The following is a 72,089-nucleotide window of genomic DNA, read 5'->3' as shown; positions in this document are numbered from 1 at the left end:
ATCGAACCATTTCACAAGCTATGCACGTGATAATTAATGAGATCAAACAATTGAAGCTTTGTGATTGACATTGATATTCAATTTGTGATGATGATGTGCGTTGATGATGGTGTGCAGTGGTGATGAAGAATGGAACAGCCAAAATCGAATAGAAGAAGAAAAGGGTCTGATGTTTTTGGGAACTTTGGGGGTTTATTTTTCCTTTTCCTTTTATTTCTTTTCCTTCCCCTTTTCTTATTTCTTTCTTCTATTTTTTTTATAATTAGTTTCTTTCTTTATTTTTTCCTTTTTACTTTATTTTCTTTTCTATTTTTACTTAGTATTCTTAGCTTGTTATAAATACCCAATTTTAGGGGTAATTAAATTATTATTCAATTAACATTTATTCTTTTCTCTAATTAGTTTTTAGGAGAGATTCTCTCTCTAGGTTTAGGTTAGGATTAGAGTAGTTTAGAGAGAGAAAGTGAGGGTTTCACCATTGTTGAGTTTGGATTTTGAAGAAGAAATTGATCATCTTTTCTATAGACTTTCATCTTCAATCAATGAGAATCTCTAACTCTCTCTCCTCTATTTTTATTGCTTTATTTTGATTATTATTTTAGTTGTTGGTATTGCTTGTTAATCATGTTTATTCTTGATTATTTGTTAATTAATATTGTTATTAGCATTATTAGTGAGTAATTCCCCCATTAAGGGGATGGTTGTGGTGTAGTTGGATCTTGAGCATGCTCTAGGGTTTAGAATTGATTTATTTATGATTAAAGTCTTTATATGCTTGATATTCTTTAATCTTCTTGCAAGTGCACATTGTTGGTTGATTAAAGGTGAATCTTTGCTAACAAGGAACGAAAGTTGACTTAGTTAAGGTTCATTATTATCGATTGTTATTTAATAGTACCTCCTAGTATATGGTTCTAATGTGGAAGCATAGAGGCTATGTTAGGAGAAGCCAATTGACCCCGAAAGGTGGCTAGATTGGATCCTTTATTTCGATATTCGAGCATGTTTAGTTCATAATTAATTCAATTTATATGCCTTTGTTTATGTTCAAGTGAATGCTATACCTAAACCATTTCTCTAAGTGTTTTATTTCTTGTTTTAGCATCTTTAGACTTTAGTTTATTTATCTCCTATTCCGGACTAGCTTAATTGTCGATAACATTTGGTGGTGTTTATTCATTCCCTGTGGTTCGACCCCTATGCTTGCCTTATACTCGTATTAGGTTTGTTTAGGTTGTATAAATTGTATTTGATCTAGGGATAGACAATTGACGACGCGTTTATTCCCTTGTCACTGATAACGGGATGCTAAAGTCCTACATTTCTAAGTCCAAAGGGACTAATAAGAGGAATAAGGGGCAGTCGTCCAAGACTCCTCAGCCTACTAGTAGTTCAGACACCGATAAGGAGTCGGTCTACACAATAGCAGGCGGTTTCTCATATGGTGGCCTGTAGGGAATATTTCAAGCGTTAATCCCCTAGCTTGAACCCCACTGTGATCATACACTAAAGTACGGTGGCATCCAAAGGGAAAGAAGATAGAGCAAAAGAGTCGCTAACAAGTTTTTTTAGGAACTTGTAAACCGTTCACGAGGTGAAGGTTACACCCCTTAACGATCCAAGAGATCGTCAACTCCAATAGGTCTTGAACCATGACTGGTGTTCGGGGATGAAGGTACAAATCCAACCTAAAAGAGATTGAAATTGCCCTAATAACATGCCTCTACTTTATTCTGATCGTACTCATGTGCGCTTTCTGATTAACATACAATCAATAGGATTAACCCTAAACCTGTTTAATCTATGTTGGTTGAATATTAATGCACAAATAAATCTATTATTGGCGATCACTTGAATCATAATCAAATTAACCCTAAACAAGATTATTAATTATATTATTAAGCGTGATTACAAGTACAAAATTCCCTTTAAACATGCATAAAAGGTGTGATCAAGCAATAACAATAAATATCAAGCAACATAATAAATAATCATAATAATAATAATAATAATAATAATCATAACAATAATAATCATCATAAATTATAACAATTATAATCATAATCATATTCATGTTAATATTAAAGCATAGCAAGACCCTAGGCATGATACTAACAAGATTAATAACAAATCCTAGCATGTCACTAAACAATAAAAATCAAATATTTAACCCTAACATGATACTAACGATCATAAATATTAGGAAGAACATAAAAGGCATTATACTTTTAATCATGCATACTTGGTATTAAAGTTACCCTAGACATGATACTAGGCATCAAAATAACAATCTAAGCATGATTTCTATATCATAATATCAATTAAACCATTAAAGTACTTACTTGGATGCCTCGTACCTCTTTCTAATAACAAAATACACACGTTACTAACTTCAAGGAAAATAATAATTAAAACAATTAAATTAAATAATTGAAATAGAGATTTGGGACCAAACCCTCATAAATTAAACCTTTCACGACGTCTAGGGAGAAGGCAACTTCAAATATGGCTAGGTATGTCTAGTGCTAATGTATGAGAAATTATGTTTGTAAAAGGCTAGACTAGAAAGAGGGAGAGAGAATCAAGAAATTCTTGATGAGAGTTGATGAGAATTAAAAAGAATTGGAATTGATGAGAATTGATGATTGGAAACGGAGTTTTTAGCACGTTATTTATAGAGAAAATCAGCCAAAAAGATAAAACATCAAAATAGAGTTCTGACGCAGATAAAATTTGATTAGCGCCGACGCCGTCAATTGGCGCCAGACGCTAACATTAGCGCCAGGCGCTAACGCTAGCGCCAGGCGCCAGGCGCTAATCGCGTTTTAAACGCGTTTTCTGAAATCAGATATAATTTAACTGTACAGGAGGATAAAATCATATTTTCCTCAAAAACATTCTTTTATTCTGATTAAAACTCTAAAAAGTCAACAAAAGTCAATTTATCAATGCTAATTGAATTAGGAATGAAAAGAACATTCTAGAAGAATCTAGAAGACTAAAACCGTTCCTAATTGCATTAGGAATGATAAATCCATATTAGTCCCTCCTCTAGATCATTAGGCCGCATATAAGGCTCAAACCGGGCCCATTTCAATAAATTGGCCATAACTTCCTCAATATTCATCGGAATTGGGCTGATAATATATCGTTGGAAAGGTCTTTTCAAATCCCATCCAACTACACCATTATTTTACCCTTATAATGGACAAAACTAAACTAGAATGCACGTTTTTCAAAAATAAGTTAAGAAAATAAATATTTTCAAAAACAGAAAGAAGAGATATTTTAATAAAAACAACCTCATCACTAGACTTTTCACACTTTCGCTTTGTTCGAAAATCAAATGACGTTAAAGGTACTCATCACTGGGTTTGGTTTTGAAGAGACACAAATGGGTGTCTACAGAAGCCCCCACTTTGACTGATTTTGGAGAAACGCAAGTTTCGAAAACAAAAGTCAAAGTAGCAATAGGGACGCAGATTGATTCAGAACGTTCTGCGATCCTAAATCACTCTTGTAACGTCGATACCTGCAAACTAGCGTTAGTTAAACAGATAAAAGAGTTAAGAAACACGTATCTTGCACCGTCGAGCACACGTCTCTGAAGGTAACCGATTTGCTGTTGCGTTACTGTTTTGATGACCTCCTGCTAAGAGAATTCCATCCCGCTTGAAAACCGCTACGCTTGTAACTGCTTCCAATATTGAAGATTGCTTCGCTTGAAACGATCCTCTTCCGCTTTTGTGACCATCTTCCACATCTAAGGGAACATGATCGAAGATAACTTCGCTTGAAATCACCTTCAGTTGTTTGTGACAACTCTCCACAATCTAGGGAACGTCATCCTGCTGTTTTGATGTTCACTCGTCTCTGAACAAAGAGCTTCTTTTGGATATGTTCACGCGCCTCTGAACAAAGAGCTTATTTTTTTTAATACGTCCACGCGTCTCTGAACAATAGAGCTTATTTTTTTTAATATGAACTTCTGAATGATGTGTCCACGCGTCTCTGAACAAAGAGCTTGATAATATGATGCCCACGCGTCTCTGAGCAAAAGAGCTTGATGATATGTCCACGCGTCTCTGAACAATAGAGCTTTTGAATGATATGTCCACGCGTCTCTGAACAACAGAGCTTCGATGCTTGAATGTTTGTTGCGATAATATTCCGAAGAAAAATTTCCGAAGACCGACGCTAGCCGATCTCTAAAGCTCGCTTGAACTTTGCTTCCGCTATGCCAGTACGTCGGCGGTTTGCTGCTTGTGAACCATTATGTCCGTGATGAGCCAATGCTTAGGCGCTTTAAGCTAAGTGAGACGATCTTTCGTCAGGTCGATCACTTATTGCGACTGTAATCAAACCGACTACTTAATCATGTCAAATATCTTATAGGGGCTAACTGGCGTACCAAGGAACCCGAAATGGCTATATGAGGTCAAAATCATCTTTCTGAGAGGCTTCGAGCTCTATCGCTGCTGAAATATCTCTGGCGCCAAGAATTGACTTTGTCGCCAGACGACGTGATCTAGTGCCTGGCGCTAAAAGCTATTGCCAGACGCTAGATGTTTCCGTCTGGCGCTAGAGTAGGGTCTTCCCTATTCTGCTGCACCTGTATTTATTTTTGGCTATAGAACTTTGCTAATCTCTTTAATTATCTTAGGGTTGACCTAAGGTTTAGCGTTGCTTGACTCATTGACTTGACACGGCTCAAGGCATAAACTTGACTCGCTATGATTGACTGGAGGTTGACTCGACTCGAAGTGAAACGACACATGTGTTAGACTCAAATCAAAGTGATATGACACGACATGACTCAATGTGTACATGACTCGTGTGTGCATGGTAATATGATCGTGCGACTCGAAAATGCAAAAAAGCAAAAAATTTCCATCATTTTTGTTGAGGGTTTGAACCCGAAAAAGAAAGACGCGAAAAATAAAGAATCGAAGTGTTTGAAGGTGCATGTTGAATGAGCTTAGTCAAATGTTGTTTGATACTATCTCTCAAGGTTCAAGGATTAAGCCATCCTAGGCTATCTCAATTGTTGACTCAATGATGAAAGTATTTGGGTAACTTAGGCACAGAGGCTAAGTGATGCAATGATGATTATGATTGATAAGTGATGTTGACAAGGCATGCTTCAACGTCGTGTTAAGATTTCATGACAAAGGGTTCCTAAGGGAAGTATATTTGGTCATGAATCTATGATGTGTGTGATAGTGACACTAAAGTTAGGCCGCAAGGGCTAAGTGTGTGGAAAGATATTATTATTAGAAGAGTCAAATAATGGTGACTCTTAGGTTAGGTAATATAATGATGTAGGGATCAAGCCCCCAATTCTAGCTCTACATATCCCTTGATATGATCATGGTGTGAATGTGAATATGAATGCATGTTTATTACGGTCGCACCTCGATGTGAGGTTGCCTACGTATCTGTTAGGAATCAGGCCGAATGTAGCTCTAGCCGAACCTCGCACAAGTGTGTGTGTATACCTCAAAAAGGTCTTTTTAAGGGTTGTAACGTGGTTAGGCTAAAGGTTATAGAAGAAGGGGATAAAAGGCTCAAGACACTAGATAAGCCCCCAAGGTGTGCAACTTTGCTTTTATATATTTGTATTTTTATGCTTGAGTTTCTACTCTTTTTTTAGCTCTCTTTTCTTTTTTTTTTAGCATTTATTTTTTTTTTATAAGTGTGGGCAATCCCGATCATGCAGTCTATCACTCACTTGGCATTCATATTTCTCAGGCATGGTACCGAGCACTCGATAAGAGACGCAATCTGAGACGTATTCATATCAAAGACATGTTCATGTCAAAGACATTGGAACACTTGCCCTTTTGTACACTTTTATTATTATTTTTTGGTATTTTTTTTTTTTTTTGCTATTTTATCTTTTGAAGTCACTCAAGCTTTTTATGAAATTTAAAATTGCATAAGTTGCACATCATCCCATCCCAAGGTTAGGTAGATGTAGGATGAAGAAAGAAAGGTCTATCGTTAGACAAGGCTCAAAGTGGTTTATGAAGAAAGGATTGTAAATTAGAAAGGTGAAAGGCAATATGATGTGGCTACAAGGGGTGCCTTAAATCATTGGTATACCTTGTGCTTAGTTTGACATGGATTTTTTTTTTTATTTAATGCAATGTAATGAAATGATCATATGCAAGAAAATAAATGCTCATTTTATTAAAAAGGGGAAAAGAAAGAATCTACAAAATTAATCTAAGGGAAAAGAAAGGTGCCTATGCTAGACTTATTGGGGAAAGGGTAAATAAAGAAAAAGAAAAAAGATGTCATGAAATCTCGTCGTTGAAGCTCGCCTCTTGTCTTGTGTTGTTTGCTTTATCATCACTCGCTCTTCTTGTGAACTGGAAGCATGGGAAGCTTGTTATTATCAATCAAATGTTGGATAGTCTCCTTTAGCTTCCAATAGCTCTCGGTAGCATGACCCCTACCTTGTGGCTTGTGGGCAGAAGAGTTGATCCATGTCCTATGGGCCATCCGGACAACGGAAAAAGGGGCAACCGGTGAAACTCCATTTCTCATGGTTTACGGTGCTGAAGCCGTCTTTCCCATCGAACGTTACGAGCCGACTCTTAGAGTCATGCTCTATGATGAAGAGGCAAACTGGGAAGCAATGCGCTTGGCATTGGATTCACTCCCAGAACGCAGGGGCAATGCCGCCTTGCGTCATGAGATTTACCGTCTGAGAATGACTAGAGCCTACAACAAAAAAGTACACAAGCGTCCTTTGAAAGTTGACGACTTAGTGTTACAAAAAATGGAGGCAACCGGTAGGGCCAATGAGTTGGGAAAGCTAACACCAAATTCGGAAGGCCCCTACCGGATCTATGAAGAAGTAAGGGACGGCACCTACCGAATGGAAACCCCAGACGGCAGGCGCCTGCCTAGAACTTGGAATGTAGACAATCTGAAAAAGTACTACTTCTGAGAATGTAAATTTTTGGAAACAAATGAACTAATCAATGAAATCAAACTGTTTGCAAATTGTGTTATTTTATTATTCTCCATCCGGGTAATACCCAGGCGGATTCTCCTTTACCCAACTAGGTTTGATACTTAGTAAAGGTTACCTATGTTGGACCGCCTGGGTAATACTCGGATCCCTTTGTTCATTTAGGTTTGACACTTTGTTTATTCAACCGCCTGATTATCAGCCTGGGTAATACCCAGACTGACCCGTTTGTCTAAAAAACTAAGTTCGATACTTAGTGTTAATTCAATACTGATTAGAAACTAAGCACAAAAACGTTTAGTGGCTACACAACCGGTCTCAAACAAGACCAGAGGCTAAAATGGCCTGATGGTTGCTCATTTTATAAAATCGCCTGTCCCAACATGGACAAAGGCGTCCGGCGACACCCCTCCGGGTGCAATCGTTGCAGAGAACAGACTATTTTTCGGTTCTACGTATCCATGCAGACGGCAAAAATTGAACGACCAAATTGGTCAACTCATAGCCGTCAGACCAAAATAACCTACGAAGAACGAATAAGTTCCTAGATACCGGATGCCCATGGGCATCCGTCGGTCACCGGCTGAAGTTCTCACTTAGGTTATTTATTCCAAAAATTGCACCTCTCACCCCAATTAGGGCAAGAGTTCAATGGCTATGAAATCTCTACCAAGACGGACATACGTCGTTTGTGTAGTGACCGAAACGCCTGTTGGTGTACGACTGTGCACTTGGTTTGGGGCAATCACTACTGTGATTGATTGACTTGCAAAAATATCATGCTCTTTGCAGCATCAGACGTTTTCAAGTCAATCAACCAGCTCCACTTGAAACCAATCACACAGCCGTCCAGTGGCAAGGACAGCCAGACTATTGACTAGTTAGGCAAGAAATCGCCGCATGCTTTTGATAAGTTAGGCAAAAATTAAAATTTGCAAAAAACAAAAATTCAAATGCAAAATGATCAAAACCGACTCAGTCGGTGCATTTCATAAAATACCATTCAACCAAACGGTTGTAATGGATCAAATGTTAACCGGACCCTGTTCGGGAGAGAAATTGTTAATTAACCCGGCTCCACAGCCGGTAAATACACATATACTCGGCACGCAGGCTGGAAAAAGCAATTTTTGGCATACAGCTGCTGAATAAAAAGAAAATTAAAAAAGCAAAGATTGGCATACTGCCGCTGAGGGGTCACTTCTGGCCTGCAGACGGAGCCTTCTGGTCCTCCCCCTTCTCCTCATCATCTGAGAGAATTTGGTGCGCTTCACCAGGACCAGGAAGCTCAGGCGCGGTCGGCTCGTTGTTGTTGATCCAGGCTTCAAAGGAGGCAGGCTCTGGCTCGCCTTGCTCTCTCAAGTACACCACATACTCGGCATAGCTGTGCGCCATTGCCCAGATGCTATAATCCGCGTCTGGGTACAAGGCAGCCCAAGCAATCTTCATATGGGCGTCGTTGTCAGCATCACTCTCAGCAACAAGGCGGTTTTGCTCCGCCTCCAGGGTTGCTGCAGAGTTTTTCTGAGCTTGAGCAGCATCCTTCTCCAGCCTCTCAACCTTGGTCTTCAGTTTTCAAAGGTCCGCCTAGGCCTTCTTGAGCGCCTCATCAGCCTGTTTGGCGCTCTCGTCTGCCTTCTTCTGGGCCTCCTCCGCCCCCTTCTTGGCCGTCTCAGCATCCGTTGCCCGCTGGTCGGCCGCCTTCAGATCTAGCTCCAGCTGCTGGATTTTAGACGCCTGTGTCATAATTATTGCTTTAGTTTCAAGTTCATTTACGATAGTCGAGTGTAAAGCAATATTATCAGCGTCTATGGCGGACTTCTTAGCCCTTTTTACCTTTACCCGTTTGCGGGAATAAGGACGTTTGAGCCCGTCCACCCGCAGCATGGCCTGCAACAAGTCAGGCGGCATAAGTATGGCAGGCGGGATAAGACACTTGAAAAAAAAAAAATTGACGAGTTTCTTACCTCAGCCAGAAGGGATAGAATGCGTTCAAGATTGAACGTCTCTATCCCAGGGATATTGTCCTTATCCCTCTTCCGGACGGCTTCCAGCATGGCCTTGGCATGCTTCTGGACGTCTGGCCAGCGGGGAGATTGATCTGCACCACAATCAATACGTGATGAGTGCGAAACTAAGGCAGCACCTATTTGTTGCCGACCGTATGAGGATGACGTCTGTTGGGAGTGGGATTTCACCCGTAAAGGCCACCCCAGCTCAAGCGGGGATTCAAAAGGGTTCTTACCTTCAGAGCCGGCCAAGCGGGAACCGCTTGCAGGCGTGGTGAACCCCGCGGCTGCTGATAAGGGGTTGACAAGATCAAGGCACATGCTGCCGCCTACCTTCTCGAGTCGCCCCGATACCCGTATCGTCTTAGCCCCGGCTGAGGCGCCAGGAGTTGACGCAGAGGCGGACTTTTTTATCTTGTTGAGAACGGCTGGGGCCTCCTCTCTAGCCCGTTTGAGATTCTTCTCAAACAATTTCCCAACTTCTCCCCCCTGCGAAAATAAACAAGTCAAAGTTAGTATCCGGGAAAGATAGTTTTTAAAATTAAACTTAAGAAAGGGTCAGGCGCTCAATACCTTGGCCCTGAGCTCGGCCGCAGCTTTCTCCGCAAGATCTTTGCGGATGGTCGCAGAAGACCGCTTGGGAGTTTTCTCCGACTGCAACATGTTTAGTGCTTCTTCTGCAAAAAGAAAGAAATTGGTCAATATCATAAATCAATTTCGATAGAAAAATACTACAGACGGTATAAACTCAGGCGCATACGTTTGGTAAACATGTGCCCTAGCCCGCAGGCGGCCAAGAAACATTCATCCCTGAACCAGGCGCTCTTGGGAATCCAATTCTTAGGAACTTTAATTGTTTCCCCGGTTGACAGAGTTGCGTCTGTGAGACCGAAAAAGTCTGCCTCAATTATTTTGTCAAAGTCTTCCTCTGGTATCCGGGGAAGAGCGCACTTCCTGCCCAACAAGTCAGGCTTCTTATTGTACAGACGGAATTCATAGTTTTCCCGTCTGGTTGGGATGACATCAGGTAGAACCTGTGCTCTAGCCGAACCTCGCACAAGTGTGTGTATACCACAAAAAGGTCTTTTTAAGGGTTGTAACGTGGTTAGGCTAAAGGTTATAGAAGAAGGGGATAAAAGGCTCAAGACCCTAGATAAGCCCCCAAGGTGTGCAACTTTGCTTTTGAATATTTGTATTTTTATGCTTGAGTTTCTACTCTTTTTTTAGCTCTCTTTTCTTTTTTTTTTTTAGCATTTATTTTATTTTTGTAAGTGTGGGCAATCCCGATCATGCAGTCTATCACTCACTTGGCATTCATATTTCTCAGGCACGGTACCGAGCACTCGATAAGAGACGCAATCTGAGACGTATTCATATCAAAGACATGTTCATGTCAAAGACATTGGAACACTTGCCCTTTTGTACACTTTTATTATTATTTTTTGGTATTTTTTTTTTTTTTTTGCTATTTTATCTTTTGAAGTCACTCAAGCTTTTTATGAAATTTAAAATTGCATAAGTTGCACATCATCCCATCCCAAGGTTAGGTAGATGTAGGATGAAGAAAGAAAGGTCTATCGTTAGACAAGGCTCAAAGTGGTTTATGAAGAAAGGATTGTAAATTAGAAAGGTGAAAGGCAATATGATGTGGCTACAAGGGGTGCCTTAAATCATTGGTATACCTTGTGCTTAGTTTGACATGGATTTTTTTTTATTTAATGCAATGTAATGAAATGATCATATGCAAGAAAATAAATGCTCATTTTATTAAAAAGGGGAAAAGAAAGAATCTACAAAATTAATCTAAGGGAAAAGAAAGGTGCCTATGCTAGACTTATTGGGGAAAGGGTAAATAAAGAAAAAGAAAAAAGATGTCATGAAATCTCGTCGTTGAAGCTCGCCTCTTGTCTTATGTTGTTTGCTTTATCATCACTCGCTCTTCTTGTGAACTGGAAGCATGGGAAGCTTGTTATTATCAATCAAATGTTGGATAGTCTCCTTTAGCTTCCAATAGCTCTCGGTAGCATGACCCCTACCTTGATGGTACTTGCAGCGCACATTTGGATTCCAATTAGGCAATCTCTTCTCAAGCGGGGGATCTTGAAGAGGTCCAATAGGAGTAATGAGTCCCTTGGCATGGAGTCGATCGAAAGCATCATCGTAGCTAATTCCAATAGGGGTAAAATCCTTTTTTTTTGTTGCTTTCTAAATCCTCGATTATCCATGGCTAAGATCTCATTAAGGTAGAAAGTACCAACACTGTTACTAGAGTAGGTGTTTTCGGAAGAAGAAGGATAGTCTTTCTTCTTCGCTTTACAGCCACTGTTACTATCGTTACTAATCTTGTCCTTCTTGTCGCGCGGAGGAACATGAAGGAGATTTGAATCAATGAAGTCTCGAACACGATCCTTGAGGGCGAGACATTTTTCGGTAATGTGACCGCGACCTCTATGGTATCGACAATAGGAATTTGGATACCAATTGGGAAAACTTTTTTCAGGTGGAGGGTCTTGACTGGGACCAATGGAGTAAATATGAACTTGATCGTGAAGACAGTTAAAAGCTTCATTGTAAGTCATTCCTATTGGTGTGCATTCTTCAATGGTCCGTTTTGCCCGTGGCTTAGGAGCATTGAGTTCCTTATTAAACCCTTGGCGAGAATTTTGTTCGACGACCATCACCCGATTTGCTAATCCTTCTACCACGTTCAAGAGCATGGCAACGACATCTTGCATTTTTCGAACGTCCTCTTTTAGACTTGACGAGTCTTCCCTGGTATTATCTAAGAAAAGACTTTCATCATCCCCAATCATGGCCATTTCATCAAGAGAGGTTATATAAGCTCTCTCGATCATGGGTTCTCCTACAAGTGTGATAAGAAGTGATGGATCAAAGGATGTCTGATCTTCTTCGATGGCTAGAATCTCGGAAGTTCCATTGTTATCGATCAGATCCTGAATAGCTTCTTTGAGTTTCCAACACTCCTCAGTGTCGTGACCCTTTCCTTGGTGATATTTGCAGTGCTTATTAGGGTCCCACTTGGGTGGCCTGGATTTTAGAACTGGATCTTTGATGGGCCCTATGGGCATGACTAGTCCTTTGTTATGTAGCTTCTCGAAAGCTGTTTCATAACTCATACCAAGTGGAGTGAACACTCTTTTTGACCTTTGGGTTCGTGATTTAGAGGCGTTCGTGGCATGTATTTCATTAATGGGAGAGAAAGAAGAAGGATGGTCGTTCTTCTTTCCTCTCGCACTATTATATTTCAGAAGGTCATCTTCAATGTCAATGCCTATATTATAGACAGCCTTGAAAGTATTCAAATTGTGTAGGTACTTTAAGTGCCTTGAATACTTCCCTTGGAGATTCTTGATAAACATCCTCACAGATTCTTTTTCGATAGGAGCCTTGACCATATTAGCGGAAGTTTCCTTCCATTTGTTGAAGAAAGAAGTGAACCCTTCGTTTTCTTTTTGTTTTAACATCTCGAGTTGTCTATGGTCGGTTTCGTCTTGGATGTTGCACTTATATCTATCTATAAAAGCGTTTGCTATGGACTCCCAGGTGGAGGTTTTTTCTTTCTTTAAAGAAAAAAATCATTGCTGGCAAACGGTCTCGAGAGATAGTGAGAATAGAGAGGGGAAAACCTTCTTATAGATACCCTTAATGCTCATTATAGTTTCAAAAGCTCTTAGATGAAAGTAAGGGTTATCTGTTGCCTTTAATTTAGGGATGTCAGTGGTGTTGAACTTATGCGGAAAAAGTTCCTTGTCCAGCGAGACCCATTGTGAACTAATGCCCTGAAGTTTATAGTCACTAGATAGCTTGCTCAAACTTTCTTGCATAAGGTTCATTTGTTGTTGCTTCACAGGGTCATCAATTTTGAGGGTTAAAGCCTTTAACACCTCAGTCACGTCATTCAATTGACTCCTAAGTTCATTAACTTCCTCTTGACTTGCCATTATCTTTTTAGCCTTCCTCTTTTGACGAATTGGTTTATCAAAAAGTGAGCCTTGAATAAAGAGATTATCCTTGATTAATCGCCCTTCTCTCCTCGACCAATTACTATGGAAAAGGAATTTGGGGAAATTCATTGTTAATTATTTGACTCAAACTTTATTCAACATGCAATGGATGGAGGAAGTGAAGAAAGATTGGAATAGAATGTGAAGAAAAATGATGTAGATGGAGGGATGTGAAGAATTAGGAATAGAATGTACCCCCAACTCAAATGACGGAAAAAACCGACTCATGCATGAACCTAAGACATGGTCATGGTGATATGTACTCAAAGTGTGTGCTAAGACTAGTGAGTGTAGGTGACATACTTGGACTCGTGTCACGACCATGTGGCTAGAATATGTGACTAGATTCAATTAATGTCTTAACAAGGCATTATTGACAGTAAATTTAACCGGATTAATTAGTAAACTGATTAATTAGACATAAGGTGATGACTCGATCAATAATCCGAACTGTCGTCAAAACGACAGGACTGGCGCCTCTCTTTGCAGTGTAGCGCCAGACGACAGAGCGGTCGTTAGGCGCCACACTCCACAGAGTGGCGCTACAGTTCAGACTTTGGCGCCATTGCTGAAGCTTCAATCTGGAACTGTTTTCGGTGTTATTAATCAACAGGGGTATGCCTAAAGTCGTGCTAGGTCAATTCTGATTAAAATATTAGAAATTATTTACTCAAATTAATTAATTAGGCAAAGTTCTTTTAGTCATTAATTTATTTAATCTCAACACAAGTCAACAAACGGTTAAGAAAACATAGTATGTGCACAACAAATAATGCACAATTAGTCAATTAAGCACAATATGATGCAATGAGTTTGCAACCTAACCATGGATCTAGTTCTCTAAAGTTTGGGATATGGTTTAGTCAATAGAGGGTCCATGGTTAATTGTCTTAATGCACCGCGCGGAAGCCTAACCGTGAAGGGTTGGCGCGAGTGGATGGGACACTGCGAATTTAGAAAAACTCGCTTCCATGGTTTGGTGAATTCAACATTCTCGGATGTACCCTTTGTTGCTCAGAGCGTTTAATCAGGTAGATGGAGCATGAATTCCCAGGGGGTTATGTCCATATGTAGAACACATATGGGTTTCAGAATAGTGAGAAAAACTCAATCAGGAAGTAGGATCGAGCAAACAATGCGAAAAACTGGTCGAAATTAGAACGCATATTTCTGGCTCGGTATTGGAAGAATTTGGCACCAGCAAACAGAGATTGGCGCCAGGTTTTAGCTGTAGCGCCTGGCGACAGAGCTGTCGTCTGGCGCTACAGTTAAAATTCTGGCGCTAATACTCTGGTCGCTGACGCTAATTCCTACATGCCTCAACAGCTTTCTGTGCTCGATAAAATTTTCCAGTTTCGCGCAGTGTTATTTCGGCACTAGTTGTGAAAGATATTTCTCAAATTTCCTACGTGTAAAATCCTATGTTTTAATTCATTACGGATGGTCTTTCTAATGAGATCTTTTTTATGCATATGACAATAATGTTAATCAAAAATACGCACATGAAATACTTAGAACGTTTCGAGTCTCATCCACTCATTCTAAATCATTGCCAAAATAAATTTTAGGAATTAAAATAGAAATCCTCCCCAGTGGAGTCGCCAAAAACTGTAGGGAATATTTCAAGCGTTAATCCCCTAGCTTGAACCCCACTGTGATCATACACTAAAGTACGGTGGCGTCCAAAGGGAAAGAAGATAGAGCAAAAGAGTCGCCAACAAGTTTTTTTAGGAACTTGTAAACCGTTCACGAGGTGAAGGTTACACCCCTTAACGATCCAAGAGATCGTCAACTCCAATAGGTCTTGAACCATGACTGGTGTTCGGGGATGAAGGTACAAATCCAACCTAAAAAAGATTGAACCTGCCCTAATAATAGGCCTCTACTTTATTCTGATCATACTCATGTGCGCTTTCTGACTAACATACAATCAATAGGATTAACCCTAAACCTGTTTAATCTATGTTGGTTGAATATTAATGCACAAATAAATCTATTATTGGCGATCACTTGAATCATAATCAAATTAACCCTAAACAAGATTATTAATTATCTTATTAAGCGTGATTACAAGTACAAAATTCCCTTTAAACATGCATAAAAGGTGTGATCAAGCAATAACAATAAATATCAAGCAACATAATAAATAATCATCATAATAATAATAATAATCATAACAATAATAATCATCATAAATTATAACAATTATAAACATAATCATATTCATGTTAATATTAAAGTATAGCAAGACCCTAGGCATGATACTAAAAAGATTAATGACAAATCCTAGCATGTCACTAAACAATAAAAATCAAATATTTAACCCTAACAAGATACTAACGATCATAAATATTAGGAAGAACATAAAAGGCATCATACTTTTAATCATACTTGGTATTAAAGTTACCCTAGACATGATACTAGGAATCAAAATAACAATCTAAGCATGATTTCTATATCATAATATCAATTAAACCATTAAAGTACTTACTTGGATGCCTCGTACCTCTTTCTAATAACAAAGTACACACGTTAGTAAGTTCAAGGAAAATAATAATTAAAACAATTAAATTAAATAATTGAAATGGAGATTTGGGACCAAACCCTCAGAAATTAAACCTTTCACGCTAGGGCGAAGGCAACTTCGAATATGGCTAGGTATGTCTAGTGCTAATGTATGAGAAATTATGTTTGTAAAAGGCTAGACTAGAAAGAGGGAGAGAGAATCAAGAAATTCTTGATGAGAGTTGATGAGAATTAGAAAGAATTGGAATTGATGAGAATTGATGATTGGAAATGGAGTTTTTATCACGTTATTTATAGAGAAAATCAGCCAAAAAGATAAAACATCAAAACAGAGTTCTGACACAGATAAAATTTGATAAGCACCGACGCCGTCAATTGGCGCCAGACGCTAACATTAGCACCAGGCGCTAATGTTGGCGTTAGGCGCTAATCCCGTTTTTAACGCGTTTTCTAAAATCAGATATAATTTAACCGTAGAGGAGGATAAAATCGTATTTTCCTCAAAAACATTCTTTTATTCTGATTAAAACTCTAAAAAGTCAACAAAAGTCAATTTATCAATGCTAATTGAATTAGGAATGAAAAGAACCTTCTAAAAGAATCTAGAAGACTAAAACCATTCCTAATTGCATTAGGAATGATAAATCCATATTAGGCCCTCCTCTAGATCATTAAGCTGCATATAAGGCTTAAACCGAGCCCATTTTAGTAAATTGGCCATAACTTCCTCAATATTCATCGGAATTGGGCTTATAATATATCGTTGTAAAGGTCTTTTCAAACCCCATCCAACTACACCATTATTGGACCCTTATCATGGACCAAACTAAACTAGAATGCACGTTTTTCAAAATAAGGTAAGAAAAGAAATATTTTCAAAAACAGAATGAATAGATATTTTAATAAAAACATCCTCCTCACTAGAATTTTCACACTTTCGCTTTGTTCGAAAATCAAATGACGTGAAAGGTACTCATCAATGGGTTTGGTTTTGGGGAGACACAAATGGGTGTCTACATGGCCCTACCATCCGGGGCACCAAAAGCCATCTTCGCAAGATGGACAAGGATGATGATGAGCAGGCGTCTGCCAGCTACTCCTTCCCAGACGTTCTGATCACTGAGAAGGACAGGGGCAGCGTCCGCATGACGACCCGGTGGTCATTGAATTTAAGGTCGCCAACCAGCTGGTTGGTCGAATCCTTATTGACACCGGCAGCTCGTCGGACATCATCAGCCTCCGATGCCTGCAGAAGCTGAAATACAAGCCCAGCAGCATGCATCCGGTTACCCACCCCTTGGTTTGTTTTGGGGGTGGGATGGTTTACCCAGTCGGTAGGATTGACTTACCTATCCGGTTGGGAGAAAAAGGAGAAGGACGACACCTGTTCTCCAAATTCTTGGTCATTGAGGAGCTGACCGCCTACAACATCATTTTAGGTCGTCCAACCCTCAACGAAGCCAAGGCTGTAATCATTCCTTCTTTCATGCACATTAAGTATGAGAAGGATGATGGCTTTGTTGGTTCCCTGAACGGGGATTAGAAGACGGCCCGGGAGTGCTATCTCTCAGCCGTCAAAGACACCGTGGCCCCAGACGGCCAAGCACAGGAACCAATAGACCTTGACAATGTCAAGAAAGTCAGCCCAGCCCCACCAGCAGCCGGAAAGAAAAGAAAAGCTATCTCTCAGCTGGTGGAGGTGAAAAAAGAGAAAAAAATATCAATCACTGACCAGTGAACGGTCAGACGAGCTCCGTCCCCAACCAGCCGGAGAGCACATGGACCTCGCTTTGGATGAAAATCGTCCAGAGCGTACTGTTAAGGTGGGGATGGCTACTTTTGCTAAGATGGGTGCAGACTTACACCTTGTACTAAAAGAATTCAAAGACATTTTTGCCTTTGAAGTGGAAGAGATGCCAGGCGTCAGCTCGGATCTTGTTGTCCACAAACTCGCCAAGAAGCCCATTCGGCAAAAGAAAAGAAATCACAGTGAGGAAAGAAGTCAGGCGGCAGCTGCGGAAGTAAAAAAGCTGCTGGACGCTGGGTTCATTCGGCCATGTAATTTCCCCAACTAGGTGGCCAATGTTGTGCTTGTAAAGAAGCCGAATGGGACGTGGTGTATGTGTGTTGATTACACAGACCTCAACAAGGCGTGTCCCAAGGACAGTTATTTGCTTCCAAATATCGACAGTCTGGTCGACTCTACAGCCGGCCACGCCTTGTTGAGCTTTATGGATTCCTATTCCGGCTTCCATCAAATTCCCCTGTGGAAGAAAGATCAAGAGAAGACGGCCTTCGTCACTGATCAGGGGTTATTCTATTATACTGTGATGTCGTTTGGCTTGAAAAATGCGCCTGCCACCTTCCAACGGATGATTAATACGGTCTTCATTAATCAAATCGGGAGGAATGTGGAGGCGTACATTGATGACATGATAGTCAAATCCAAGCTACAGACAGTTTATCTTGCTGATCTCCGAGAAATATTCACCAGCCTCAGGCGGCATAAGGTCATGTTGAATCCTAAGAAATGCGTCTTTGGTGTTGAGTCTGGGAAGTTTGTCGGATTCCTGATTGATCAAAGGGGGATAGAGGCTAACCCCGAGAAGATATAGGCGCTGATTGACATGAAGTCACCCCATACTGTCAAAGAAGTTCAAAGATTAACAAGTTATCTGGAAGCATTGGGGAGATTCCTCAGCCGGTCAGGCGACAAATGCCTTTACTTCGTCCAAGCAATCATGAAGAAGACCAGATTTGAATGGGGGGATGATGCTGAGGCGGCCTTTCAAAAACTAAAAAAGCACTTGCTCTCCTTGCCAAGGCTCGTTAGTTCTCTGCCCAGAGAGACTCTGTACATGTACTTAGCCGTCACAGATCATGCCCTCAGTGTCGTTCTCCTTGCTGAAAGAGACAGCATCCAGCTCCCGGTCTATTTCATTAGCCATGTCCTCAAAAATGCTGAACTCCGGTACCCCATGGTTGAAAATTTTGGCCTTGCTTTGCATATGGCATTCAAGAAGTTGAAGCCTTATTTTCTGGCACATCCGGTGGTGATATACACCGATCAGCCCCTCAAGCGGCCAATGTCTACCTTGGAGTCATCCGGCAGAATGCTTAAATGGGCTATTGAAATGCAAAGTCTTGAAATCACTTTCGAACCAAGAAAGGTAGTGAAAGGTCAGGCGTTTGCCGCCTTCATTGTTGACATGACCCGTCGGGTGGCTCCGGATAATCTTGATCAGGTTTGGAAAGTGTATGTAGACGGAAGCTCAACAAAGAATGGCTGTGGTGCAGGCGTAATCTATGAATCTCCGGAAGGAGACAAATATGAGTATGCACTACGGTTCAAATTTCAGGCCTCAAACAATGAGGCGGAGTACGAAGCACTGCAAGCCGGAATCCGCATGTGTAAGGCAACAGGGGCAACCAAAGTTGACGCATATTCTGATTCTCAATTGGTCGTTAGCCAGTACGAAGGTACATATGAGGCTACCCATCCGGCAATGATCAAATATCTTCAGGAGGTCAAAGAAGAGGCTGGGACACTCGAAGGGTTCACTCTGAGCCAAGGGCCTAGGTCCGGTAACAACCAGGTGAATGCTTTGTCCAAATTAGCATCCTCCGCCTGTTGTGATACGCCTCGGTAAGTCTTTTGGGAAGTTCTGGAAAAAAGAAGCATATATGAAGAGCCCATTGGAATTCTAGACCTAAGCTCTACCTGGATGGATGGCATCTGGGCTTTCTTGACAGACGGCACGCTACCTGATTCACCACATGAGGCAGCCGTAATGAAAAAGAGAGAGGCAAACTTTGAGATGAGAAACGGAGAACTCTTTAAGGCGGGGTTTCTGAAGCCTCTTTTGAAGTGTGTTACCCCAGAAAAGGGGAAGGAAGTTCTCAAAGAGTTGCATGCGGGGTACCGCACCTCTCACACAGGCGGAAGATCCCTAGCCGTCAGAGCAAGGCGGCACTACTTTTGGCCTACCCTTGAGGCAGACGCCAAAGAGCTGGTGAAGAAATGTGACAAATGTCAGAAATTTGGCAAACTTATACACCGCCCAGCTACTGATCTGACGGCCATCCACAGCCCAGTCCTGTTTGCAAAATGGGGCATGGACATTTTAGGTCCTTATACGCCTGCTCCTGGCGGAAAACGCTGCATTCTAGTTGTTGTGGATTACTTCACCAAATGGGTGGAGGCGGAGGCGGTCAGGAACATCAAGAAAAAGGATGTCATTTCTTTCTTTTGGAAAAACATCATCACCCGGTTTGGGGTACCTATGTCTATAGTGTTTAATAATGGCCCTCAGTTTGAGATGCCTCAGCTCAAGACTTGGTTGGGAGATTAAGGGATCTCAAGCTGTTTTGCATCAGTCGGCGGACCCCAAGCAAACAGCCAGGTTGAAGCCTTCAACAAACTCATCTCAGACGGCATAAAAAAGAAAATTGAAAGGGCCGGTGGCTTATGGGCAGAAGAGTTGATTCATGTCCTATGGGCCATCCGGACAACAATCAAAGGGGCAACCGGTGAAACCCCATTTCTCATGGTTTACAGTGCTGAAGCCGTCCTGCCCATTGAACATTACGAACCGACACTCAGAGTTATGCTTTATGATGAAGAGGCAAATTGGGAGGCCATGCGTCTGGCATTGGACTCTCTCCCAGAGCGCAGGGGAATGTCGCCTTGCGTCATGAGATATACCGTCCGAGAATGACAAGAGCCTACAACAAGAAAGTGCACAAGCGCCCTTTGAAAGTTGGCGACTTTGTGTTATGGAAAATAGAGGCAACTGGTAGGGCCAATGGGCTTGGAAAGCTAACTCCAAATTGGAAAGGCCCCTACCAGATCTATGAGAAAATTAGAGACGGCACCTACCGCCTGGAAACCCCAGACGGCAGGCGCCTGCCTAGGACTTGGAATGTAGACAATATGAAAAAGTACTACTTCTAAGTTGTAAAATTTTATAAGAAAAAGGTTATTAATGAGAAATCGCTTTTTGTTTTCAATTATGATTTTTCCTTTTTTAAGCTTTAAGGCCGTCTGGGATATTCACAGACGGCCCAATTGTTGAACTCTCTAAGTTTGAAACTTAGTAAACAATTAAACGTTCATTTTACATAAGGTCACTAGCTAGATAACTAAAGTAAGCACAAAACCGCTTAGTGGCTATACAGTCGGTCTTCACCTAGACTAGAGGCCAATGGCCGGATGGTTGTTTGTTTTATAAAATCGCTTGTCCCAACATGGACAAAGGCGTCCGGCGATACCCCTCCGGGTGCGATCGTCGCAGAGAGAAGCCCACCTATTTGCTCTATGTACCTATGCAGACGACAAAGATTGAACGACCAAATTGGTTAACTCATAGCCTCCTGACCAGAACAACTTAAAGAACGATTAAGTTTTCAAAATACCGGATGTCCCAAAATATCAGTCGGTGACCGACCGAAGTTCTTAAGATTTTCATTCCAAAGTTGCACAGACTCTCCCATTGGGAGAAAAAGGGTTTTGCAATGGCTACGCGGCTGTCTTTAAAGGACATGAGGCCAATGGCCGGATGGTTAATCGATTTTCGCCTGCTCTAATGAGTAATAAGGCGACCGGTAACACCCCCCCCCCCGGGTGCAATCATCACAAGCACTATCCAAAAAGTGCATCTATACATACAAGCGGCATGGTTCAACTCATAGCCGCTTGACTTGGGTAATCTGAATTACCCTTCGAAATTATACGTCTTCCCAATGCGATAAAGGACTGGAATGTATAATTGGATTGCAAACCCCCCAGGCGGCCATTTGCCTCCTGTCTTATGATAGGACAGGCGGCTCTTTGCCTTTTGTCTGATTCCAAGACGGCCTTATTCCGTTTATTCTCAGCGCTTGAGGGACTGATCAGCCTTTTTACGAAACGCCTGTTATATGTGCGGCTGAGTACTTGGCTTGGGGAAATCACTGTTGTGATTGATTGACTTTCAAACATATCATGCTTTTTAAAGCATCAGACGTTTCCAAGCCAATCAATCGATTTTAAGGTGAAACCAACCATACAGACGCCCAGGGGCAAGAGCAGCCGGACTATCAATTGCCGCATGCTTTTTATAAGTTAGGCAAAAGCGAAAATATCAAGCATACTTGAAAAGCTAAAAATGCAAAACTCAAGCGCAAAATAATCAAAACCGACTCAGTCAGCACATTCACTAAAAGACTACCCAACCAAACGGTTGTGGTAGAGCATTGTTAACCGGACCCCGTCCGGGAAAGTGATGCATATACTAATTGTTAATTAACCCGGCTCCTCAGCTGGTAAAGACAACATATACTCGGCACGCAGGCCTGAAAGAAAGTAATTTGGCATACTGTCGCAGAAAGTCATTGTTGAGATGTAGACGGGTCCACCTGGTCATTGCCCCCTTCATCTCCTTCATCTTCTTCGTCAGAAGGAATCTCATGCGCTTGACTTTAATCGGGGTGCCCAGGTTCCGACAGCTCAGTGTTAGCCCAGGCTTCAAACGACTCCGGCTCTGGCTCGCCTTTCTCCCTCAAGTATATAACCTCTTCAGCATATTTGTGAGCTAGTGCCCAGACGTCGTACTTCTTGTTTGGATACAAGGCGTTCTAGGCGATCTTTATCCGGGCATCGTTGTCAGCCTCACTCTCGGCAACCAGGCGCTCTTGTTCCGCCTCCAGGGTTGCCTTAAAGTTCAGTTGCACCAGGGCAGCCGCCTCCTCCAGCTCTTTGACCTTGGCCTTCAGGTCGGTATTCTCTTGGGAGACCCCCTTAAGAGAGTCCAACTCCGCCTTAGCCTTGCCAAGCTCCTCTTGAGCTTTTTTTAGTACCGTCTCAGCATCCCCAGCTTTCTACTTGAACGCCTCCAGGTCCTTCTCGAGCTGCTCAATCTTCGACGCCTGTGTCATTACTGTGGCTTTCGTCTCAAGTTCATTTATTGTACAAGAGTATAGAGCAACTTTCTCAGCGTCTCTGGCTGATTTGTTGGCTCTCTTAACCTCTTCCCCCTTGCGGGAGTATGGACGTTTGAGACCGTTTACCCACAAAATAGCCTGCATAGAACGAATCAGGTTAGACCTGCAGGCGGAATAAGACTTGAAGTTTATTTTCTTTACTTTACACCTCACCTCAGCCAGAAGGGATAGAATGCGTTCCATATTGAACGTCTCTATCCCAGGGATGTTGTATTTGTCCCTCTTCCGGACAGCATCAAGCATGGCCTTGGCATGCTTTTGGATGTCTGGCCGGCAAGGAGAGTGGTCTGCACCACAATTAACATTTGATGAGTGCGAAATACAAGCGGCACCAATCTGTTGATGACCGTCTGAGGAAGAAGTCTGTTGGGAGTGGGATTTCACTCGCAAAGGCCACCCTAACTCAGGTGGGGACTCAAATGGGTTTTCCTTACCTTTAGAGGCGACGTGGCGAGAATCACCCGCATGTGCTGTAAGACCTCTTCCTACCGATAGGGGGTTGGCAAGATCAAGGCCGAAGTTGTCGTCTACCTCCTGCCCCATCTTCCCCCCTATGCGCATCTGAGTCTTCCCGGCTATGGCTCCACGAGTCAAAGAGGAGGCAGACTTCTTGTTTTTGGAAGGGGTAGAGGCGGATTCATCCCTTGCCCGTTTGAGAGACTTTTCAAACGTCTTTGGGATTTCGCCTCCCTGAAAAGCGGACACAAGTTAGTTATGCATCCGGAAATGAACCTTGTGAAGTAAAAGGAAAGGGGGCCAGGCGTCTTACCTTGGCCCTGATCGCAGCCGCCTGCTTCTCCGCAATATCTCTGCGAATGGTGGCGGAGGACCGTTTGGGTGTCTTCTTGTCTGGGAGCATGGCTAAAGCTTCTTCTACAAAAAGAGCAAAAATATCAGAATTTGCACATCTGACATGGAAATAGCCCCGACGGTCAAAAGGTCAGGCGCATACGTTTAGTAAACATTGTGCTGAGCCCACAGGTGGATAAAAAGGCCTCGTCTCTGAACCAGGCGCTTTTTGGGATCCAGTTCTTTGGAACTCTTATTGTTTCCCCGGTTGACAGGGTAGCATTCTCAAGACCAAAAAAGTTGGTCTCAATTATTTTGTTGTAGTCCTCATCTGGAATCCGGGGAAGACAACATTTCCAGCCCAGAAGGTCGGGCTTCTTATTATACCGGCGCTTTCTCCCCGGCTAGGTGCAGACAGCAAGTAGAAGCGGTGCTTCCAGCCTTCAAATTTAGACACTTTGTCCAAAGTCATCATGTATTGAGGGAGTGTGGTCAACGTATACCACGCCCTCCAGCCTCCTGGGTTGCAACTCAGGTAATGCATATGGGCAAAGGCCTCCTAGCCGAGATTCAGCCCTTGGAACTCACAGGCGACAACATACCCCAAAATGTTATCCCAGCAATTGGGGGTAAGTTGCCACACTCCAAGGCCATAACCTCTTAAAATTGCCTTCATCGCCTCGTGAAGTGGAAATCTCAACCCGACTAGGAACGCCGCCTCAGAACAGCCAAAGTAGGCATTGGCGTTCCTCTCGTCATATTTCCAAGAGACGGTGCCTTCGGCAGGCGGCACTCGGATGCTATAATTACCGGCTAGGGGGCGCATGAGTTTGAAATTCTCTAAGTCTCTGTCCATGTTTGCCCTATATTTGGCAGAGACGTGGATCTTAAAGGGGTCGTCCTTCTCACTCCATTTTTTCCTCTCCTCTACCTCGCTATCCTCAAGCGGTGACATAGGTTCGTCACTACTCTCGGAACTGGAGGCGGAGCTTTCTCCGGATGACTTCTCATCCTCCGAGCAGGGTATAGAGACGGCCTCCTCACCGTCTCCCTGGTTGCATTCATCAAGAAATGAATCTGCAGGGGTTGAAGGGGCACGCGGAGGGGACCTCTCAGCAGCCGTCGGGTTTTCCCTGCCTGACGTCTCCCCCTCGGGCAGTTGCCCGCCTGAGCCCTCGCTCCTATAATCGGGATCTATGGCCGTTTGCATTGTCCGAGCCATTGTGTCCTGCATAGACACATAGACGGTCGGTTTCCAAGCATAAGGGTGGTCCCAACACCCCGAGGCGGCACTCCCAGTCCAAGACTCAGTCGTACCAGGAGACCGGCTGGACTCTAACCTAGGTTATGACGTGTGTGTTGGTGATGCATCCATTTATTGCAAAGAATATATACAAGCGGGAAAAAATGAATAGAGCTGAGAGAGACAGAGGTGGTACCTTTAGAATTGATATCTGAAGGTAAGACGGAACCGGCTGTGGCAGACGAGAATGAGCTTGATTGCTTGTGCTTGACACAGACTTAAAAGCAGACTCTCTCTCTCTCTAAGTTTATCTCTCTTAAAGTTTTTGTAAACGTACAAAATAATGAGGGTAAACGGCTATATATAGGGGTAAATTCAGGGGTACCTCCGTAATTTCCGCAGAAGGTGAACAGTAAAAAATTGGCGGTAAAATCGCCCCCCAATGGAAGAGTGACACATGTCACAGATGCCACGTAGAATGCCACGTCACATCTGTGAGGGGCAAATGTTTGGGGTAATTTTACCTTGACACGTGGTCCAACCAGAAAGTGACACATGTCACCCTAGGGTTAGTCCAAAATGGACCAACCCCTGTTTGACACGTGTCATCCCAAAGAAATGGGAAAAAAGGCGGCCTTCATGGCCCAAATCCCGAGAAAGCCGCAATGCGGCGCAGCCCACCAATGATTAGGGCTTGATTACCTAATCAGGGACACAATTTCCAAAGACCCTATAAATAGGGAGATTTCCTCCATTTGGAGACACGTTTTACCATTTTATTACACATTTACTCTTTGAAAGAGACATCTCAAGCTTGGAATCTGAGCATATACCCACCTAAATATCTGCACCTTTTTACTCCTATTCAAGTTACTAACTTGATCGTCGGAGGCGGAGCTCCAACCACCCGGAGTCTCCGTTGTTTTGCAGGTACAGCTAACGCCGGACCAGGCTTTGTGACGTAACTCTACTGAGGGACAAAAACACCCAAAACACCGTTCCTTTGGGTTCGACCCTTGACTTGCCTGTATACTCATATTTAGGTTTGTTAAGTGTTTATAAATTTAGTTTGACCGAGGGAAGATTAGATAACGACCTAGTTTTCTCTTGTCAAAATGGCGTCGTTGCCGGGGAACAGTGTCTATCTTTGAGTGTTTTTGATTGCTTGAGTCTAGGTCTTTGTGTATACTTTTATTTTATTTGATTTTTGTTTGTTTTGTGAAAAAAAAAGAGAAAAAAAATGGCATGTCTATTATTTCCTCAATTTGACAATGAGCCTTTTTGTGAATATTTCATTAGACTTGAGGGATTTTTAGACTATAATTGTTGTAGTCTTTGGGAGGCTTTTGAGGTTTGTTATTTTGGTTTGAATGAGCGAACTAGAAATAAAGTTGAATGAATGCATAATGGTGAATTTAGAGCATTGTCAATTGATGATGCTTGGGATTTTTATGTTTGGTTTGCTAGGGATGTCTATAATAGGGGTAATCATGATTCTAATATTGATATGCAATGTGTTGAATCTTTTAATATTAGCATGAATTCCCATTATTTTTTACATAATCCTTTAAGTGAACCTAGAACACATGATTTCAACTCTATTTCCCCTTTTGTTCATGATGATGAAGTGCATGCTCAAGTTGATGCTAATGGTGTATTTCAATTTTCTTCATTATTTGCCATGCCTTCTTGTGATGTTCTTTATTCCCTTGATAATAAATCTCATGTGTTTGATTGTCCCCCCACTCCCCAATGTGATGTATATACTCATGATCTTAATGTTGATTCTTCCAATCTTTGTTGTACTTCTTCTTCCTCCCTTGTTGAGCCTCAACCTTCTACATCTTTTGAATCTCTTGATGATATATTTGAGTCTCAAATTAGGTGCATTGAGCTTGATAATGAGCTTGGTCCTAGTAAGGAGATGATTAGTAATTCTATGAGAGGTCAATTAGAGATAATAAAAAAGAATGAGGAACGTATTGAGGAGGACAAAAGAAGAGGAGAAGAGTTAGAAAGCCAATTGTCATCCTTGATGCTTGTTTGTGAAAAATCCCAATTTAATGAGTGTGTTGAAGATGATGATGATTTTGAGCAACCAAGAGAGTGTGAGGATCCCATTGGTGAGAATTTGAGTGATGGTGAAGGAGTTGAGAATGAAGAGAGTGTTAATATTGAAAATCCTAACCCTCTTTTCCATCTTGATGAGTCTCAAGTGCATGATTATGATTCTTCTATCCATGAGTATTTGGACTCAATTGAGGTTATAACCAATGTGTTCTTTGAGTGTCAAATGAAAACCCATAGCCTTTTGAGTGAGTTCATTAAGAATGCTTCATGGGAGAGAAATGAGTTTGAAATGAATTTGCATCCATTCATGCATGGCTTTGAGATTTTAGGCTTTAAGGAAGTTGAGGGAGTTGTTGTTCATGGTTGTAGTGAAGGGGATTATGTTGTTCCTCTTGGAAGTTGGATGTTCAAGGGAGAGGATGATCATGAGTGTTCTTGTTTTGAGGACTCTATGATTGATTTTCATGCTCTTATTGGTGATTTGAGGCATGGTGGTGAGAAAGAGATCATTAGTGAGATCATAGCCCCTATTACCTCCTCTCATATCCCTTTTTCAAGCAATTTCAACCACATCCCTTACACTCCTATATCCCTCCCTTCTTTTGTCGATGAGCCTATTGGGGACCCTCTTGTCTATGATGATTTGTATGTAGCTCATTTGTCCCCAATTGAGGAAAAGGGTGATGTTGCCACCCAAAAATATTTTGAGGGGAGTTTGCCTTCTTTTTCTTCTTCTTCTTCTTTTTCTTTTTCTTTATATTTTGTTGAATTTTCTTTTGATTCTTCCTCTTCCTTTTCTTGGCATCTCTCTCCTCATTTGCGTGCACTATCCTTGTTGCACGTACTCTTCCCGTCATTTTCCTACCTTCTCTCCTATGAAATGTGTAGTAGTACATTTGACAAGCTCTTGCGTGCGTTGAATTATTATTTTCTAGAGTGGTCAAGCTTGGACCTTAAGCAAGCCTTTCTCGGTAAGTAACCCGTGTTTTATTGCTTTCATTTTCTTTTCTTCTTAGAATAGATTTTCTTTCATGGAAATTTTTGTGTGCCTTTTGCTAGGTACATGACTTGACATACTTTGGTGCATTGGCTTGAATCAAGAATCAAGGAAAATCAACTCCTATTTTGCTAGCATATAGAAAGCAAGTTTCAATTCTTGGGGAAATTGGCTTTGAAAGGTTGAATTGGGTCATTTGCGGGTATTTACACCCACCTAAATCCAGTAATATCTTTCCGTGCTCTCTCTCAAATGGTTGATGCCTTGTTGGACATATGTTGGTTTGACTGGATGGATCTCCTTGTTTTCTTCTTCCATGGATTATTTGATTTATGTTTGAGTGTAATGTCTCATTCAAGCTTGGGGGAGGGTTTTCTATCATGTTTGGTGGGATTTGGATTCATATATGCTATGCACCTTTGTATATGCTTTTCCATGTTTCTTTATTTTGAAAAATCCCAAAAAGATTTTTGTTTCTATCAAGGAAAATTTTCAATGTGTTTTGTATTGTTCTTGCTTTGGACATAATACTTTTGGACTTGTATAATTGAATTCTTTTCTTCTTAAATGGTAACGGTGTGCACGGTTTGAGAGTACGCTTGGTTGATTCTAGGATAAAGCATGCTAAGGTAGTTGGTTAGAACTAGTGGGACCATGAAACCGGATTCTACATGTTTGTGGCATGTTGGTAGTTGCTTCCTATAATCAAATTGACACTCATAGTGAGTTTTTGCTACATCCATGTGAGGTTCATTATTTTTCAAGCCTTCAACATATATTTGCATGAGCGGCATGGATCCTTGACTATTGCGAACCTAATCTAGAATCTTGACTCATAATTCTCAAACTCGAGACCGAGCCATATAGGGAAGACAAAGGCATATTTTCGGGGTAGTAATTTTTCTTTCTAGGATTTTTCTTTCTTTTTAGTTCATTGGGTTTCCATTTGCCTTCTTGCTAACCATTTGAGCCTTTTCCCTTCTTTTCAAGCCACATCTTTAGATCTTGAGCCTTTTGTTTCATTTTCGTTTCCATTCTTGGTTTTTGTGAAGCAATTGATCATTATTGTTGGAGTTTGTGGTGGAGGAGTTTGGTTATTTGGTTCTCTTGAAAGCAAGTTTATGTTGTGATATTTGTGTGAATAATGGCAAGTGAATAAATGAAAAAGTCTTCCAAACTTTAAACACAAAAAAAAAAGGCAAGGACATATTACATTCAAATTTGTAAAATTCGTCCTTAGTTAAATAGGCTTGGACAATTGCTTTGAAAGAAATTAAAAAAAAAAAAAAAAAAAAAAAAAAAAAAAAAAAAAACAACAACAACAACAACAACAAAAAAAACAACAAAAAAAAAAACAACAAAAGAAATGAAAAAAAAGAAAAATCAAAAATATTTTGATGTGATTTCTTTTCCCCTTTTCAAGCATTGAGGATAATGCTTCCTTTAAGCTTGGGGGAGAAGCGTTTACGCTTTTTGTATATATGATTGTGGTTATAGCTTTAAATAAGCTTGGGGGTGTTAGTTTGTTTTTGTTTGGTGACTTCTTGATTATGGTGTTGAGTATTGATCACCCTTTGCTTCACTAATAAAGAATACCGCCAAATTCTAAATTTTAAGTCTACCCTCACGTTTTTTGCCCTTAAGTTACAACCATTGGGAAAGACCTTTCAACCTAGAGGTTGAGTCATGTACCGAGGGAGGGCATTATGAGTTAAAGCTTAAGGAAAGGGCATTGTCAAGACGTCGAGTAGCCCAAAATTTTCTCTTTTTCCGGTTCCTTCGTGGAACTTTTGAGATGCTCACTAGGGGAAGATATGAGACTAGTAGGGAGAACACGGTAAGACCGTTTGGGATGAAAGTGGATTGCGAAAACTAATTCCTATGCTTAGAATATTTATGTTTCAATCAACCTCGGGTATCTTGAAACGTGCACTCCCTTACTTTTTTAGAAAGATTTGCATTCATTTGTGCTTGTACATTTGGAAAAGTCCTTTCATGAACATGTGTTTGTTTTTCTTTTCTTTTGATTTCCTTCTCATCCTTTGCCTTGTTTGTATTATTACGAGAGTTATAGGTTAATCTCTTAGGAAACCTTTACGAGAGCATCACTCGTCCTCTAGGGCGATCTAGGTGTTTAAATGGCTTGTCTTTAGTTTCTAAAATTGACCGTGATTCCTACGAAAGTGAGTTATTGTATATTCTCATCTTCTCTAGTTTTCTTGTTTCTTACTTTGCTTGAATAATGTCTTCATTTTTCCCTTGGGTTGGATTTTGTTTTGCTCGAGGACGAGCAAAAGTTTAGCTTGGGGGAATTTGATCCGTGCCATTTATGGCACCTTTAGGCTATGTTTTATTTATATTTCTATGCTCGTTTTTTAGTCATTTATGTCGTGTTTTTATAGAATAATGCTCGATTTGCGTGTTTTTGTGTTAGTTTAGAGAAATGCGTGATTTTAATGGTTTTCTTATCATTTTATTCATTTCTCGGCTATTTCTCTCGCTTCTTTGTTTCTTTGTCTTGTTTTGTAGGTACGTCACGGGCTATATGCATGGGAATTGAAAATAACATTCACTAGGATCGATATGCACTTTTCAGAATTGAATTTGAGTTAGAAACAAAGGAAAAAGAAGGTTTACAAAGTATCAAAAGGACCTTTATGCATTGTTTCATACATATCTCGAGTTCTACAGATTGGATTGAGGTGATTCAAGTTGAGTTGGAAACTAGACTTGAAGATCTTTCTAATGATAGATCGCACGCCTTCATTTGATTCCTAGATTATTAGTTACAGCCTTCCGAAGTTGACCCTGCAAATCTGCCGCGGGCGCGGGCTACAATACTCGCGGGCGCGGGGCTGCTGCAACCTATTTCTGCCCATTTTCGACCAGGGACTTGGAGAGGGCTGGCTGCGGGCACCCCGCGGGCGCGGGCCTAGCCCCTCAGGCTCGGCCGATTTCTCCGCGGGCGCGGCTTTCTGGGTTTTACTTGCGATTTCATTTATTTCTTCCTTTTGTATATATAGTGTACGGCCTTCTTTATTCTTCATTCATAAAATACTTTAGTTTAGGATAGTTTCTCTCTCCTCTAAGGAGGACTATCTTAGATTAGGAGTAGTTTTAGAGAGAGAAAGTGAAGGATTTCAGTGGTGATTGAGAGATTGAAGATATAAGGGTGACAATTGTGTTCAAGATCTTCTCTATTATCAATGAGCATTCTAAACTCTATCTCACCTTATTTCTTTGTTTAATTTCATGTTTGTTTGGATTTATTTTGATATTTGATGCTTGATTAGTGTAGTTGTTCTTGATATATTGTTAATTCTTGATTTCCATAGTTGTTAGTTGATAGATGATGATATTTGAGTAGTTGTTGGCTAGGAATTGGGTGAAACTTGTATGATTAATTGATTGTGATTAATTTGGGAATTGTGTTGATTTATTGTTGAGATTAAAGTGATTAATGAAGGTTTTCATGTGTGTAATTCGGTTAGGCCTTGAGAATTATGCTAGATTGCGTTGTAATTGCTAATGACATGAACAATTCATTTAAGAATTGCAATTATCAATTGGTTTTGATTGTGATTCTCTTGGTTTGTTATTCGTAGTGAACCCTAGATTAACAATTAGGAGATAGCTCTTTGATTCCAATTGATTGCTTTTATCATTAGTCTCACAACCTTTGATTGGCATGCTCTTCCCAAGTTGTTGCAATTGACATGATTACTTGTTGATCCCCGTTCCTAGTGTTTTATTTCCTTGGTTACTTGTTTTGTTAGTTGTTAGTATTCTCTCTTACCTTCGTCTCAACCTAGCTTAGGCGTATAATTGAAAGTGCTTGAACATTACCGTTCCTTTGCGTTCGACCCTTGACTTGCCTCTATACTCGTATTTAGGTTTGTTAAGTGTATAAAAATTTATTTTGACCGAGGGAAGATTAGATAACGACCTAGTTTTCCCCTCATCACTGTGAGGAAAGGGTCGATGGCTCTTTCATGGTGCAAGAGGGTTTCCTTTTCAAGGGAAACAAGCTTTGTGTTCTGAAATGCTCTCCAGAGTTGTTTTCTGAGTTCAGTAGTCGAGTTACGGGGGCGTAACTCCTTTTTAAGGGGGGTAGAATGCGATAGAGTTTCGCGCTTTTGCCCTTTTTGGTTAGTTTTTTGAGTCATTTTGACCTATTTTAGACTATGCATGAGTCGCAATTTGAGTCGTTATAGGTTGTGCATGAGTCAATAATTAATAACTTGGATTATTTAACCAACTTTTACTCAAGTTTCGAGGTCGAAACTTCTTTTAAGGGGGGTAAACTGTATTACCCCGTATTTTTAAAGCTACTTAATTATTATTAACTATGGATTTTTCCGAAATATTATATTACACAAAAATATTTATATGATTTTATGAAGATAAAATTATAATTATGTTTTGTAAAAGGTTTTAATTATACGACTCATAACCAAAAATTGAATTTTTAACCTTTAGTATCATGCGCGAAATCCCGAGTCAAACACTTATTTCCGGGTCAAATTTACCCAACTACCACTCATTTACTTCTTACTCCATAGTCAAAGTCCAAGTCAATGGTCAATGGTCAAAGTCAACAGTAAATGGTCAATGGTCAAAGTCAACAGTCAAAGTCAAAGTCCAAGTAAACCACCCAACCATCATCCATCTCATTTACGGCAACATTGATGATGGAAGTTTGTGGAGGCTATAAATAGCCATGGAAGTAAGGCATTCTTACTCCGTATTCCTTCTCCTCCTTTATTTCCTCCTCATATCCTTCTTTCTTTCATTTCCTTTTGGTCGGAGCCACCACGACACCACCTTGCCTCCACCTTGCCGCCACCTCCTTTCCCTCTTGTTTCTACCGTAAGTCCCTCCTATATACTACTATATATATGTATACTACTAGATTACTACTACTATTACACTACTACTACTTACTCTCACCTTCACGTAGTACTACTACTACTACTACTACTACTACTCCTTATTATTATTATTATTATTATTATTATTATTATTATTATTAGCTAGCAACAACTATCTACACATATATGTTGTATACTACTACATATGATACTACTATTTCTACCTTTTAAATTATAAATATTATTACTACGGATTATTAAAGATAATTTCATAAATACAAGTGTTAATTTTATATAAGGGTTATGATAATAAATTGTTCATGCACAACTAGAAAAATCGGTATTTTAGTCCTTGTGTCTATGGGTAGAAAAATATTTGATTAGAACTATTGGTTTGTTATAGGAGGAATTTCAGGTTCAAAATTAGGAGTTCCGTACTTGTGTGCAAGGATCAAGGTACGTACACGTGGCTAGATCTTTTAAAAAGTGGTTTTTATATGCAACGTGTTTTACATGTTAAGTGATTTCGAACCATGTTTAAATAATTGTGAAATATATTTCGGTGAAGCATGTTTTAATCGTTTAATCTCAAATATTAAATATTTTATATGGTTGATTATAAACTTGTATTGATATTCAAGAAGGAAGTTTTGTTGTTTTAATTTGTCCCGAGTATGGGATATTGGAAAGTTTATTTATCAAGATTTATTCCTTGGATCTTTGGATTTTTAACTCCCACTTCGCGGAGTAAGTTGAAGACTATGGACTTTGTATGACCTAGTCTTTCCCCTTGATAGCACTATGTAAAGGAGTTACTAGCTTGGGGGGTGTGCACACTTAGATGGGAAAATGATTTATGAAATATGGACTGATCCATCCTATTCGGAATTATCTTTGGAAAGTTGGTTTGTTTTGGAATTATCAAACTATTATTATTACTATTATTATTAATAAAAGATAAGTACTGTTTTTCGCTGCAAAACTCTGTTAAGCCTTACGTAATCACATGGCGGTAATACTCCCATGTTACTCCCTAAAGTTGGATTAGAATTGTTAAATATTAGAGAGTAATTTGGGGTGTTACAAAGTTGTATCAGTTTTCGGGTCTTAAAAAGATAAAAAAAAAATGGAATATAAAACTGATGAGTAGACCTAAGAGGGGCATATAGGATAGAGTTTCGCATTTGTTTTCTGAAAGTATATATTAAGCATATATTTAAGTAAAAAAAATTACTTTTCATTTTAATATGAAGAAAGATTAATAGTTGGGATTATTGGATTGGCAATGAGCTCTGGCTAGGCAGGACTTGGGCTCAAGGCAACGTCATCCCTAACCTCTCCTACCTGGGATCTCATTGGTCCAATTAATCCACATTATGAATCAAGTATTCAACTTATAACTATATATATAAATATAATATTTCCGAAATTAAAGAGTTTGAAACGTATTCAAAAATGATTTCGAACTTTACGTGAATTATGTGCATATGGACTAAGCAAACGTCCAAACTATGTTTTAGAATATAAAGTTTCGAATTAAAATTTGAATTGCATTAAGATTGATAGTATTTTGGGAATTTTTATATCCCACGGTATATTAGTGAAGGTTCATGAAGTATTATTCGATAATTATTCATAAATTGGAAATGGATTGGAAGGTGAATTGCAGTTTTATGTGACGAATTATATGGAGAAATGTTTGTTATAATTGTATGCAAATTATGATAAATCTTGTGATGATTTTGAGATGTTACATAGAGTTGCTTCTAAAGTGACAATTTAGACTTTCTAGTTAATTTGATGAAACGTCTCGTACTTAAGATATTTTGTGAACAGTCAAGTTATCACATCTCTTAGTCTTTGTTGGATGGATGAGTAATTTGTTTGTAAATTTATGTGTCTAATTACCACATTATTCAGGATCATGTCTCTAAGGCAAAGAATTAAGAAAGGGAGTAGTTCCAAGGTCAACTCTGTCATCAAAAGGCTAACCAAAATAACCGAAAACATAGCTGGTATTGTCTCAACCTAGGGAAAAGCCCATAATGACCTTAATGCTTTTGGGGAAGTTTTTAAAAGAATAGCTGCGGCCAAACCACCCACTTACCTTGGCAAAGTAGACCCAGCGAGCTTAGAAAATTGGGTGAGGGAATTTGATAAACTTTTTGATGCTATTAATTTCCCTGAGGAATTAAAAGTCAATAATGTTGTTTATTACCTTAGAGAGGAAGCTGATTTTTGGTGGAGTCAAAGGAGAGATGACTTGTTAAGTAATCCTAACTTTGGGTGGGCTCAATTAAAGGAAGCTTTGAGAGAGAAGTTTTACCCTGCTTATTTGAGGAAACAAAAGTGTATGAAGTTTACAAACCTTAGAATAGGGAACATGACAATTAATGAGTATTATAGCAAGTTCATTGAGTTAATGAGATTTGCACCAGAGGTAGTGCCAACTGAGGCGCTTAAGGCCCAGAGGTTTGAACAAGGTTTGACTTTAACCCTTCAAGGGAAATTGGGATGAGTGACTTTTGAGACCTTAGATGAGGTTTTCGGGAGGGCAGCGCACCTTTATGGGATCAAAGGGAGAGAGCTAGAGGGAAACTATTCTGGAAAAAAGAGGAAACCTAGTGGAGATTTCAATGGGGGTGAGAAGAAACCCAAGGTTGAGGGGAACCCGAGTGGGAATTTTAATGGAAAAAGGGACAACAGGGGTAACTTTTAAAGAGGGAATAGGAACCGAGGGAATGGAGACAAAACCCAAGAGAACCTATTTTTGCAAGAGATGTGCGAAAAACCACCCTGGAAAGGATTGTGAGGGAAACCTAGTAACCTGCCGCTACTGCCAAAAGCTAGGCCACAGTGAGTATGAGTGCTACAAGAAGGTTTCAGATGAGCAATCAGGTAAACCCCAAGATGAGAAGAACCAACCCAAGCCAATTCAGCCCAACGGATTCAATCCTAAGCCTGGACCCAACAACAACAGTGGAGCCACTCCCAAGGGTCGTGTGTTCGTGATGAACAGCCGTGAGGCTGCAACTGCTTCTGATGTGGTAATTGGCAATTTCTTTATGTGTTCTATGTCTACTAAAGTCTTGTTTGATTAAGAGGCGTCTCACTCTTTTATTTCTAGAACTTTAGTAGATAGACTCAAGTTAGAGAGTCCGATGCCTGTTTCCTTAGATATTGCTATCCCATAAGGGGAAGTGGCGAGTTGCACTAAAATGCATCAGAGTGTACCTCTTGTTATTTCAAATGTAGAGTTCCTGTCAGATTTAATTGAGCTTGACTTACAAGATCTCGATATTATTTTGGGGATGGACTAGTTGGGCAGGTACAAGGCCCAAATTGATTGCGAGGCCCAAAAGGTCACATTGTATGGCCCGGGCAAGGTTAGAGTAACTTATTTAAGGGAGGGGAGGAAATCAGGGTTAAAAATCATATCTGCTTTGCAACTAAAGAATTGTGTAGAAAAGGGACATCCACTATATTTGTGTAGCGTCCAAAGGATAGAAGAAGGAGGTAGAGATGATGGGAAAAATATTCCAGTAGTAAATGAATTTCTTGACGTTTTTCCCGAAGAAATTCCAGGGATGCCACATGTGAGGGATGTTGAGTTTACTATATAGACTTAGTGCCCGGGACAGGACCTATTTCAAAGGCTCCATATAGGATGGCCCCGGCTAAGATGAAAGAGTTAAAGACCCAGTTAGACAACTTGCTGGAGAAAGGATACATTCGACCGAGTTCATCACTATGGGGTGCACCGGTGTTGTTCGTAAAGAAGAAGGATGGAAGCTTGAGGCTATGTATAGATTACCGAGAGTTGAATATTGTGACAGTGAAAAATAAGTACCCTCTACCTAGGATTGATGATTTGTTCGACCAGTTGAAAGGGGCGGGGATATTTTCGAAAATCGATTTAAGGTCAAGGCATCATGAGTTGAGGATAGTAGAGTCGGACATTGCAAAGAGTGCTTTTAGGACTCGTTATGGTCACTATGAATTCACTATAATGCCTTATGGGTTAACTAATGCACCTGCTATTTCATGGATTTAATGCACCGAATTTTTAGGCCATACTTGGACAAGTTTGTAGTGGTGTTTATCGATGATATTTTGGTGTACTCGAAGGATTGAGATGAGCATGAGGACCATTTGAGGGCGGTATTGGCAACCTTAAGTGAGCATCAATTATATGCTAAACTCTCAAAGTGCGAGTTTTGGTTGGAAGAGGTAGCGTTCCTAGGTCATGTGATTTCTAAGGAAGGAGTATCGGTGGACCCAGCAAAGGTAAAGGCTGTAAGTGAATGGCCGACCCCGAGGAGTGTGTCATATGTTCGAAGTTTTCTTGGGTTAGCAGGTTACTATAGAAGATTTGTTAAGGATTTCTCAAGAATTGCAAGGCCTATGACGAGCTTAATGAGGAAAGGATGCAAGTATGAGTGGACTCCGGAGTGTGAGAAGGCTTTTCAGACATTAAAAGAGAAGTTGACTACGGCACCCGTGTTAGCCCTGCCTGATGGAAGTGAGCAATATGAGGTGTATAGTGATGCGTCAAAGTTCGGGTTAGGTTGTGTGTTGATGCAAAATCGAAAGGTGATTGCTTATGCCTCGAGACAGTTGAAGCCTTATGAGGTGAATTACCCGACCCATGACTTGGAATTAGCCGCAATTGTATTTGCATTGAAGATTTGGAGACACTACTTGTACGGAGTGACATGTAGGATTTTCACCGATCACAAGAGTCTGAAGTACATATTCACTCAAAAGGAGTTGAACATGAGACAACGACGATGGTTGGAGTTGATTAAGGATTACGATTTGGAGATTCAGTATCACGAAGGAAAGGCGAATGTTGTAGCTGATGCATTAAGTAGGAAGTCAAGTCATGCAGTTAACGCGATGATTCTTCCAGATCAATTGTGTGCGGAGTTCCAAAAGATGAATTTGGAGGTATTGGAACAAGAAGAGGTAAAGAAAATTTTGGGTGCCTTGTTGAGCAAACCGTGAATTTATGATGAGATTCAAGAAAGTCAGCCTGGGGACGAGAAGTTGAACAAGATTAAAGAAAAGATCGAGGAAGGGCAAATATTGGACTTTGCAATAGCCGATGATGGAAGCATAAGGTTTAAAAGGAGATGGTGTGTTCCTCATAATCGAAGTGATCTTAAGCAAAAGTTGATGGAGGAAGCTCATAGTTCTCCTTATTCAATGCATCCCGGAGGGGATAAGTTGTATACAGGCATCAAAAAGACATTCTGGTGGCCGAATATGAAAAGGGAAGTGGCATAATTTGTGGCTAGATGTTTGACTTGTCAAAAGGTCAAACTTGAGTATAAGAGACCCCAAGGAACAGTTCAATCCTTGGAGGTGCCTAGTTGGAAGTGCGATTCGATCTCTATGGATTTTGTAGGAGCTTTGCCAAAAACTCGAGCAGGAAATGATACGATTTGGGTCATAGTGGATCGACTAACGAATTGTGCAACGTTCATACCCATAAGGAGTACATGGTCGACGGATTAATTGGGAAGAGCGTATGTGAAATTTGTGGTGAAATACCATGGTGTGCCGAAGGACATCATCTCGGATAGAGACTCAAGGTTCTTATCCAACTTCTGGCAGAGTTTACATAAGGTTATGGGAACTAAGTTGTTGATGAGCACTGCATTCCACCCCACAACTGATGGTCAAACAGGGAGAACAATACAGACATTAGAAGATATGTTGAGATCATGTGTTATGGAGTATCAGGGTTCGTGGGAAGATCATTTGGACTTAATAGAGTTTTCCTACAACAACAGTTATCATGCAAGCATTGGGATGGCGCCATTTGAGGCTTTGTATGGGCGAAAGTGTAGAAGCCCGATATGTTGGAACGACATAAGTGAGACAGCTATGCTCGGGCCAGAGATGATCGAAGAGACAGTGAAACAAGTAAAGATGATTCAGGAGAAAATAAAAGCCGCACAAGATCGTCAAAAGAGCTATGCAGATTTGAAGAGGGGGGATGAGGAATATGAAGTAGGTGAGAAAGTCTTATTGAAAATATCTCCGATGAAGGGAGTGATGAGGTTCGGGAAAAGAGGGAAATTAAGCCCGAAGTACATTGGACCATACGAGATCATCCAAAGGGTGGGAAAAGTAGCATACAAGTTGGATTTGCCTAACGAGCTAGAAAGAGTTCACAATGTGTTCCATGTGAGCCAAATTCGGAAGTACATACCAGATGCTTCCCATGTCTTACAGCCTGAGACCATCGAAATGGATGAAAACTTGACTTATGAGGAAAGACCCGTGAAGATTTTGGATAGTAAAGTGAGAAGCACTAGAAACAAGGATGTTAAGATAATTAAGGTTTTATGGTCAAACCATAAAACCGAGGAAGCTACTTGGGAAGCCGAAGCATATATGAGGAAAAGATATCCAGAGTTGTTTTCTGAGGTCAGTAGTCGAGTTACGGGGGCGTAACTCCTTTTTAAGGGGGGTAGAATGCGATAGAGTTTCGCGCTTTTGCCCTTTTTGGTTAGTTTTTTAGTCATTTTGACCTATTTTAGACTCTGCATGAGTCGCAATTTGAGTCGTTATAGGTTGTGCATGAGTCAATAATTAATAACTTGGATTATTTAACCAACTTTTACTCAAGTTTCGAGGTCGAAACTTCTTTTAAGGGGGGTAAACTGTATTACCCCGTATTTTTAAAGCTACTTAATTATTATTAACTATGGATTTTTCCGAAATATTATATTACACAAAAATATTTATATGATTTTATGAAGATAAAATTATAATTATGTTTTGTAAAAGGTTTTAATTATACGACTCATAACCAAAAATCGAATTTTTAACCTTTAGTATCATGCGCGAAATCCCGAGTCAAACACTTATTTCCGGGTCAAATTTACCCAACTACCACTCATTTACTTCTTACTCCATAGTCAAAGTCCAAGTCAATGGTCAATGGTCAAAGTCAACATTAAATGGTCAATGGTCAAAGTCAACAGTCAAAGTCAAAGTCCAAGTAAACCACCCAACCATCATCCATCTCATTTACGGCAACATTGATGATGGAAGTTTGTGGAGGCTATAAATAGCCATGGAAGTAAGGCATTCTTACTCCGTATTCCTTCTCCTCCTTTATTTCCTCCTCATATCCTTCTTTCTTTCATTTCCTTTTGGTCGGAGCCACCACGACACCACCTTGCCTCCACCTTGCCGCCACCTCATTTCCCTCTTGTTTCTACCGTAAGTCCCTCCTATATACTACTATATATATGTATACTACTAGATTACTACTACTATTACACTACTACTACTTACTCTCACCTTCACGTACTACTACTACTACTACTACTACTCCTTATTATTATTATTATTATTATTATTATTATTATTATTATTATTATTATTATTATTATTATTAGCTAGCAACAACTATCTACACATATATGTTGTATACTACTACATATGATACTACTATTTCTACCTTTTAAATTATAAATATTATTACGACGGATTATTAAAGATAATTTCATAAATACAAGTGTTAATTTTATAAAAGGGTTATGATAATAAATTGTTCATGCACAACTAGTAAAGTCGGTATTTTAGTCCTTGTGTCTATGGGTAGAAAAATATTTGATTAGAACTATTGGTTTGTTATAGGAGGAATTTCGGGTTCAAAATTAGGAGTTCCGTACTTGTGTGCAAGGATCAAGGTACGTACACGTGGCTAGATCTTTTAAAAAGTGCCTTTTATATGCAACATGTTTTACATGTTAAGTGATTTCGAACCATGTTTAAATAATTGTGAAATATATTTCGGTGAAACATGTTTTAATCGTTTAATCTCAAATATTAAATATTTTATATGGTTGATTATAAACTTGTATTGATATTCAAGAAGGAAGTTTTATTGTTTTAATTTGTCCCGAGTATGGGATATTGAAAAGTTTATTTATCAAGATTTATTCCTTGGATCTTTGGATTTTTAACTCCCACTACGCGGAGTAAGTTGAAGACTATGGACTTTGTATGACCTAGTCTTTCCCCTTATAGCACTATGTAAAGGAGTTACTAGCTTGGGGGGTGTGCACACTTAGATGGGAAAATGATTTATGAAAATATGGACTGATCCATCCTATTCGAAATTATCTTTGGAAAGTTGGTTTGTTTCGGAAATTGGTTCTTTTGACAAGTTTCTATACATAAATTTCTATTCAGGAATGGTTTGGATAAATTATGATTTATTAAAGTTAAATCTCTTCGAAAGCATGTTTTATTAATTAAATTGATTTTACATGTCTAGCATTTGTATGCACTTAGCATTTTGGCTAATACGTATTTGTTTTTTTTTTTTTGGCTTGGCCCTACTTATCATTTTGATAAGTAGATAGGTGATGGCGATCGGACAACGTGAACTATATGCTGCATTGGGAATGATGGGCGGTGATCACCTGGTTTAATTTAGTAAACATAGTATCAGTGGTGTAGCTACTTTGAAAGTGTATCAAACTATTATTATTACTATTATTATTAATAAAAGATAAGTACTGTTTTCCGCTACAAAACTCTGTTAAGCCTTACGTAATCACGTGGCGGTAATACTCCCATGTTACTCCCAAAAGTTGGATTATCATTGTTAAATGTTAGAGAGTAATTTGGGGGTGTTACATTATTTCCTTCACATATTAGCATCTCTCGACATAAATTGCTTAACGATTTAGAGTTCAATAGTATAGAAATGTTATTAAGTCATGCATTTCATTGAATTGGAGTTAGATAAAAAATATAGTATCTCTTTAAGACTTTAAATTCTGGTTATTATTGTTTCTTTTACACTAGTAACTAGGTTAATCCCATGCGATGCACGGTTTTATAATAAAAATTGTATTATAGACTTTTAACACATATTGAATAAAATAAATACTTCCTCCGTTTTCCTAATTAATTTTTGATTAAATATGAATATACAATTCTCAAAAGTGCATAATTTTCATATTTAATTAGGAAATTTAAATTAAATTATATTATTAACTATTGTTAACAAATCATAAATAACTATTATAACATAATATCTTTAGAAAACCCAAAATTTAAAAATTCAAATAGAATTTAATTTTCAAAGCAGAATAGCAGGGTAGCTTGTAAAGGAAAAATATGACATCATCCATGCATTTTGGAGGGAAAAAATAAAATAAGAAAATGACACGTGGGCAGTGATAACATCAGCGATTGTTATTTTAGTATATACTCCATCCGTTTTTAAATACTTGCTCCACTTTCCTTTTCCGTCCGTTTTTAAATACTTGCTCCATTTCCTTTTTTGGAAATCTTTTACAATATTTAATTCATTTTTCACATTTGGTGGACCCAACATAATTCTCTCTCCTCCTATTCTTCCACTACTTTTGCTTTTTACAATTTTTTTATTTTCTCAACTACCCCACTACCTCCATATTTTATTACTTTCTCCAATTTCTCCTAAAACTCCGCGCATGGAGAAATGGAGCAAGTATTTAAAAACGGAGGGAGTATATAGATTTTGTATAACAAAGTCATATTGCATGGAACAGAAATATACCAATTGATTCTCTCTAAACCTCTCTCACATTTCTCCTAATTTTATAACAGAGTATTAAACATGGTTTTTTTTTTTTTTTTTTTGGATTTTGAGGAAATTATGGTGCAATTAGAAATAGAAAAAGTGTCTTAAAAAAAAAGTAGCTTAAATTTAAAATGTAGAAATAATCTCTATTATCTAAGTTCAAACAATGAAAACAAAGCCTTACGAATCTAATCAAAGATCCTACAGTTATAGTCAACTTTCCAATAATTATTCAATTATAAAATCATCTTTATACTAATTCACATTTTTTTTTTTCGTTATTGTTTTTCAAAAGAAAGATAAAAGGGTACTTTAGGAAAGTTTTTTTGACATCCCAGCTATTTGAAACTTTGAAAGGTATGCATATCCAAAATTACACAAACATGACATAATATAATCAAGTGGACCCAATACTTTCAAACGTGGGCCCATATAAAAAAACACCCTTTAATCAGTATTTATAAAATTTACTCAATTTTCTCTCTCCTCCTGATCTTTAGTGGGGTCGCCAAAATCCCCCAAATTTTTTTCCATAAAACCCTAATTCCTCCGCCGTCATCTCCACCGGAAACCACCACTATGGGTTCCGAAACAACCATCCTTCACAACCTCCAAAACTCCGACCAACCTCATTTCACATCACAAGAGTCGCAACAACAACAATCTTTACCTCTTTCTTTCTCTCTCCCTTTTCCTCCGATGTCAATTACTTCTTGCTCCTCCAAATCAACCACCAACAACACTTCTACGACCGCCGCAAAATTCGCCGTCACCCGTCGCAAACACTCCTCAACCAAAGACCGACACACCAAAGTTAACGGCCGAGGTCGGCGAGTCCGCATGCCGCCGCTCTGCGCTGCGCGAATCTTCCAGCTAACGCGCGAGCTCGGCCACCGTACCGACGGCCAGACAATCGAGTGGCTTCTCCGACAAGCGGAGCCGTCGATAATTGCTGCTACTGGTACTGGTACTGTTCCTGCTGTGGCTGATTTTAGTTCACCGGCGAAATCATCTTCGACGAATGCAATTGCTGCTTTGCCGCTTTCGATGGATAATGGATGGCATTTTCCGTCGCAAACGGTGGGATTGGAGTTTGGGTATCGGCATATTCCGTCGTTTACTGCGTTGTTGCTGCAGCCCGATGACGGCGAGATGAAAATGAGGTATCAGCATGAGGCGCAAGAGCAAGGGGAAGGGGAAGGGAATGGTATTGCTAAACAAGAAGTTGAGAATTAAGGGGTGATTAATTAGTAGTAAGTAATGTAATTTGAGTTTAATTTTGTAATTTTTAGGGGGTTAGGGTATGAATTAGCTTATCGGATTAGATTAGATTTTAGATTAAATATAGTGTTTTTTTTTTTTTTTTTTTTTTTTTTTTTTAACATTTGGAATGGGTTGAGGGTGCTGGGATGATGTATTCATCCGTGTGCTGTGAAATATAACTGTGAGTCTGTGAAGCCCTATTTTTGTTGGATTTTCCGGGGTTTTTTAAAGGCATTTGAAATGCGGTATGTGATGTAAATTTTTGGGGAAGTATAAAATCATATTTTGGTACCAAAGTTTTTGGGGTAATTTTACTAATTTATGATGAACACTTGAATTTTGGGTACTTGCTACTTACACTAAACAACTAAAGGTTTGTAGATGATGATATAGCAGTAAGATAATTTAAGAGCTCAGCTAACCATTTAAAATGTGCATTAGGCGTAAAGTGGGCCAAGAAATAGGCATCGGATTGAAAAATAAGTAATAATAAATTAATAATGTACATACATACATGTACTTAGCTTTGTTTTTGTATTTTTTTTTTTTTAAATTAAGTATAATATAAGGACCTCACTTTTACAATTTTTGACATTTAAGGACCTCTCCCTTGTTTTCCGCAATTTCTTCCTTACTTCCGGAGTATCGTGAGCAAGGTACTCCGGGTTCAAAAAGACAACACTTTCAGCTCTTCTTCTAGCGTCCCCTCCTTCTTCCTGATTTGCTCCCTTTTCTTCCTGATATGCTCTGTTCCCCTTAATTTTTTTTCAATCGTAATGAACTTAATCCTCTTTTTTTCCAATTGCAAATTTTTTTGTTCAGATTTTTCTCTTAATCCAATCAATCACTCTTTCTCCTCTTTTCATCAATTATACTCCTAAATTGAAGATGATTTTGCAAAATTTGCTGTGTATCTACGCCGATGATGTTCGATTTGTATAAGCTTGGTTTCATCCCAAACCATGGCAAGTTGTACGATCCTTGTTGAGTAAGGCTTTGGCAAGCTAAGCAGAACCCTTGCCAAAGCTCCCCGGTGACGACAGTGGCAACTAGCCTGCTAGGGTGGGCGGCTCGATTTTGCGCAATTGCAAATTTGATGATTCTTTTTGAAAAGTAACATATAGTGTAATCTAAATAACAAAATGTCAATTAAAAATAACATGTGTTTTAACAATTAATTTGCAAGTTATATACATAACATGTTTCTTGTAATAAAATAACATAATGTTTTATAAGAATTGGAATAATATTCCAAGTTATAAAAATAACATGGTTCTTTTTATAAAATAACATGAGTTAAGTATAACATTGGGGTCTAAGTTTTTAATTTTTTCACCTTTTGGGACCTAAGTTTTTTTTTTCACCGTTTGGGAACTAGAGTCCACTTTCCGCCCAAAAAGTAATTAAGGTGAGTTAAAAAAACATAGTCCCTTAGTTAAAAAACATAGTCCCCTATTAAAAAACTTAGTCCCCTAAAAAGTAAAAGGTTAATTTGTATTTCCACACCTAACAACACTCCTCCAATTACTCAATTAATTCTCCACCAATCTGAGTGATGATTTTAGGGACATTTGAGCCACATCCATATGGGAAATCTCTTGTATGATGAACTGATTTCATATCCGATAAAATCACAAAGGGTAAATTAGCATTTTCACACCCCAAACCCACATACAGATGGAAAATACGAGAAAGTGTAATCCTAGCATTGTAATTATTACTACTTTTACTTCCCTAATTCATAAAACGTGAGGGACTAAGTTTATATTTTTATTAATGCTTCCACATTCATTATTGTCATTATTCAATTTCAATATTTAATGATGTTCATAAGAATATGAAATAACACTAATTATAAAGTTAATCATACCTATGCCAATTTGTTAATTTTAAATCTGGAACAAAAAATAAACTTTTTTATTTTTTTATTAATTTTAAGGAAACTTAAACTACACAAAACGAGCTCTAATAAACTCTTTTTATATACGCATATAAAATACTCAGTAAAAAAAAATCAATTTTCTAAGTTGAACACATACAAATCAAATCTTTGTATCATATAATAAATTGAAGAGCATAAAAACATACAAAAAAGAAATTGCATAAATAATCAACACATCCAGAAAATAAAACCAATCAAATCAAAAGATAAAAAAAAACATGAAGTTATCAAGAACATAAATCACTTTAAACCTTGAAACAACACCTTATAGTGAAAAAATAAAATCCGAGCACCGAGAAAAAAATTATACGAACCTATATTTTTGGAATTGCCATGTATTAAATGAAGGGACTAAGTTTTTTTACAAGAAATTCAACAAAAGGTACAAAAATTCAATGAAGGGATTAAGTTTTTGCTCCGGTGAGTTAAACTTAGGTTAGTTTGCCGGATTATTAACTAGAGGTCCCAAAAGGTGAAATAAAAAAACTAAGGTCCCAAAAGGTGGAAAAACTAAAAACTTAGTCCCCATTCTTATACTTAACTCAAAATAACATTTATTAATTCTAAAATAATGTAATAAAAAACATTTATTAGTTAGTTCTAAAATGATATTTTTAGTTATAAAAAATATGTTTCTAAAGTCATAAAATATGAAATAACATTGAGTAGTTCTAAAATAACATGTTCAATAACAATAAATATCATGTTCAGTAACTTGAATAATATGCTTCTATTTTATATTTTTATGTTATTTCGTTTTGTTAACTTGTTATTTTATGAAATACCTAATACTAATTGCTTTTTTTTTTTTTTTTTTTTTTTTTTTTTAAGTTGGGTTTCCAGCCTATTTATTAGATTGGGCCTGGAGTACAATACTAGGTACTCCAAGAATACCTAATACTAATTGCTTTTTTTTTTTAAATTGTTTTCTTCTTTTTTACCTTTAAGGACTTAACATATGGTTTCCGGTGATGATTTATATTTGTTAACCCAAGTTGAGTTAAACAAGAGTTTAGCTAACATAAATCATAATGAGGTGGCTGAGGTGACATGGGTAACCGTGCAAGTTATTGCAATTATTTCTCTAATTCTCTTCAATTCTTCCTCCCCTGATTATTTCACCATTGTTTGAAGAAAATCATGACTCCAAAATTTACTCATTCAATTCTCAACTCCTATAAGTGTATCATCTTCTACTTCAAATCCCATTTCTTACGAAACATAATTGGCTAATTCTATCTCTTCATTTTCCACTTCTTGATCTCTGATTTCCTATTTATGCTATGGTTGCAATTATTCCTCTGATTCTCTTTTATCGTCGTCATTATTGCAGCAATTTTGTTGGTTGCTGCTGAATAGGTTGCAGATTTTTTTTTGACTTCATTGTTTTCGACGTATTTTCCATGGACAAGGATGTTATGTTTCACTATTAACTTTCAATCTACTATATTTCTTTTCCCAAATTTCGATTGATTTTATTCCTAAAAATTTGATTTGGGGGTATATTTTGAGAATTAAATTGACATTTTCTACCAGCGAAAGCACCCTATGTCACATTTGCTACCCGTTAAAAAAAATATTTTATTTTACTACCACCTAAAATCACATAGTTATAATTTCACTACCACTTAACGGAATCGGATAAGTTTATTAAAATAAAAATAAAAAAAATAAATCAAAGTAACCCAGCTACCCCCTCCCCCCCTGCCGGCGGCCAGCGCCCAGAGCTTCGAGCGGCGCCGGCGCGAACCCACCCCACCTTCCCCCACCCTAGACCTACACATCCAACCTTCACCGGAAACCACCTTTTTCCCTTTCCCCGAGCCCCACCGAAAACCACCTTTTTTCCCTCTCTCCACCAGAATCGACCCCTCCCCGTAATTGCTCCACCGAAATCGACCCCCTCCCCTTCCCTTACCCTTTTCGGCCATCCCAAACCCTAAAACACCACCCCAAAACCACCACAAGTGAAACCCTAAAATTCGTTTAGGGTGGTTTAGAATCAGGGATGGCCGAAAGGGAAGGGGAGGGGGTCGATTTCGGTGTGGGGAAAAGGGAAGGGGGGCGATTTTTGGTGGGGGAAAAGGAAAGGGAGTGGCTTTCGGTACGGGGTGGGGGTCGGGGCAGCAACAACGGGAAAAGGGAGAAGGGTTGTCTACGTAGGTGGGGGAAAAGGAGGGAGTGGGGTCGCGCCGGCAGGGGGGATGTGGTGGGGTCGCACCGGCGTCGGCGGGGGGGGGGGGGGGGGGGGAGGGGAGGGGTGGCAGTTGAGGAGATGGGTGGTAGTGAAGTGGAGGGGTGGCTGCAAGGTGGTTGAACGGTGGCTACACCCAACTAACGAAAACAGTAACGACATAAGTCATGTGGTAGTGAAATATATATTTTAGGCATTTGTGTGGTAGCAAAATAAAATATTTTTTAGACGGGTAGCAAATGTGACATAGGGTGCTGTAGGCGTTGTTCGAAGTGCACCTATGTTAAAGCATGTGTGAATATGCTTGGCACTCATAGGAAGTGGGAATTGACATAATACGATTAGGGACAAGGAAAGTAGGGAGATGCCAACAAGTTTTTAAGGAACTTGTAAACCATTCACGGATCATAAAAGGTAACCACGAATAAAGGGACAACGAAGGCAACAACGATTGACCCGTGAAGGTTACACCCCACTCATAATCCATGAGATTACTAACTCCATATGGTGCGGAACCACGGAAGGAGGATCGGAGATGATGGTACGAAGTGAGTCATGGAGTCACATTCGCCTGTATTGGCCTCTACTCGATTCTTACAGTGAAAAGTGATTCCTGCGATTTCAAAGGCATGCAAACAAAGATTCAATTTGCTCCAAACTATTATTATGCTAAATTGGTTTAATATTAATGCAACATATAATTCTAAAATATTTGTGATCACTTGATTAAACAACAAGATTAAAAAGGAACCTAAACCGGTTGTCCAAATTATCTTATTAGGCGTGATTTTCAATTACATATTCCCTTTAAACATGCAATATGGCGATCATAAAAATAATAGAATAAACATTAATATTGGAAGCAATTTAACAATAATAACGTTAGTCAAATCAAATATAAAATAACCCTAATCATGATACTAGCAATATTAAAATAAAATAAGAGTAATTAAATTAATTAATTACTCACATTCCGCACGTTCCTTTAAATTGCTACATCATGAATAAATTGTTAGTAACTTCAATTAAAATATAAATTAAATAGACATCAAATTAAATAAAGGTAGAGTTGATTTAGTCCAAACCCTCAGTCAATTATACCTTTCACGCCTTGGTTTAAGTATAGAACTTCGGGTATTGTATGGACTCCTTGGAGTGCTTCAAGAGGGAATTTTGAAAGAAGAAGGGTAGGCTAGTGTTTTAGGCTAGAGCATGGAGAAGAGAAAAATAGAGAATTATTTGATGATCAAGATTGTTGATGATTGAAAAAGGGGTGATATGACCTCTATTTATAGAGAAAAAAAAGGGTCGAAAAAACAAGATAAGATCCGAATTAAATCGGAATAAAACACGATAGACAACAGTTTTTGCGGTTTTTGTTTTTATCATATCTTTTGATCCAGAAATCGGAATAAGATAAATAAGATATCGCTGGAAAGCTCTTGAAGTCTACTTTCTAACCCAATTGGAATCAGATTAAAATATTTTTTATAATAAAGATATGGCCGAAATAGTGAGACGGTATCAGTTTTGGATAGAGTTTGATATTTTATTCATATCTTTTCCGTTATAGCTCGGAATTGATATTATAATATATCATTGGAAAGATAATTTCAAGGGCTATCCAACCATATAAGATTTAGATGAAAAATACGAGGCAAGAAAATAATATCTGTCTATCTTTGAACGTCTTTCAATTCGAATAGAATTAGGATTTCAAAAAGAAAAGTTTTATTCAATTTCCAACTCTTTAATCTTATCTTTTCAAAAAGGATAATTAAGATCTTTTAGAAACTTATAGAAGCTTCCAATTAATCCTAATTGGTTTAGGAATGGGATTAAATCTTTTGGACCCTCCACATGATCATTGGGTCGTAGGTAAGGTAAGCTTAGGTTCGGTTTGGGCCAGTTTAATATTTTTGTCATAACTTGTTCGTTATAGCTCGGATTTGGGCTTATAATATATTGTTGGAAAGCTCTTTTCAATCCCCATAGAATTATTAAATCATTGGACCTAGATTATGGACCACAATAAACTGGATTAAATGTTTTTATAAAAAGGACACGAAATGAATGATTTTAAAGGACACGGAATGAATTATTTTGGGTTTAAAGGCACGAAAAGAGGAAAAAAAGTTATGGTTTGGGGAAATGGGATAGGAATTAGGTTGATTTATGAAATGGAAATATGGATTTAAGCACTCCAAGATTAAATACTCAACCCGACCAATAATGGCGGTGAAAGGTTGTTCATCATCGGGTTTGGTTTTGGGGAGACATTTTTAGGTGTCTACAGGTGCTTTCGCTTATAGTAAATGTCAAATTTTCCAATTATTATTGATAAGATGAATAATTTGAGTTTATGTAAATCATTTTGTTCCTCGGTTATTTGCATCTTGTTCTTACTCACGAAAGAAATTATACATTCCATCATCCATGGGAAAATAATTCCCTATTCCTCGTTTTTTTGGTAATGCACTAATTTATTTATTTATTTTTTATTTTTATTATTATTATTATTATTATTATTATTATTATTATTATTATTATTATTATTATTATTATTATTATTATTATTATTATTATATCTCAAAAACAAAATTCATACAACCTACAATAAATTAGTGGGAAGCTGGGATACAATCTGGGCCCCCACTCCTCAAGTTATAGCAAAGCCTACCCTACTGAATATATGAGCTGCAGCACGAGCCCTAAAGTCTTGCGTATTCGAGAACCTCTGAATCCGCTTCAGCAACGCAACAACCTCCTTCTCTAAATCCCCAAGCAAAGAAAAGGAGTAGGGAATGAAACCATATCCAATCGCCAGACAACGAGCTTCATACTTAACCCGTTTCCAATGAGCCGCATCAGCCACAACCCGCCCCGAAACAAAGTCAGATAGTCATGTCTGTGTTAAAGGAGAAGACCTTGTGAAATCGACACATACATAACCTACGATCCCATGAATAAAGTAACACATTGGCAGGTCTGAGGGCGTCATTCCCTCCAGACAATCCTATGTCAACCTCCTTTCTGGCTGAAATCCAAGATCTATAGCAAATATCAACAAACGTATCCCGAACAACATTGTGCCAATTTTTAATACCAACAACACCAGCACACGACACCGCATGGTAGCTGAATACATCCCTAGTAAAAACCCGAGAGCAAGTAGAGCACGGTGTCAAGACAGAGAACAATGGAAACCCATCTGATAACACGACACATATCGGTATGTCTTAGCGTTCATCGTCTGACCCAATCTAGAAATAGGGACCGCCCGAAGCCATGCAAGGGTGTGATCATCCTGCTGTGACTTCCACAATGCCGACTGCCGAAGAGACAAAGAAAAGGTGGATTCTGCAGAAGCGGTAACCTTTGTGAAATATATATCTGCCAATTTCTTCATGAGTTTAGGGGAAGCGACCTCACAAGGATTACCTAAAATGTTAGACTCAACCTTTCAAGTAAACATACTCAATGCATCCTCAAAAGCTAGACCAAGACCCACAATACCAGTACGACGCGGAAGCTGCGTCTACAACCCAGCAGACTACAACCGAGAAGCAAGAAAAGCATAATGACGAACATCACCTGCGGAATAAACACAAGCCCTCCAAACGCAAATGGTAAGGTGGCAAGCCGCCATTGCCAATCACCAAATTCGGACCCCAAAGCAGTAACAATACGCTCCAAGGAAGATCGAAGAGCCTCGTTAAAAACGCGCTAAGCTGCCTCGAAAGCACCTAGAGGACAAGTACGCAAGGCAAAGTAGAGTTTAGAAACTCTAGTACATGCCCTAAGTAACAACAACTCACACTGAGGATCATCCAGCATAGCAACCTTATCCATAAGCGCAATGGTCTTGGTCACCCTCTACATCACAAGCTCGCTACTAAACCTGGAATAAAAACTAACGGGACCACGAAGCAGCTTAACACCATGCAATGACCGAGCAATAGAAGGGGGAAAAACACCCACAAGCCTGCTTCGAGGGTCTTCTGAAGGCCAGAAAACTTCATTTTTTTCCACATTGAGATGCAACCCAAAATGAGGTCCTTCCTCCGTAATCAACTGTAGAACCTTCCCTACCACTAAAGTATCTCTAATAATAGTGTCGTCATCCAAATACCACGCCTGAAGACATACCTCAAAAGTATCTCTGATTTTACACACAAGAGGATGTAAAAAAAAAAAAAAAAGGAGAGGACCAAGGGGATCACCCTGCTGCACCCCCGAGACGACCATAAGGCGTGGTCCACATAATATAATCTAGCTTGATTAGGGTAGCAGAATTCAACCCACCGCGAAATACCCGGACAACGACGACAGACTTCACGTAACATGACCGCACGATCAACTAGATTGAAGGCATTTTGAAAATAAACCAACAACATAGAAAGACCAACGTCAGAACCATGATCCTCAATCAACCGATTCACAGCATGAAGAATAGCCTCACCCCCTGAAGAAACCCCAACGCCAAATTGAAGACCATCAAAGTAACTGCCCAAAGACTGGCCAACCATAACAATACCGACCTTCAAAACCAAACGTTGCCAAACAGTACCCACAGCTACATGATGTATACCACCACCGGGCTTGATAAGTGGTGTGAGAGGAGCACTAGCAATATACTCTCATAGTTCCATAGGACATCTTCCCGCAAGAAAGAGATTAACCACCCCGATAATAGAGGCAACCAACTCATCTAAGACAGCCACAGCAGCACCACTTAAGCAATCCATAAGGTGTTGAGCACGTAAATTGTCCCTACCACATGAAGTACCACGCAAAAAACTCTTAATCTGATCCAAAAAAACATCAGAAGTAGCAACGAGATGAAGTTGATCAACATGATTATCAGTAGGCAAGGATGGAGCTGGAAAAGAAGGGTGTTTTGATTGTAAATCTGCAAGAGTGACCTCATTATACGGAGCAATTCTCGAAGAAGAAAGAACTCGGACTGCAGCTGTGTAATGGCTATCACAAATCTTCCTACGACATTGCTTGATATTACGCTCATCCAAATCAAGGTCCTCATCATCAACCACCGACAAAGTAGGAGAATCCTCTGCCAAAGTGTCCCTTTAAAGCTGCTCACAACCACCTGGTGAACTCCAAGAGCATATAGCACGAGAAATACTCTCCTCTTCATGCTGACGCTTTACAGAAGACCTAGACTCATGACTACTCCGAGGGCGAAAGGTTTTAAGGGTGCAAAGAGGTAACAATAATAACGAAACCCAACAAGAAATTTCATCAGGATTAGAGATCACCTTATCAAGAGCACCTTTAAGAACCCGAGAAAACCCCAAACGACATTTGGGAGGGATGAACTTCATAGTGAGAAACCCCTTTGAGAACAAACAATTAAGGAGAGCCACATCAAAACCATCGAACTAATCTCGCACTAAACCATCCACATGTCTAATATGAGTCGGAGAAGAGGGAACTTGTGGCTTAGAGAAATTAAAAAGCACAAAGCGAATAATACCATCTCCTTCATCAGGGGGCGACACATCCTAACCCACCCTATGACGACACTTAGCACGAACCGTATGAGCTTTGTAACAAACCCCACATAACCAAATCCCCATACGGGAAAAGTAACTTCCGTCTCAGTATAAACGACCAAATTAGAAGTAAGAGAATGTCGTGTGATATCCCGCGCACCAATACAACAATGACGATCAAGAAGATACTTGATTAAAGAACTTCTAGTAAGGACATTTCCGTTTCCATCTTGACAGCCACTAAGACCCAGAAAGGACAATGAAACTACACCATGGTTGTTGTCAAAGCTACACACAACCAATTTCAAAGTTGCCACAACACAAAGAGCAAAAACAACCGCACCATAAACTGCACCAAAAATGACCCAAAACCGCACCCGAACTGCACACTAAAACCACATCAAAAAGCACCAAAAACTGCACTTAATGTACACCAAAACTACACCAGTTACTGCAACAAAAACACCCTAAAAAAGCACCAAAATAACCAGAAAATTGACTTGAAAGCTGCAACCCAAAAGCACTAGAAATGGAACCAAAACATAGTAGAACCACCACTCAAAAACTGATCATAAACAACCGAAAAACTGACCTAAACCAGAGCTAAAACGCACAGATTCAACCTCTAAATACGATTGAAAACTGACTAGAAAAAAACAGCTGTCAAAACCTGCTATAACCCGCCTAAAAAAGCCTGAAACCATCCTAGAAAACGCTTGGAAACTGCCTGATACCAGCCCTAAAAACGCCTAGAAACTGCCCTTTACACGCCTGAATTACACTTAAAACTACACCAAAACGAACCAAAAAATGAACCCCAAAAATGATTGAAACTATTGCAATATGCCGCCACCTTAAAGCTGCCTGAAAACACACCTAAACCGCCCAGGAAAACCCGATCAAGAACACGACTAGAAATAGCACCCAATGACGAGATAAACACGACAAAAAATGCACCAAAACCGTTTGAATTTTGCGTGAAAAAACGCCTGAAAAGAACACACAACCGCCGGAACCCGCTTCCTGAATTAAACACTCCTAAAGCTTGCCGGAAAAGCCACAAGAAAGTAACGAGGAAGCCTACCTGACACCCAGCCCTAATCGCCTCTAACGAGAGAATTAACGGCCAAAAAATTATTATTATTATTATTATTATTATTATTATTATTATTATTATTATTATTATTATTATTATTATTATTATTATTATTATTATTATTATTATTATCTCAAAAACAAAAAGTCATACAACCTACAATAAATTAGTGGGAAGCCGAGATACAATCTGGGCCCCCACTCCTCTAGCTATAGCAAAGCCTACCCTAGTAAAAATATGAGCTACAACAGGTGCTCCAATGCCTTGCGTCGTCGAGAACCTCTGAATTCGCTTAAGCAAGGCAACAACCTCCTTCTCTAATTCACCAAACGAAGAAAAGGAGAAGGGAATGAACCCATATCCAATCGCCTGACAACGAGCCTCATACTTAACCCGCTTCCGATGAGCTGCATCAGCCACAACCCGTCCAGGAATAAAGTCAGATAGCCCTGACTGTGTCTAAGGAGAAGATCCTGTCAAATCTACAAAGACATCGCGACCACGATCCCAAGAATAAAGTAACACATCAGCAGGTTTGAGGGCCTCGTCGTTCCCTCCAGACAACCCAATGTCAACCTCTTTCCTTGCTGAAATCCCAAAACGATAGAAAACCCTCGATACCATTATGTCTATGTTTAATACCCACGATACCAGCACACGACACCGCGTGATCGCCAAAAATATCCCCTGGAAAAACCCTCGAACAAGCAGAGCATGGTAACGAGGCATAGAACAACGAAACACCCAATCGGTAGCATAACACACATCGGTAAGTCTTTGCATTCATAGTCTGACCCAATCCTTAAATAGGAACAGCCCGAAGCCAAGCAAACGTGTGATCTCCTTGCTGAGATTTCCACAATGCTGATAGACGAGGGGATAATGAAAAGGTGGATTCTGCAGAATCGGTAACCTTCGTGAAATATATATCTGCCAATTTCTTCATGAGTTTCGGGGCAGCGACCTCACTAAGATTACTTAAAAAATCAGACTCCACCACGCCATTAAACAGACCCAAAGCGTCTTCAAAAGCTCGACCATGACCAACAATGTCAGCATGTCGTAGAAGCTTTGTCTGCAACCCAGTAGATTTTAACCGAGAAGCAAGAAAAGCATAATGCCGAACATCACCTGCAGAATAAACACCAAGCCCTCCAAACGCAAATGGTAAAGTGGCAAGCCGCCACTGCCAATCGCCAAACCTAGGTCCTGAGGCAGTAATAATACGCTCCAAAGAAGATCGAAGAGCCCCGTCAAAAGTGCGCTAAGCCGCCTCAAAAGTACTAGGGGGACAAGTACGCAACGCAAAGTAGAGTTTAGAAACTCCGGTACAAGCCCTAAGTAACAATAGCTCACACTGAGGATCATCCAGCGTAGCAACCTTATCCATAAGCGTAATGGTCTTGGTCACCCTATGCATCACAAGCTCACTACTAAAACCAGAATCAAAACTAGCAGGACCACCAAGCAACTTAACACCACGCGAAGGTCCAGCAATGTTAGGTGGAAAGACACCTAGAAGCCTGCTTCGGGGGTCTTTTGTAGGCCAAAAAACTTCAGTTTTGTCCACGTTAAGATGTAACCCAAAACGAGGCCCTTCCTCCATAATCAGCTGCAAAATCTTCCCCACCACCAATGTGTCACCAATAATAGTGTCGTCATTTAAATACCAAGCCTGAAGACATACATCAAAAGTATCTCTGATTTTACACACCAAGGGTTGTAATACCAAAGCAAAAAGCAGAGGACCAAGGGGATCACCGTGCTGCACCCCCTGAGACGACCATAAGGTGTGGTCCCCATAATACAATCTGGCTGGATTAGAGTAGCAGAATTCAACCCACTGCAAAATACCCGGACAACGACGACGGACTTCACGTAACATGATCGCACGATCAACTAGATTGAAGGCATTACGAAAATCCACCAAATGAAAGACCAACATCAGATCCACGAACCTCAAGTAATCGATTCACAGCATGAAGAATGGCCTCACCGCCTGAAGAAACCCCAACGCCAAATTGAAGACCATTAAAATAGATTCCCAAAGACTGTCCAACCACTATAATGAAGTTCCTACAGAACAAAGTTTGTGATACATGTGTGAAAGGCAAGCATATTCGCTCATCTTTTAAATTGAAGAAAATGGTAAGCACCACAAAGCCTCTAGAATGAATCCTTATGGATTCGTGTAGCCCCATGAGAATTCAAAGCAAGAGTGGCAAGAAATATGTTAGGGTTATTGTTGATGATTCTTTAAAATTCACTTGGGTTATTTTTCTTGCTAGTAAAGATGAAACTTTTAACGAGTTTGTTTCTTTTGACTAGAAAATATTGAAAATCAATGGTCAATCCATAGTCCATCTCAGATCAAATCATGGAACTGAATTTGAGAAATCAAGATTCGATGGGGTTTGCATGGAAAATGGCATGAATCATAACTTCTTAGCTCCAAGGACTCCCCAACATGATGGAGTTGTAGAAAGGAAGAATCGAACCCTTGAGAAAATGGCTAGAACGATGCTGATTGGAAGTGGATTACTTAGAAACTTCTGGGCTGAAGCCGTGAATACAACATGTGTAGACACCTACTTTTGGCCTCTTGTCCCGAAAGGAAGTGCGATGATGTTACAAAAACCCGTTCTTCATGCTAGATCAAAGTTGAAGTGTTTATGGACTACAAAATGCATTATGAAGTAAGTTAAAACCCGTATTTGAGACCAAGTTATCTTAGAGTTTTGTCCGATTACTAATTAGGCCTAACCTCATACATGTTTAAACTTGATTAATAACGGACCCAAATGCGGCAAATGCAATGATTCGATCCAATGGATCTTACATTGTTGAAAACCGAGCCAAACAGATAAAACAAACATCATATTTCCGTGAAAATCCTATTTAAATGGATAGACCTTTCAGAGATCTTTCCAACATTATATTATAAGCCCAATTTCGAGCTAAAACGAAGAAGTTATGATTAAAACACTAAACTGGGCCCTAAAACCAACACCCTTGCACTCCAACGGATATATTTTTTGATACAGATCAGAATTTAATCTAATTCTAATGGAATTGGAAAGTAGACATTTAGAGATTTCCAATGATATCTCACATGCCTAAATCTGATTTTGCAATCAACAGGTATGTAAGTTTTAAAAACGCGTTTTCGTATAAGGCAAACCGCATCCTAGTGCAACTTGGCGTGTGCGACTCATTGAGATGAGCGCGACACCCTGCGCGACTCAGAGAGTTGTGCGTGCCACCTGAAGGCGCAGCTCTAAAACCCTAAATCAAAAGTATCCCTACTCCTATAAATAAGGGTCTTTGTTCAGCATTACGGGGACCGAAAAATCAGAATTAAAACCCTAGTATTCTCAAAACCCTAATCTCTCAAGTTTCCTTAATATCATACTACTTTTTCTTCTCTCTTCAGAAATACTTTCCAAACCTAATTGAATCCATTGAAGTCCTTGGAGGTACAAAGAAGAAAGAAAGTCCATAAACACATTAAACGGAGATTTAACATTAAATAAGAACGGTTAGTTTCCTGAGCACTTAGATAAATCACATTTCTTTTATTGTTTAAATAAATTTAATTGAATAAATAGTGTTGTTTGATCACTTTAAATATACTTTTAATTGATTAATTCACACAATATTCTTTTGTTAATCAAGACTAGAATTTGATAATTAATTGTTGTTTTATCACTTAAGACAAGGCGAATATTGTTTATTTTGTTCTTTTCACGAAGATTGATTAAACAAAGAAGAACGACTTTTGCAATGTAAATCCTACGCGATTAATGCTTGTAAATAAAATCAACTAACTTAGTCTTTAGGTATCACGTTGCATATATTGTTTGGTAATGAAATTATGAAAAAGGAAGAGCTAGTAGAGGCCGTACTAGGGCTAAGATATTGATTCCCCTCTAAAGGGAACGTTATCTTAGTACCCTCGCTCCTGAACTTATTTCTGGTTTATGTATATCAATTTGTGTTTTGGGTGTTTTAGTCCCTCGGGAGAGTTACAACACGAAGACTGATCCGGCGTGAGCTGTACCTGCAAAACAAATGGAGACTCTGGGTGGTTGGAGCTCCGCCTCCGACGGTCAAGTTAGTAACTTGAAAAGGAAAAGAGAACGGAAATTTAGGTGGGTATCTGCTCGGATTCCAAGCTCAGGTCTTTCTCTGATGTGAGAGAATGCAGGTGTAATAAATGGTAACTCAAAAAGAGGGACATCTCCCTATTTATAGGGTCTTTGGGATTTGTGCCCCTAATTAGGTTACTGAACCCTAATCATTGGTGGGCTGCGCCGCTTTGCGGCTTTCTCAGGATTTGGGCCTGAAGGCCGCCTTTTTCCCTTAATTTTTGGAGTGACACGTGTCAGACGGAGATTGGTCCACTTTAGGCCAACCTGAAGTTGACACGTGTCGTCCTCTGGTTGGACCACGTGGCGGGGTAAAATTACCCTAAACATTTGCCCCTCACAGATGTGACGTGGCACGCCACGTGGCATATGTGACATGTGTCACGCTCCGATTGGTAGTAATTTTACCATAAAGAAGTAACCGTTCACCTTCCGAGTAAATTACGGAAATGCCCCCGTATTTACACTCTATATATAGCCGTTTACCCTCATAATTTTGTACGTTTACAAAAATTTTCTAGAGAGAAAACTTTGAGAGAGCAGAAGTCATCCGTTTGAGTCAGGCGCAAGCAAGGAAGCTCGTACTCCTCAACCCAGCCGGACCCGTCCGTTTTCAGATATCAAATCCAAAGGTACTGTCTCTGCCTCTCTCAGCTCTTTTTCTTGTTTCACCGCTTGTACATATTTCTTGCAATAAATGGATGTATCACCAACACACACGGCACAACCTAGGTTAGAGTCCAGCCGGTCACCTGGGACGGCTGAGTCTAGGACTGGGAGTGCCGTCTCGGGGTGTTGGGACCACCCTTTGCCTTGGATTCCGACCATTTATGTATCTGTGCAGGACACAATGGCTCGGACTATGCAGACGGCCACTGATCCAAACTACAGAAGCGAAGGCCTAAGGGAGAAACGTCTGGTCAGGGAGACCAGATGGCTCTTGAGAGATCCCCTCCGCGCGCCCCTTCAACTCCCGCTGATTCTTTTTTGGAAGAGTGCGACCAAGGCGGCGATGAGGCCGTCTCAGCCCCTTTGACCCAAGATGAGGAGGAGACAGAGAGCGACAGCTTCGCCTCTACCTCTGAGAGCAGTGACGATTTACCCCCACTTGAGGATAGCGAGGAGGAAAAAAGGAAGAAGTGGAACGAGAAGGACGATCCCTTCAACATCCACGTCTCCTCCAAGGACCGGAACCAAATGGAGGAGAACTTAAAAAACTTTACACAAATGCACCCGTTAGGAGAGGGGTATAGAATCCGGGTGCCGCCTGAGGATGACACCATCGTCTGGGAGGATGATCAAGAGAACGCCAACAACTATTTTGGCTGTTATGAGGCGGCGTTCATGGTTGGTCTTCGCTTCCCCCCTTCACCAGGAGGTGAAGGCAATATTGAGAGGCTACGGCCTCGGAGTCTGGCAACTTACCCCCAACTCTTGGACAAACATTCTGGGGTATGTTGCCGCCTGCGAGTTCCAGGGGCTTAACCCCAGCTGGGAGGCTTTTGCTAGTATGCATTATCTTAGCAGAAGCCCAGGCGGTTGGAGGGCGTGGTACACTCTAACCACGCATCCCCAATACATGATGACCTTGGACAAGGTCTCGAAATTCGACGGCTGGAAGCACAGGTTCTACCTGATGTCAGCTCCCATCAGACGGGAGAATTATGAATTCCTTCAGTACAATAAGAAGCCCGACTTGATGGGCCGGAAGTACGCTCTTCCCCGGATCCCAGAGGAAGATTTTGACAAGATCATCGAGGCAGACTTTTTCGGCCTCACAGACGCGACCTTGTCAACCGGGGAAACAATAAAAGTCCCCAAGAACTGGATCCCCAAGAGCGCCTGGTTCAGGGACGAGTGTTTCCTAGCCTCCTGCGGGCTAGGACACATGTTTACCAAACGTATGCGCCTGAGTTTATATCCGCCTGTAGTGCTTTCATATCAGAATTGATTTATGATATTGACCAATCTCTCTTTTTTGCAGAAGAAGCATTAAACATGCTGCAGACGGAGAAGACTCCTAAGCGGTCCTCTGCAGTCATCCGCAAGGCGTTGCGGAGAAAGCTGAGGCCGAACTCAAGGCCAAGTTAGAAACGCCTGACCTTTTCTTAGATTGGTCTCAACGATTATTTTCCCCGGATGCTAACTTTAACTTGGTTATTTTCGCAGGGGGGAGAGGTAGGGAAGACGTTTGAGAAAAATCTCAAACGGGCTAGGGAGGAAACTCCTACCATTCTCAACAAAATCAAAAAATCCACCTCCGCCTCAACTCTTGGCGCCTCAGCCGAGAATCAACAAATACGGATAGCGGGGCGAATCGAGAGGGTAGGCGGAAGCCTGGGCCTCGACCTCGTCAATCCCGTAACAGCGACCGGGGGGTTCACCACGCCTGCAAGCGGTTCTTGCTTGGCTGGCTCTGAAGGTAAGAACCCTTTTGAATCCCCGCTTGAGCTGGGGTGGCCTTTGCGGGTGAAATCCCACTCTCAACAAACGCCATCTTCAGACGGTCGGCAACAAATAGGTGATGCCTTAGTTTCGCACTCATCACGTATTGATTGTGGTGCAGATCAATCTCCCCGCTAGCCAGACGTCCAGAAGCATGCCAAGGCCATGCTTGACGTCGTCCGGAAGAGGGATAAAGACAACATCCCTGGGATAGAGACGTTCAATCTGGAACGCATTCTATCCCTTCTGGCTGAGGTAAGAGACTTGTCAATTTTATTTTCTCCAAGTGTTTTATCCTGCCTGCAATACTCATACCGCTTGCTTTTTTGCAGGCTATGCTGCGGGTGGACGGGCTCAAACGTCCTTATTCCCGCAAACGGGAAGAGGTAAAAAGGGCCAAGAAGTCGGCCACAGACGCTGATGATGTGTCTATTTTATATTGTATTTTACCCCCGTCCCTTGGTCATAATTAGTAGTGTTTTTGGCTCTTTAGAGCCACTTTTATTACCAATTGGTGTTTTCTAGTGTTTTCGTAGATTTGGTTGACTTTTGCAGGGATTTATGCTTTTGGAGTATTTTCCCGAGATATTTTGGAGCAATCACGAGCACTGGAGAAGCACGACCAGATTTTATAGCCCAGGGCCGGTTGGAGCCATCGAACCGGTGACTAAGGGCTCGGTAGAGGTGATACCGGGGCGTTTGGACCGAGTATTCAAGACCCAAAGAGGAAACCCAGATTGGCCCGAAGAATTGGAGCCCAATCGAAGTCCAAATATTGGCCCAAATGATCCGCCCGGCCAAAAAGGCTGGCGCCCGGAGGCGCGCCCGGCCAAAAAGGCTGGCGCCCGGAGGCGCGCCCGGCCGGGCGGGAGGAGCGCCCGGTGACGCGCCCGGCCGGGCGGGAGGAGCGCCCGGTGACGTGCCCGGCCGGGCGCGAGATTGTTATTAGAGGTGAAAAAAGGCGCGCCCGATCGGGCGGTGCCTCGCCCGATCGGGCGCGTGTTTATTTAGGAAACAATTAGAGTCGTATTAATTTGTTTTAGTTTAGGATTTTTGTACGGAGTATAAATACTCCTCCGTAATACGTTTTTAGATCGTCTCTTCTTTTGGGGGGAGATCTTCTTCTCTCTTCTTCTCGACTTCTTCTTCTCTTAATCCTTTCTCTTAGACTTTCTCTTTCTACTTAGTTTTCTCTCTCTAACCCTTTGTTATTATTTTCTTTAGTTAATTTCAGATTTATTTTGGTAACGATTTCTCTTCCCTTAATCTTAGTTATTTATTTTATTCCTTTGATCATGATTTATTTAATTGCTTTGTTTAGTTTAGTTTTATTATGTTTGAGTAATTTAATTCTAGGGTTTATGGGGATCCATAATTAATATGAAGGGATAATTTGTTATTGTTGATTATTGATATTGCATGATAATTTCTTATTGAATTGTTTTAATTCTTTGCAATTAGATTATGAATCGAGCAGATGTAATTTGATTGTGAATGTTTAGCAATATTGAATTGATGAATCGAGCAGATGTTAATTTGATATTAAAGGCTATTTTCAATAAGAACTTAGATCTAGTAAATTGCGAGAGCCTGTTAGATCTATGTTGGTTAATAAATTGCGAGAGCCTGTTAATCATGTTATTTATGCAATGTCAATGATTGATTACCCTATTTTGCCCCGAAATATTATTTATTGGTGAACCTATGCCCTAGATCCTTTTATATATTATTTTCTCCCTATTCCTACTCTTTTTAGTTTAGTTTCTTATTCATTCATAAATATTGGTTACTTAAATAATTTAGATTATAATATTTAATTAGGAGTAGAAAGACTTGTTTCCCTGTGGAGATCGACCCTACTTCCCTATCTACTTTAGTTAGTGAATTAGGTAATTATTTTTGATTAGGGGATACGACTTTACCCTGTCAGCTGATAATATTGCTTTACACTCGACTATCGTAAATGAGCTTGAAACTCAAGCAATCATAATGACACAGGCGTCTAGAATCCAGCAGCTGGAGGCGGATCTGAAGACGGCCTACCAGCGGGCGAGTGATGCTGAGACGGCCCAGAAGAAGGAAGAGGAGGCCTAGAAGAAGGCGGATGAGAGCGCCAAGAAAGCTGACGAGACGCTCAGATGATGAGGAAGAGGACCAGGAGGCACCGCCTGCAGGCCAGAAGTGATCTTTCAGCGGCAGTATGCCAATCTCTGTTTTTATTTTTTCTTTTCTACGGCAGTATGCCAAACTTATTTTTCTGGCCTGCGTGCCGAGTATCTTTGTATTTACCGGCTGTGGAGCCGGGTTAATTAACAATTTCTCTTTTCTCCCGGACGAGGTCCGGTTAACATTTGATCCACTACAACCGTTTGGTTGGGTGGACTTTTATGGAATGCACCGACTGAGTCGGTTTTGATCATTTTGCGTTTGCGTCTGATCTTCAATTTTTGCGAATTTTAATTTTTCATTTTTGCCTAACTTATCAAAAGCATGCGGCGATTTTTTGCCTAACTTATCAAAAGCCTAGCTGTCCTTGCCGTTTCTAAGTCAATCAATCACAGTAGTGATTGCCCCAAACCAAGTGCACAACCGTACACCAACAGGCGTTCCAGTCACTACCCAGACGGAGTTTGTCCGTCTTGGTAGAGATTTCATAGCCATTGAACAACTCTTTTGCCCCAATTAGGATAGAAAGTGCAATTTTGGAATAAATAACCCAAGTGAGAACTTCAGCCGGTGACCGACTGATGCCCCAGGGCATCCGGTATTTGGTAACTTGATCGTTCTTCACAGGTCATTTTGGTCAGACGGCTATGAGTTGACCAATTCGGTCGTTCAATTTTTGCCGTCTGCATGGGTACGTAGAACCGACAAATAGTCTGTTCTCTGCGACGATTGCACCCGGAGGGGTGTCGCCGGACGCCTTTGTCCATGTTGGGACATGCGATTTTATAAAATGAGCAACCATCCGGCCATTTTAGCCTTTGGTCTTGTTTAGGACCGGTTGTATAGCCACTAAGCGTTTTTGTGCTTAGTTTTTAATCGGAGCATTGGCCGAGCGTTATTATAACATTGAATTTACACTAAGTGTCGAACGTAGTTAGTTAAACAAAGAAGCCTCTCTGGGTATTACCCAGACGGACAGGCAATTATTAAATCATACCAAGTATCAAACTTACACTAGTAGAAAAATACAAAAAGGCAACCCCCAAATGGCACCGGTTCAGACCAAACCGGTGCCAAAAACCGCCCTAAAAATGGGCGGGATTTTAGACCAAGAGTAATGGCACCGGTTCAGATCAAACCGGTGCCAAAAATACAAAGGGCACCGGTTTGAACCGGTGCCACTGAACCGGTCCAAGGTTTTTAGAAAAAACCGGAACATTAAAACCCTAAGACCCTTATAAGCTTCGATCTCCTTATCTCTCCTCCTTCTCTCCGCCTCCATTCCCCCATTTCATCTCCTCTCCTTCTCTCTCCTCCTTCTCTCTCCTCTCTCTCTCTTCGTTCTTCTTTCTTCTTTCATCTCCTTCGATCTCCTCTCTCTCTCTATTCGTTCTTCTTTAGTCTTTCAACTCCCTTCGATCTCCTCTCATATATATGCAGCAACCAAAGCTCGAGGACCACCACAAAGCTCGATCTCCTCTCATTAGCGCAACAACAGCCGCCGCCACCACCACAAAGTTCGAGCACCACCACCGGCATCAACATCAACAACAATTTCTGGGATTTTTTTTCAAGTTCTGGCTTTTTTTTTTTCGATTTTAATTGTTTTTGTTTTCGATTCACCAATTTTGGTTTTGTTTTCGATTCACCAATTTTGGTTTTTGATTTGATTTTGGTTTTTGATTTTGGTTTTCGATTTTGGTTTTTATTTTGGATTTCGTTTTTAGGGTTTCGATTTTAATTTGCCTTTTATTTTGGATTTTGGTTTTTTTTTCCTATTTGTTTTTCGTATTTGTTTTTTTTTTTTTCCGATTTTGATTTTGTTTTTTTTCGAATTTTTGGTTTCTTTTTTTCGGATTCAGTTTTGGTTTTTTTTTGGTTTTTGATTTTGATTTTGGTTTTTGATTTTGGTTTTCGATTTTGGTTTTTATTTTGGATTTCGTTTTTAGGGTTTCGATTTTAATTTGCCTTTTACTTTGGATTTTGGTTTTTTTTCCTATTTTTTTTCGTATTTGTTTTTTTTTTTCCCGATTTTGATTTTTTTTTTCGAATTTTTGGTTTCTTTTTTCAATTTCAATTTTGCATGGTTTTTTTTTTCGTTTTTGATAATTTTTTATATTTCGATTTCAATTTCTGTTTTATATTTTATATTTTGATAATTTTGGTTTTTTTTTTTCGTTTTTGATAATTTTTTATATTTCGATTTCAATTTCTGTTTTATATTTTGATAATTTTGGTTTTTTTTTCGTTTTTGATAATTTTTCAATTTTTTTGATAATTTTTATATATTCTTAAGCTTATTTTTACCAATTGATTTTTTTTTCTGTTTTAATTAGTGTGTACAGATTATGCAAGAATATTGATATGTTCATGTTGTAATTTTTTTTATGATTTATAATGTAATTTTTTTTATTTATTTATAATGTTAGTTGTAATTGATCTATATTGTAATTTTGGATTTCAATATATATTGTAAATTTTGGATTTCATTATGTATTGTAAATTTTGGATTATGTATATTGAAACCAATTCGATTTTTGTTGTGAATTGTTATTTTTTTTTTTCAGTTGATTTTATTGGTAAGTGAAAATAAAACCAAAAAAAAAAAAAAAAAAAAAAAATTGGACATTTTTGGTACCGGTTAACCGGTGCCAAAAGGAGGATAAATATTTTTTTTTTAGTATTTTTGGCACCGGTTAACCGGTGCCAAAACCTGTTTATGGCACCGGTTTTGAACCGGTGCCAAATAGGGGGGTATTTGGCACCCCCCACATAGGCACGGGTTCAAACCGGTGCCTTAGGCCGGGTTTGAACCGGTGCCAAATGCGTTTTTTCACGTAGTGTTAGTTAAATAAACAAAGGATCCATCTGAGTATTACCCAGGCGGTCAAACAAATGTAACCTTTACTAAGTATCAAACTTAGGTAAATGAAGAATCCGTCTGAGTATTATCCATGCGGATAATAAAAAAACAACAAAACAATTTTGCAAACAAAGTCTGAATCTTCATTAATTGACTCACTGTTTACAAAAAACTTACATTCTCAGAAGTAGTACTTTTTCAGATTGTCTACATCCCAAGTTCTAGGCAGGCGCCTGCTGTCTGGAGTTTCCAGGCGGTAGGTGCCATCCCTTACTTCTTCATAGATCCGGTAGGGGCCTTCCCAATTTGGAGTTAGCTTCCCCAGCTCATTGTCCCTACCGGTTGCCTCCATTTTTTGTAACACTAAGTCGTCAACTTTCAAGGGACGCCTGTGTACTTTTTTATTGTAGGCTCTAGTCATTCTCAGACGGTAAATCTCATGACACAAGGCGGCATTGCCCCTGCGTTCTGGGAGTGAATCCAATGCCAGGCGCATTGCTTCCAAGTTTGCCTCTTCATCATATAGCATGACTCTGAGAGTCGGCTCGTAATGTTCGATGGGCAAGACGGCTTCAGCACCGTGAACCATGAGAAATGGGGTTTCACCGGTTGCTCCCTTCGCTGTTGTCCGGATGGCCCATAGGACATGGATTAGCTCTTCTGCCCATAAGCCACCGGCTCTTTCTATTTTCTTCTTAATGCCGTCTGAGATGAGTTTGTTGAAGGCTTCAAATTGGCCGTTTGCTTGGGGCCGGCCGACAGATGCACAATAGCTTGAGATCCCCTGATCTCCTAACTAAGTTTTTAGCTGAGGCGTCTCAAACTGAGGACCATTATCAAATACCATAGACATAGGTACCCCATACCGGGTGATAATGTTCTTCCAAATGAAGGAAATTACGTCTGAGGTCTTGATGTTTTTAACCGCCTCAGCCTCCACCCACTTGGTGAAATAATCCACAGCCACCAAGATGTAGCGCTTTCCGCCTGGAGCAGGCGTGTAAGGACCTAGAATGTCCATGCCCCATTTTGCAAACGGGATAGGGCTGTGGATGGCCGTTAGATCAGTTGCCGGACGGTGAATAAGTCTGCCAAATTTTTGGCACTTGTCACATTTCTTTACCAACTCCTTGGCGTCTGCCTCAAGAGTAGGCCAAAAATAATGTCGTCTGGCTCTGACGGCTAGGGACCTGCCGCCTATGTGGGAGGCGCAAAATCCCAAGTGCAGGTCTTCGAGAACTTCCTTCCCCTTTTCAGGGGTGACACACTTCAACAGGGGCTTAAGAAACCCCGCCTTGAAGTGTTCTCCATTTTTCAACTCGAAGCTTGCAGCTCGCTTCTTCAGGACGGCTGCCTCCTGTGGCGAATCAGGAAGTGTACCGCCTCAAAGGTAAGCCCGGATGCCATCCATCCAGGTAGAGCTTCGGTCCAGAATTCCAATGGGGTCTTCATAGATGCTTCTCTTTTCAAGAACTTCCCAAAAGACTGACCGGGGCGTATCATGGCAGGCGGAAGACGCCAGTTTTGACAATGCATCTGCCTGGTTGTTTTCCGACCTAGGCACTTGATTCAGCCGGAATTCCTCAAGTGCCCCGGCCTCTTCTTTGACTGCCTGAAGATATTTGATCATAGCCGGATGAGTAGCCTCATAGCTTCCCTCATACTGGCTAACAACCAATTGGGAATCAGAGTAGGCGTCAATTTTCATGGCCCCTGCCGCCTTACACATGCGAATACCGGCTAGCTGGGCTTCATATTCCGCCATCAGGAGACTCGTAGATTACGCCTGCACCACAACCGTTCTTTGTAGAGCTCCCGTCTACGTATACTTTCCAAACCTGATCAAGATTTTTCGGGGCCACCGGACGGGTCATTTCAACAATGAACTCGGCAAACGCCTGACCTTTCACTGCCTTTCTTGGTTCGTAAGTGATTTCAAGGCTTTGCATTTCAATAGCCCATTTCAACATTCTCCCGGATGACTCCAGGGTAGACATTGGCCGCTTGAGTGGCTGGTCGGTGTAAATCATCACTTGGTGTGCCAAAAAGTAAGGCTTCAGTTTTTTGAATGCCATATACAAAGCAAGGCCAAAATTTTCAACCATGGGGTATCGGAGTTCAGCATTTTTGAGGATATGGCTAATGAAGTAAACCGGGAGCTGCACGTCGTCTCGCTAAGCAAGGAGAACGGCACTGAGAGCATGATCTGAGACGTCTAAATACATGTACAACGTCTCCCTAGGCAAGGGACTGACCAACCTAGGTAGAGAATGCAAATGTTCTTTCAACTTCTGGAATGCCGCCTCAGCATCATCTCCCCATTCAAACCTGGTCTTCTTCCTGATTGCTTGGAAGAAGTAAAGGCATTTGTCGCCTGACCGGCTGAGGAACCTCCCCAGGGCGACTAGACAACCGGTGAGCCTCTGAACTTCCTTGACAAAACGGGGTGACTTCATGTTAATCACTGCCTGTATCTTCTCGGGGTTAGCCTCTATCCCCCTTTAATCAATCAGGAATCCGAGAAACTTCCCAGACTCAACACCAAAGACGCATTTCTTTGGATTTAACAAGACCTTATGCCGCCTGAGGGTGGTGAATGTTTCTCGGAGATCAGCAAGGTGATCCGTCTGTAGCTTAGATTTGACTATCATATCATCAATGTATGCCTCCACATTTCTCCCAATTTGATTAATGAAGACCGTATTAATCATCCGTTGGAAAGTGGCAGGCGCATTTTTCAAGCCAAAGGGCATCACAGTATAACAAAATAGCCCCTGATCAGTGACGAAGGCCGTCTTCTCTTGATCCTTTTTCCATAGGGGTATCTGATGGAAGCCGGAGTAGGCATCCATAAAGCTCATCAAGGCGTGACCGGCTGTAGAATCGACAAGACTGTCGATCTTTGGAAGCGGGTAACTGTCCTTTGGACACGCCTTGTTGAGGTCTGTGTAATCAACACACATGCGCCAGGTCCCATTCGGTTTCTTAACAAGAACCACATTGGCCACCCAGTCGGGGAAGTTACAAGGCCGAATGAACCTGGCGTCTAGCAGCTTTTTGACTTCGACAGCTGCCGCCTGACTTCTTTCTTCGCCGTGGTTTCTTTTCTTTTGCCGGATGGGCTTCTTTTTGGGGTCCACGGCGAGTTTGTGGAGAGCAAGATCCGGGCTGACGCCTGACATCTCTTCCACTTCAAAGGCAAAGATGTCTTTGAATTCCTTCAGCAGGAGGTGCAAGCTTGCACCCAAGGTAGCATGAGCAACCATCCCAACCTTTACAGTACATTCTGGACGGCTGTCATCTAGAACAAGATCAATGTTTTCACCAGCCGGTCAGTGATTGCTATTTTTTCTCTTTCTTCACCTCCACCAGTAGAGGTGCCTTACTTTTCTTCCCAGCTGCTGATGGGGCAGGCGCTGGGTCGGCATCCTTGACATTGTCAAGGTCTATTGGTTCCTGGCCGCCTGGGGCCACAGTGTCTCTGACGGCTGAGAGATAGCACTCTCGGGCCGTCTTCTGATCCCCATTAAGGGAACCAACATTGCCGTCATCCCTCTCATACTTGATGAGCATGAGAGACGGGATGATTACTGCCTTGGCTACGTTGAGGGTTGGCCGGCCAAGGATAATGTTGTAGGCGGTCAACTCCTCAACGACCAAGAATCTGACGACAATATGTCGTCCTTGGCCTTTCTCTCCTAGTCGGATGGGTAAGTCAATTCTTCCGGCTAGGTAGACCATCCCACCCCCAAAACCAACCAAGGGGTGGGTGACCAGATGCATGCTGCTGACGTTGTATTTTAGCTTTTGCAGGCACCGGAGGCTGATGATGTCTGATGAGCTGCCGGTGTCAATAACGATTCTTCCAACCAGCTGGTTGGCAACCTTACATTCAATGACGACCGGGAAGGAGGTGCTTGCAGACGCCTGCTCATCATCATCCTTGTCCATCTTTCGAAGATGGCTCTTGGTGCCCCGGATGGTAGGGCCACCACAGGAGAACCCGCCTGCTATTGTGTAGACCGGCTCCTTGTCGGTATCCGAGCTACTAGCAGGCTAGGGGATAGTCTTGGATGACTGACCCTTGTTCTTCTTCTTTGCCCCGGCTGGGGACTTAGAAATGTAAGACTTCAACATCCCCTTGTCAGCCAGACGGTCCAACGCCCGTTGTAGGATGAAGGAGTCGTTGGTGTCGTGGCCAACCTCCTCATGGTATTGACAGAATTTGTTCATTTTCCTTGATTGAATGGAACTTTTCATTGGATTCGGCTTCTCTAGGGACAGCCGGTCCTTGATTTCCATGAGGATGGAGTTGCAGTCCTTGTTAAACTCGTACTTAGGAACGTACGGTTTAAACTCTTTCTTTTTCTTCTGGGACGGCTGGTCAGAGTCATTAACCGCCCAGATTTCTTTTCTTTTCTTACTCTCTTCTTTATTTTTGGCCGGCTGAGCAGACCGGCTGTCTTTCTGCTTGTCGGACTTCTTGGAGTTCGGCTGGTTACCAGGCGAGCAGAGGTCAGTAGCTTGAATGTAGCTTTCCGCCTCCCTCAGAGCCGCCTGTAAGGTGAAAGCCCCTTTTATGACTAGGTCGAACTTAAAGGTCGAACCGTCTCTCAGACCCTTAAAGAAGTCTGTAAAAGCTACCTCGTCAGACAGTCCTTGGATCTGAATTCTGATCAGATTGAACCGCCTGACATAGGAGCGCAACCCCTCTCTCTCCCCCTGCTTAACAGTGCTCAAATCAAGGCTTGTTTTCTTAGTAGGGATGTTCATTGAAAGTTGGAAGCAAACAGGAAGGCGAGCTTCCTGAAATTGTCAATGGACCCGGCTGGCAAGTTGCCAAACCATTGTTGGGCAATGCCCTTCAATGTAGCCGGGAAGCATCGACACCAGGTGGCGTCGTCCAACCCCTGTAGGTACATGAGGTTGGTGTATGCCATAAGGTGGTCTTCCGGGTTGGTGGTACTATCAAAGGTCCCCACCAATACATTCTTAACCTTGGCCGGCTGTGCCGCCTCGGTTATCTCCCGGGTGAACGCAGAAGGTTGTTCACCCAGGCGTAGCAGACGGAGCTGCCAGTCCAGTGGCTGGACATTTTGATATGCCGCCTGACCCCCGAAGAGGGCCGGTTGCATGAAATGAGGGGGATACTGACCGTAAACCTGAGTAGGTACATACGGCACAGTTCCAATCATCTGAGGACCAGAATAGACGGTATTACCACCCGTCTGCCTCTCATGCAGGGAGAGAGCATTCCCTGCAGAAGAATTGTTGAAGCTGTCAGGGAAGTTCGACGTTGAAGCCGACTCAGACAGCTGTTGATTTCTCTTCCGGTTGATTATTTCCCGGGCATTAAGAGATGACTTTTTACTTCCCACCGGCTGCTGAGTCCGGCGGGTGTTATTGTTATTCCTCTTAGGAAGAAGAATCTTGGACCAATCAATGGTCCCGGCTGCCTTCTCCTTTGGATGGGGAGTTGGCTGCCGATCTTTGACTGACTTCCCCTTTTCCAGAGGAGCCTTCTTGGCCGACTGACCTCTGCTTGGGCCAGCCCGGCTCTGGGTGATCAGCTCTTTAATCTCACCCTTGAAACTTGTCATGAACCTCATGAGTTTGTCTCGGGTGACAGGTGCTGATCCTGAGGCCGTATGGGTTTCCCCTTTCGGCTGCCCAAGGGGTCGGCTTGTACCCGCCTGGGAGGCACCCCGCTCCAGAGTGTCTCTGGGCCGGATGCGCTTGATTCTGAGAGATCCGTCATCGGCTGTAAAGGTTTCGACCTAAGGATCTTCATCCTCATGGTCTGTAAAGACTTCTGGGTCATTACTCAGACGGTTAGGGGGTGGTACAGACTCTTGAACCATCTTCGAGGTACTCTCCCCACAGACGGCGCCAAATGTTTTGGGTGTTTTAGTCCCTTGGGAGAGTTACAACACGAAGACTGATCCGGCGTGAGCTGTACCTGCAAAACAAACGGAGACTCCGGGTGGTTGGAGCTTCGCCTCCGACGGTCAAGTTAGTAACTTGAAAAGGAAAAGAGAATGGAAATTTAGGTGGGTATCTGCTCGGATTCCAAGCTCAGGTCTTTCTCTGATGTGAGAGAATGCAGGTGTAATAAATGGTAAAACGTGCCCTCAAAAAGAGGGACATCTCCCTATTTATAGGGTCTTTGGGATTTGTGCCCCTGATTAGGTTACTGAACCCTAATCATTGGTGGGTTGCGCCGCTTTGCGGCTTTCTCGGGATTTGGGCCTGAAGGCCGCCTTTTTCCCTTAATTTCTGGAGTGACACGTGTCAGACAGAGATTGGTCCACTTTGGGCCAACCTGAAGCTGACACGTGTCGTCCTCTGGTTGGACCACGTGG

General features: G+C 40.7%; 1 protein-coding gene and 1 long non-coding RNA gene across 3 annotated transcripts; both read left to right on the top strand.

Moving 5' to 3' along the window:
• The first annotated feature begins 32,442 nt into the window (after positions 1-32,442).
• On the top strand, positions 32,443-41,044 carry LOC145613838 (uncharacterized). 2 transcript variants are annotated; one of them, XR_014107019.1, is made up of 3 exons: positions 32,443-32,491; positions 40,153-40,205; positions 40,880-41,044. It is a non-coding gene; the product is annotated as an uncharacterized LOC145613838 (long non-coding RNA). The 2 variants fall into 2 exon arrangements; XR_014107018.1 differs by lacking the exon at positions 32,443-32,491 and adding an exon at positions 39,610-39,732.
• A 952-nt stretch (positions 41,045-41,996) lies between these two features.
• On the top strand, positions 41,997-44,015 carry LOC145613832 (transcription factor TCP11-like). Its single transcript, XM_081668879.1, has one exon. It carries the CDS (start codon positions 42,674-42,676, stop codon positions 43,328-43,330), a length of 657 nt encoding a protein of 218 aa, XP_081525005.1. The 5' UTR covers positions 41,997-42,673; the 3' UTR covers positions 43,331-44,015.
• The last annotated feature ends 28,074 nt before the right edge of the window (positions 44,016-72,089 follow it).

This window comes from Chenopodium album, chromosome 3 (genome assembly GCF_948465745.1).
Source record: "Chenopodium album chromosome 3, dcCheAlbu1.1, whole genome shotgun sequence".
Lineage (NCBI taxonomy): Eukaryota > Viridiplantae > Streptophyta > Magnoliopsida > Caryophyllales > Amaranthaceae > Chenopodium > Chenopodium album.
Note: the sequence above shows the minus strand (reverse complement) of the source record. Positions and strands in the feature narration are given on the sequence as shown.

Bases quoted from the DNA above. Each gene is read 5' to 3' on its own strand.
- LOC145613832 (XM_081668879.1), top strand. From the start codon at position 42,674: ATGGGTTCCGAAACAACCATCCTTCACAACCTCCAAAACTCCGACCAA.